The sequence below is a fragment of the Urtica dioica genome, chromosome 4 (assembly GCF_054948205.1).
Source record: "Urtica dioica subsp. dioica isolate 48M chromosome 4, U.dioica_male_clone48M_v1_H2, whole genome shotgun sequence".
Lineage (NCBI taxonomy): Eukaryota > Viridiplantae > Streptophyta > Magnoliopsida > Rosales > Urticaceae > Urtica > Urtica dioica.
This window is the reverse complement of record NC_142759.1, coordinates 33,317,632-33,389,720: the sequence shown is the minus strand read 5'-3', so window position 1 is coordinate 33,389,720 and position 72,089 is coordinate 33,317,632.

Here is a 72,089-nt window from a genome sequence, read left to right as displayed (position 1 = left end):
GTCAGGGTTCCGCCGCCCAAGACCTCGTACTAGCCATGTGGGTCGAAGAGATGCCCTTGTTCCCGTTGGCCCTAGACGGGCCAACAATATTAGCCCCCCGAGTTTCCGGTCGAGCGTAGGTCGAGTGGAAACTCAAAATCTACGCTTTTATGCGGATGCGGGATGAATGCTCTCGGGTTTGCATCATGAGGAGTGACTTTTGCGCGCCGCGAGGGACGACTTTTTGTTTCGGGTTGATCGCGCGTGGCTCATTTTCTCGATCTACCAATGAGGGCGTGATCGATTAGCACGGCTTTATTGCGTTGTGCGCGTCTTATTTTCTCGACTTGCCAACGAAGGCATAATCGATTTGCACGTCTTTGTTGGTTTGTGCGCGTCTTGTTTTCTCGACCTGCCAACGAAGGCATAATCGATTTGCACGTCTTTTTTGTTTTGTGCGCGTCTTGTTTTCTCGATTTGCCAACGAAGGCATAATCGATTTGCACGTCTTTTTTGTTTTGTGCGCGTCTTGTTTTCTCGATTTGCCAACGAACGCATAATCGATTTGCACGTCTTTGTTTTGTTGTGCGCGTCTTATGTTCTCGATTTGCCAACGAAGGCATAATCGATTTGCACGTCTTTTTTGTTTTGTGCGCGTCTTGTTTTCTCGATTTGCCAACAAAGGCATAATCGATTTGCGCGTCTTTGTTGTTTTGTGCGCGTCTTGTTTTCTCGATTTGCCAACGAAGGCATAATCGATTTGCACGTCTTTTTTGTTTTGTGCGCGTCTTGTTTTCTCGATTTGCCAACGAAGGCATAATCGATTTGTACGTCTTTTTTGTTTTGTGCGCGTTTTGTTTTCTCGATTTGCCAACGAAGGCATAATCGATTTGCGCGTCTTTTTTTTTGGACGTAGACCTTGAACCCATTTGTAACTCGTTGCCTGTCGGCCGACGAGCTGGGCGGCGAGCGCGATGCCACATTTGTGTGGCAAGGTTTCCCGTGGACGCTGGCTAGACCTGATACGCCCTGCGGACGCAGACCTTGAACCCATTTGTAACTCGTTGCCTTTCGGCCGACGAGCTGGGCGGCGAGCGCGATGCCACATTTGTGTGGCGAGGTTTCCCGTGGACGCTGGCTAGACCAGATACGCCCTGCGGACGCAAGCCTTGAACCCATTTGTAACTCGTTGCCTTTCGGCCGACGAGCTGGGCGGCGAGCGCGATGCCACATTTGTGTGGCGAGGTTTCCCGTGGGCGCTAGCTTGACCAGATACGCCCTGGCGGACGCAAACCTTGAACCCATTTGTAACTCGTTGCCTTTCGGCCGACGAGCTGGGCGGCGAGCGCGATGCCACATTTGTGTGGCGAGGTTTCCCGTGGAAGCTGGCTAGACCAGATACGCCCTGCGGACGCAAGCCTTGAACCCATTTGTAACTCGTTGCCTTTCGGCCGACGAGCTGGGCGGCTAGCGCGATGCCACATTTGTGTGGCGAGGTTTCCCGTGGGCGCTGGTTTGACCAGATACGCCCTGGCGGACGCAAGCCTTGAACCCATTTGTAACTCGTTGCCCTTCGGCCGACGAGCTGGGCGGCGAGCGCGAACTCATGACTCAACTCGAGGGCTCATGTAGAGCCTGCACGAGGAATAGTTAGTTGACTTGTGGGCTTGGGACTCAACTCGAGGACTCATGTAAATCCTGCAAGAGGAGTTTCGTGAAGAGTCGTCGCGAGGAGTATCGGTCGACTCGCGAACTCGGAGCTCGACTCGAGGAATGAATTCATCTCGAGGAGACATGCGAAGAGTCGGAACGAGGAGTATTGGACGACTCGTGGACTCGAACTCGACTCGAGGACTCACGTAGAGCTTGCACGAGGAGTTTCGTGAAGAGTCGGCGCGAGGAGTATCGGTCGACTCATGGACTCGTAGCTCGACTCGAGGAATGAATTCATCTCGAGGAGACATGTGAAGAGTCTCTCTTATTTTTATTTTTTGAGTTGTTGTTGAATTGTTTTTTGATTGAGCGTTGGTCCCTGTTAGCCCCCCGAGTTTCTTGCGTTTGTGAGACAAAGGTTGAGAAACTCTCGCGTTAGAGGTATACAATAGCATTTTTTCATGTGTGAAGTAACTCTTTATTGCAATAAGGGGGTCATTACAGTTTGTCATGGCGCTTGGCCTTCTTTTAAAAAAGGAAATTACATTTTTGAAATGAAAGTGACCACGAAGCCGATCGGGTTCGGGCGTGAATGTCGAAGTCGCGACCATCATGGCTTGCTAGTAGACGCGACGAATTCCCTGAGATTCCCAACTCGAATTAGGGAATCAATTCGCTTCTTGAGCTGCTTGCATTCGATCGTCACGTGCCCGTGATCTTTGTGGTATTCGCAGAACCTGCTTCGATCTCGCTTCGCGGGGTCCTTTGTGAGTGGAGCGGGGCTTCCCAGCTCATCGCGGCGTAAGCGCAGGATCCGGTCGGGCGTTGTGTTGAGCGGGACGAAGGATCGCTTCGGGGTCGGAGAAGGGTGGTCGTTAGGGACTTGACCCTTCCGGCGCCTTTTCCTTCGTGACTCGGGACCACCGGCCGGCATCACAAGCGTGGCTGCGCGCTCTTGGTCGAGTGCTCGATCAATGTTGAGTGGTTGCTGCCCCAAGATGATCGCGGTCTCACGTCGGACGTTGAGCTTTTCTCTCAAGTCGAACTCGGGACCCTCTCTTTGAGAGTTGAGGCGGTCTCTCAAGTCTCCGGAGGCCGTCCCTATCACCCTTGTTAAGGGCGCATCATTCAGGCGACGCCTTTGGCGGAGGCCGAGACCATCGACGTTGTCACCTTCACAAGGGTTTTGGACGCGGATGGTGAGCTTGGAGCGTCCCTTTCGGGACCTCGAGGTCGAACGTCCTCGGGCATTGTGCGAGCTTTGATGCCTTGACGTGGTCGCCCGAGGGTGTCCCCTCGAGGGCGCGTGTGCGTGCTCACCAGAAAGTTGACGTTTTGACGCGGCCGCCCGAGGGTGTCCCCTTGGAGGCGTGTGCGCGTGTCCACTTTCGTGAATAGCGTGGTCGAGGTTGGTCTCATGGTTGATGTCATCGACATTGTTGGAGTCGAGGAGGTCGGTGATGAGCGCGCCGGTGACGCCGGGGCGGTCTAGGAGCTCGGCGAGCCTTCGAGCCGTGTCCTCTCGGACTGCGGCCTCGGGGTCATTTGCCAGGTCTCGGGGCTGGCTCTCGTTATCACGAGGTTGCCCTTCGAGACGGCGCACGGAGCTTTGGAGGTCGCGCCTCGAGCTAGTCGCTCGGGCGCCCACAGAGGTGGCGGGGCTACGACTCATCTCTCGAGAGTCGTAGAAGTGAGAAGAAGACTGGTAGAGGGGATGTGTTGCCAAGGTCGAGAGATCCCCTCCTTCTAGCGCCAAAATGTTGTCGCTGTTTTTCGGACAACTATTTAGGAGCCAAAGACGGTTAGACCCAAGGCCGGACCAAGTGGTCTCGTCTTGACTCGAGCGTGTCGGACCCGGTATCCCGAGTCGTCCCTTAGCTGTGGATGTCCCTTGAGTTCGTCAGAGTACCTGAAAAGGAGTAGAGAACATGTGAACTACAAAGGGGAAACAGGGGGGGTGCCCCTGTTTACCTCTCCGACGCTCAACATTAGTGTGATTGAGGTGGAGTATAGAGGTTTTAGGGGTGTTTAGAGGCCAAAGCTTGAGAGAAACGAGCGAGGTACGAGTTCGGCAGCGTTTCAGTACTCAAGAATGGATTACCTGGACCAAAGGGGGGTGCCTTGGTATTTATAGGCAGCCAAGGGGTGGTTTGAAGACCCCTTGGCCGAGTGAGAATGTTTGGGTCGGCCTTGGAGGAGGCTGGGTCGGCCAATCACCGAGTGAACATGGTGGTGAGGTTCACTCGGCCATTGGCCGAGTGAAGGTCTTGGACCGGCCGAGGTTCACTCGGCCATTGGCCGAGTGAACTGTTGGAAGGTTCGCTCGGCCAATGGCCGAGTGAACTGCTGAGGCAGCTGGGAGGTTCACTCGGCCATTGGCCGAGTGAACTGCTGGAAGGTTCACTCGGCCAATGGCCGAGTGAACTGCTGAGGCAGCTGGGAGGTTCACTCGGCCATTGTCCGAGTGAACTGCTGGAAGGTTCACTCGGCCAATGGCCGAGTGAACTGCCTTGGTGGCTGAAGGGTTCACTCGGCCATTGGCCGAGTGAACTGTCCAATGGCCGAGTGAGCCATTTGACCCAGCCAATGGCCGAGTGAGCCATTGACTCGGCCTATGGATGGGCTTTGACTTGGCCATTGGTTTGGGCCGGCTCCTGGTTGAGTCAGGGTTCCGCCGCCCAAGACCTCGTACTAGCCATGTGGGTCGAAGAGATGCCCTTGTTCCCGTTGGCCCTAGACATGCCAACAACAGGCCACATCCGAATTTGGGGTTGCCCTGCACACGTGCTAAGGCAAAAGACTAGCAAGTTGGCTAGTAGGTCAGAATTTTGCTTGTTTGTGGAATATCCAAAGGAAACCAAGGGTTTCATATCCTATAGTCCCGAGTATGATAAGACTTTCGTTAGCACGAATGCTCGTTTCCTTGAGGAGGACTTTATGAAGGATGCAAAACCTAGAAGCAAAATTGTTCTTTGAAGAAAAGTTGGGTGAGGAAGCTTCTACCTCATCTGTAAGAACTGTTCTTACCCCAACTGAAACACAACCCAACTCATCAGAATCTCGTCAAGTAGTACTTCGACGTAGTGGGAGGGCTGCTCAAAAGCCTGACAGGTGCATGTCTTATGTAGACTCTCTTGTAGCCGTCTCTGACATGGATGATCCTGTTTCTATAGCCAAGCAATGGCTTGTTCTGAATCAAACCTTTGGCTTGACGCCATGAAAGTTGAAATGCACTCGATGTATGTCAACAAAGTCTGGAAACTTGTAGACCTTCCTGAAGGGATTAAACCCGTAGGGTGTAAGTGGATATACAAGAAGAAAAGGGGTCCTGATGGGAACGTCGAGACGTTCAAATCACGACTTGTGGCGAAGGGTTATACCCAACAAGAAGGGATTGACTATGAAGAAACCTTCTCTCCAGTCGCGATGCTTAAATCCATCCGCATACTCCTATCCATAGCTGCAGCTCTCGACTATGAGATCTGGCAAATGGATTTCAAGACAGCCTTTCTGAATGGCGATCTTGACGAGCGCATTTACATGGCTCAACCAGACGGTTTCGTGGAAGAAGGTCAAGAGACCAAGGTTTGTGAGTTGCTTAAGTCCATTTATGGATTAAAGCAAGCATCTAGGTCATGGAATATCAGATTCGATGAAACTGTGAAAAGCTTCGGCTTTGAACAGTCAATAGATGAGCCTTGTGTTTACAAGTTAATACACGAAGGCAAAGTTGTGTTTCTGGTACTATATGTCGACGATATATTACTCATTGGTAATGACGTGGGTAAGTTATCTGAGGTTAAGGTCTGGTTAGCAAAGCAATTCGATATGAAGGATCTAGGAGAAGCCGCGTACATTCTGGGGATCCAAATCTTTCGAGATAGGAAAAACCGGACCCTGTCTCTCTCTCAAGCATCTTATATTGATAAGGTGATGGATCGCTTCTCGATGCAAGACTCCAAGAAGGGCCAAGCACCCTTTAGGCATGGAGTTTCACTCTCTAAGGACCAGTCTCCCAAGACTGCACAAGAGATTGAAGACATGAGGAAAATTCCTTACGCCTCTGCCGTAGGAAGCCTCATGTATGCTATGCTTTGCACTAGACCTGACATCTGTTTCACCGTTGGCGTAGTTAGCCGTTTCCAATCAAACCCTGGACCCTAGCACTGGATTGCTGTTAAGCATATTCTTAAGTATCTTCGAAGAAATAGGAACTTGATGCATACATACTTAGGTACTGACCTGACTATGACGGGATATACTGACTCCGATTTCAAGCGGATAAGGATTCCAGGAAATCCACTTCGGGATCTGTGTTCATCCTTAATGGTGGAGCTGTTGTGTGGAGGAGTATTAAGCAATCTTGCATTGCTGACTCCACCATGGAAGCAGAATATGTGGCTGCTTCTGAAGCATCCAAAGAGGCTGTATGGCTTAGAAAACTCCTTAAGTATTTTGAAGTTGTTCCAAACGTCGACGAGCCCATGACCCTTTATTGTGATAATAGTGGGCATGTCGCTAACTCAAAGGAACCTCGAAGCCATAAGCGCTCTAAGCATATTGAGAGGAAATACCATTTGATTCGAGAGATCGTGCAGCGCGGAGACGTGGAAGTGAAGAAGATCTCAACGGTGGACAACCTAGCAGATCCATTCACAAAGGCCCTAGCGAACAAGGTCTTCGACCAACATCGAGAGGGATTATGCGTGAAAGACTACACACATCTTCTTTGAGTCAAGTGGAAGTTTGTTGTCAATGGTGCCCACAAGAAGAGTTGTAATCTCTATATTGTACATTTGATGTAATAAAGTCTTATGAAGACTCTTGCTTGTAATTGCTTATTCATTAATAAAAAGTTGAAACGTTCATTCATTCTTCCGTGTCTGTTTGAAGCTTTATGATAAAACATTAGTCTTTAGTCCATAAACAAACTAAACAACTTACGAAGAGACAAATGTAGATTTGCATGAACAAACTCTTCGTAGTTTGCTTAAAAAGATATATTCGCAATCTAAGGGTCAAAGGACTATTGACCTCAGTATGATTGTTAGAAGAATATATGATGTCTGGTTATGAGGCATTGAGAGTTGGAGACTCTATAGTTCTTCTAGGTATCTTCCGAAGGTACTGAATTGACCAGTGCACTTCTAGAGACAAGATAAGAACAAACCATTTAACCTCTTATGTCTCGAAGTCACTATATATGAATTGCATCATGCTTACCTTAATCCTGAAATGAGACATGCCATTTCACAGCTTACGTATTCTCATTTGAGAAAGTCAGAGTTCGGACTCACTATGTGATTCCGAACAGGGCCTATTGGTGAAGTACTAAGTTGTGAGAATGTCATGAGTAACTTTGTGAAGTTCTCATAGATATGGAATTCATGTACAAGATTGCTGAAATGCAATGTATGTCACCTCATGCTTTGTTCCTTTGAGTGTGAATAAATGAACTGGCCAGTGTCCAAATTGAGTCCTGACTCTTTTGGATGAAACAATGTGACTTGTTAGCTCCTCGTCAATACATTGTTTCTAACTTATTCACAAGCGACAAAGGAGTTGAGGAAATAACAGCTAGAAGGGTAAAACGGTAATTTAGTAAATCCCGACTAGCTGATGACATTCATGAAGGGTAAACATAGATAATATTCAGTGGATCTGCTCATCATAATTAGGTTGAATTCTTGAGTAGAAAATAAATTCATTTGAACCGAGAGATTTTCAGTGTCAACTCTTTAGTGGAGTCAGTTGGCATTAAGCTAAACTTGGAAAAGGTTTGTGAACTTTTGAGTCCAAGTATTTAGCTCAAGCTTTGTTCATTTGGGTCCATGAGGTCACTGTCACGAATCACATCGAGTAGGAATAGTTAAACTGGAAGCTAAGTCGAAACAAGAACGAAAATAGTCAAAAGGGTATTTTTGTCTTTTGAGACAAAGGATGAAATGAATGTCAATAAATTTTTTGACAAGTTCATTTGATGACTTAATATCACTCGGCCATGACTTGATCATCGGGCCTTGTGAATTAATTTCATTTCATAAGAATTTTATTGAAAATTCTTAATGGGCTTTTCTCATGTTGTCATGAACAAATGAAGAAGCTTCTAGAAGCTCCTTCTAGAGACATAGTGGGCGCCCAACATACCCATAGGAAGAGAGAATATTTTGTGCATAACTGTATTAAGATACTTGCCAAAAGAATAAGAGGAAACAAATTTCCCCTAAGAGGAAATGAGGTAGGCTCCCAAGAGAGAGACAAAAGGCAAGGCATGGAACAAAATAGGAAACAAATCCAAGGCTTAATGAAGCCTACCTTGGCCGAGTATGTCATAGAGGAAAAGTGGAAATTGGCTTATGAATATGTGATATTCTATAGAAGAGGAAACTACCTCATTGAAGGTAAGACCTCTCCTATAAATAGGAGCCTCATTCTTCTCCTTTTTCTCATTCCACATAAGTTAGAGATTGAGAGCATCTCTCTCTAGAACTTGTAGTTGCCGAACTCCTCTCTCTCTCTCTAGTTTATTTTCGATTTTTATTTTGGCACCTAGGTCCTCATTTGACCTAGAGTTTAGCTCTACGACTTCAAAACTCATTCTTAAGTCGTAGTGTTTCAAAGTGCCCACTCACTAATTCCTTTTCTCTCGAGTGATTTAGTGATAGAAACTTTCGTGGTTGCTCGAGGTGCCGAGGAAAGAAAGAGAGACGTGCTACGAGGGGAGATGAGCGTTGCAAACTTTCCAAAAGCTTCTCAAAGTTCAAGCTTCAAAAAAGGTTAGTAAACTTCTTAGCTCATAATAGTTTTTATTTATATGTACTTGCTCTTTGTCTAGGTTAGTAAAAAACCGTTTTTACTTGTAAAAATAAATTTTTTAAAATTCCGCCGCTTACCGAAGCGTTAATTATTTTCTTAAACCCTAGATCGATTCCAACACCCCGGACCGCGCGCTCCACCTGGGTGGTCCTCCTCTCGGACGCGACCTGTAGGTGGCATAACGGCCCCACCCGGTCGGGTGGGGGCCTCCTCGGCACTGAGGCCGACCCAGACCACGCCGTCCCCGGCCGGCGCGCCTCCCCCGGCGCCGCCTTCGGCCGGCGCGCCTCTTCCAGCGCCAACCACGCCGGGCGCGGCCTCCACCGGCACGCACGCACCACCCAAGCCGTCTGTGGACGGCCGAACATCGCCTCCCGGCCTGGAGGGGTCCTCCCCGATGCCTACAGTGACGCCTACGCCGCCTCGGACCGACGCGTCGTCTCCGGCGACCTCCTGGGCAAACAAACCCGTGCGCACATCGTCCCCAGCGTCCCCCTACCGGCACGAGCTGTCTACGGGGTACGCGGCCTCTCCCTCACCGGCCAGCCACACTTCAACCAAAGAAGAGTCTTCCCCGGTCATCTCTACGGTGTTGCTTGTGTTCGATGAGTACAATGCGTTGGGAATAGTTAGGGGGGACGAAAATTGGACACAAAAGTTGTCCAAATCCATGTGTTGGTTCCCGAGCAAGTGAAACAAGTCGTCTTCGACGGTCCCACACCCCGATAGGCGGTCGGTGGGGTCTATGGGCGCAGACAACGAGGCGAAAAGTGACCGACGAAAAGGAAAAATAATAATTAAAGACGATCGGATTGTACCTTTTGGCGGTGGGCTGCTCTGGTGGGCCGACGACAATGAGGACCTTGAGTTTACCACGCGAGTTACACTCGGTGATAAACTCGGGGGGCTAATGTTACCGGTCCTTCCCGGCCCGGTGAAGCGACGACGGCCGCGATAGTGGCCGTCCTCGGACTCCCCTCGACGCACGGCCGGCCCAGGACCGGCACTCAGCCAATGGCCGGCCCAGGACCGACTCTCGGCCATTGGCCGGGCCTGGGAATTCACTCGGCCGGCCCAGGGCCGGCGCTCGGCCAATGGCCGGCCCAGGACCGGCTCTCGGCCATTGGTCGGGCCTCGGAAGTAACTCGGTTGGCCCAGAGCCGGCGCTCGGCCAATGGCCGGCCCAGGAACGGCTCTCGGCCATTGGCCGTGCCTGGGAAGTCACTCTGCCGGCCCAGGGCCGGTGCTCGGCCGGTCTTGGATTCTCACTCGGCCTAGGGACCTCTAAAACGTCCCTAGGTCGCATATAAATAGGAGGCTCGACCCCTCGAGTCAGGTAATCCAAATTGGAGTACTGAAACGCTGCTAAAATCATAACTCACTCGTTTCTCTCAAGTCTCGGCTCTCTAAACACCTAACCTCTTTTATCCACCTCAGTCCTACTAATGTTGAGCGTCGGAAAGGTAAACAGAGGCACCCCTTCTGTTTCCCCTTTGTAGTTCTCACTCTTTTTCCCACTTGTCAGGTGTTGAGACGAGGCAAACATCATCCACAGCTAAGGGACGACTTGGGATACCAAGTCTGTGTTGGAATCGATCTAGGGTTTGAGAAAATAATTTACGCTTCGGTAAGCGGCGGAATTTTAAAAATTTTCTTTTACAAGTAAAAACAGTTTTTACTAACCTAGACAAGTGCAAGTACATGTAATTAAAAACCAATATGAGCTAGAAGTTTACTAACCTTTCTTGAAGCTTGAACTTTGAAGAAGCTTGTGGAAAGTTTGCAATGCTCGTCTCCCCTCGCAGCACGTCTCTCTTTCTTTCCTCGGCACCTCGAGCAACCAGGAAAGTTTCTATCACTAAATCACTCGAAAAGAAGGAATCAGTGAGTGGGCACTTTTAAACACTACGACTTAAGAACGAGTCTCGAAGTCGCAGAGCTAAACACTAGGTCGAGTGAGGACCTAGGTGCCAAGACAAGAAATAATCGAAAATAAACTAGAGAGAGAGAGAGAGGATTTTCGGCCAAAGTTCTAGAGAGAGAGTCTCTCAAATCTCTTAAACTTGGATGAATCAAATGTGAGGAAATGAGGCTCCTATATATAGGAGAGGTCTCACCTTCAATAAGGTAGTTTCCTCTTCTATAGAATATCACATATTCATGAGCAATTTCCTCTTTTTTACCTTTGAGACACTCGGCCAACTCAAGGCTTCTAGAATCCTTGATTTGTTTCCAATTTTGTTCAAGGCCTTGCCTTGTCTCTCACTTGGTCGATTCCCACTTTCCTCTTGGAGGAAATTTGTTTCCTCTTTTTCTTTCGGCAAGTATCTAAATACATTTATGTACAAAATAAACTCTCCTATTTCTCTATTAGGGTAGGCGCCCAAGTCTCTCTAGAAGGAGCTTCTAGAAGCTTCTTCATTTGTTCATGACAACATGAGAAAGGCCCATTAAGAATTTTCAATAAAATTCTCATGAAATGAAATTAATTCACAAGGCCCAGTTAATCATATTATGGCCGAGTGACATTAAGTCATCAAATGAACTTGTCAAAATTTATTGACATCCATTTCATCCTTATGTCTCAAAAGACAAAAATACCCTTTCGACAATTTTCGTTCTTGTTTTGACTTAGCTTCCAGTTTAACTATTCCTATCGATGTGATTCGTGACAGTGACCTCATGGACCCAAATGAACAAAGCTTGAGCTAAACACTTGGACTCAAAAGTTCACAAACCTTTTCCAAGTTTAGCTTAATGTCAACTGACTCCACTAAAGAGCTGACACTGAAAATCTCTCGGTTCAAATGAATTTATTTTCTACTCAAGAATTCGACCTAATTATGATGAGCGGATCCACTGAATATTATCTATGTTTACCCTTCATGAATGTCATCAGCTAGTCGGGATTTACTAAATTACCATTTTACCCTTCTAGCTGTTATTCCCTCAACTCCTTTGTCGCTTGTGAATAAGTTAGAAACAATGTATTGACGAGGAGCTAACAAGTCACATTGTTTCATCCAAAAGAGTCAGGACTCAATTTGGACACTGGCCAGTTCATTTATTCACACTCCAAGGAACAAAGCATGAGGTGACATACATTGCATTTCAGCAATCTTGTACATGAATTCCATATCTATGAGAACTTCACAAAGTTACTCATGACAGACTCACAACTTAGTACTTCACCAATAGGCCTTGTTCGGAATCACATAGTGAGTCCGAACTTTGACTTTCTCAAATGAGAATACTAAGGTGTGAAATGGCATGTCTCATTTCAGGATTAAGGTAAGCATGATGCAATTCATACATAGTGACTTCGAGACATAAGAGGTTAAATGGTTTGTTCTTATATTGTCTCTAGAAGTGCACTGGTCAATTCAGTACCTTCGGAAGATACCTAGAAGAACTATAGAGTCTCCAACTCTCAATGCCTCATAACCAGACATCATAGATTCTTCTTACAATCATACTGAGGTCAATAGTCCTTTGACCCTAAGATTGCGAATATATCGTTTTAAGCAAACTACGAAGAGTTTGTTCATGCAAATCTACATTTGTCTCTTCGTAAGTTGTTAAGTTTGTTTATGGACTAAAAGACTAAGGTTTTATCATAAAGCTTCAGACAAGGAAGATTGAATGAACGTTTCAACTTTATTAATGAATAGATAGGCAATTACAAGCTAGAGTCTTCATGAGACTTTATTACATCAAATGTACAAAATAAAGACTACAACTCTTCTTGTGGGCACCATTGACAACAGTCTGACACGCTTGAGCATGAACGCGATCACTTGGTCCGGCCTTGGGTCGAACCGTTTAGGGCTCCTAAATCGTTGTCCAAAAACGAGCGACAAAAAAAATGGTAATTTTTTAAATCCTGACTAGCTGATGATATTCATGAAGGGTAAACATAGATAATATTCAGTGGGTCTACTCATCACAATTTAGTTGAATTCTTGAGTAGAAAATAAATTCATTTGAACCGAGAGATTCTCAGTGTCAACTCTTTAGAGGAGTCAGTTGACATTAAGCTAAACTTGGAAAAGGTTTGAGAACTTTTAGGTCCAAGTATTTTAGCTCAAGCATTGTTCATTTGGATTAGTTAAACTAGAAGTTAAGTCAAAACAAGAACGAGACAAGTTTTACGAAAATTGTCTAAGGGTATTTTTGTCTCTTTGGACATAGGAAGAAATGAATGTCAATAAATTTTTTGACATTGTCATATGATGACAAATGAAACTATATCACACGGCCAATTTAAACTTAGTTGGGCCTTGAGGATTAATTACATTTCATCAAATTTTATTTGAAAATTCTTAATGGGCTTTTCTTATGTTGTCATGAAGAAATGAAGAAAAATCTAGAAACCCTTTCTAGAAGTCAAGACCGTCCATACCATAGAGAGAATAAGAGATTTATTTTGTGCATTAATGTATGAAGATACTTGCCAAAAGAAAGAGAGGAAACAAATTTCCTCTAGAAGGAAAGCTAATTTCGGCCAATACAAGGCAAGGGAGAAGCAACAAAAGAGGAAACAAATCCAAGTCCTTCTTGAATGGAATTGGACGTCCAACATGAGAAAAGAGAAGCCAATATTTTGCACATGAATATGTGATATACTATAGAAGAGGAAACTTATTCAAGGTAATCCATCCCCTATAAATAGAGGCCTCATTCTCATTGTTTTCTCATTCCACATAAGTTAGAGATTGAGAGCTTCACTCTCTAGACCTTTTGGCCGCCCAACTCTCTCTCTCTCTCTCTAGTTCTATTCGTTTCTGTTTTGCCACCTAGGTCCACATTTGACCTAGTGTTTTAGGTCTTCGACTCTTAGACTTGTTCTTGAGTCGTCGTGTTTAAAAGTGTCCACACACTAATTCCTTTCTTTCTCGAGTGATTCATGTGATAGAAACTTTCGTGGTTGCTCGAGTTCCCTGTTGTCGACCCGTCTCGGACCGACGAGGACAAAGGCGTCACTTCAACCCACACGACCGGCGCGAGGCCTCGGGCGGCGAAGCCTTGCCTCAGCCATTGGCCGGCCCAACCCAATGGCCGACCCAAGGTTCAGCCGGCCATATGCTCAGCCGGCCAATGGCCGGCCCAAGGGTCAGCCGGCCGATGGCCGACAATGTGCTCAGCCGGCCCATAGCCAGTCCAAGGGTCAGCCGGCCCACGGCCAGCCATATGCTCAGCCGGCCATGCAGTTCACTCGGTCTATGGCCGAGTGAACCTCTCAAGAAGTTCACTCGGCCGTTGGCCGAGTGAACCCTCAGCCGACCATTTAGTTCACTCGGCCAATGGCCGAGTGAACCTCTCAAGCAGTTCACTCGGCCATTGGCCGAGTGAACCCTCAGCCGGCCATGCAGTTCACTCGGCCAATGGCGGAGTGAACCTCCCAAACAGTTCACTCGGCCATTGGCCGAGTGAACCCTCAGCCGGCCATGCAGTTCACTCGACCAATGGCCGAGTGAACCTCCCATGCAGTTCACTCGGCCAATGGCCGAGTGAACCTCTCAAGCAGTTCACTCGGCCAATACCCTCAGCCGGCCATGCAGTTCACTCGGCCAATGGCCGAGTGAACCTCCCAAACAGTTCACTCGGCCATTGGCCGAGTGAACCTTCAGCCGGCCATGAACTTCACTCGGCCAATGGCCGAGTGAACCCTCCAAAAAGTTCACTCGGCCAATGGCCGACCCAAGAAGCTCACTCGGCCAAGGGGTTCTCCAAACACCCCTTGGTCGCCTATAAATAGAGGTCCGTCCTCTCCCAAAGGTAATCCAATTTTGAGTCCCGAAACGCTGTCGAACTCGTACTTCACTCGTTTCGCTCATCTTTGGCCTCTCACCACCCCTAAAACCTCTATACTCCACATCAATCCTACTAATGTTGAGCGTCGGAGAGGTAAACAGAGGCACCCCCTCTGTTTTCCGTTTCTAGTTCCCCTGTTCTTTCTTCCTTTTCAGGTACTTGGACGAGCTCAAGGGACATTCACAGCTAAGGGACGACTTGGGATACCAAGTCCGACACGCTCGAGCCCGAAGGCGACCACTTGGTCTGGCCTTGGGTCGAACCGTTTGGGGCTCCTAAATAGTTGTCCGAAAAACAGCCACAACATTTTGGCGTTAGAAGGATGGGACCTCCCGACCTTGGCGACGCTCTCCCTTCCATTCCTCTTTCCTGCTACTTCTACGACTCGCAGGAGATGAGTCGTGTCCCCGCCACCTCCGTGGGCGCCCGAGCGATTAGCTCGAGGCACGACCTCCAAAGCTCTGTGCACCGTCTTGAAGGGCAACCTCATGATAATGAGAGCCAGCCCCGAGACCCAACGAATGACCCCGAGGCCGCAGTCCGAGAGGTCACGGCTCGAAGGCTCGCTGATCTCCTAGACCACCCCGGCGTCACCAGCGCGCTCATCGCCGACCTCCTCGACTCCAACAACTAAGTCGACCATGACGAGAAAGACCCCGATAACGTGGTGAAGTCGAGAACCAGCGAGACAAACCTCGACCACGCTATTCACGAAAGTGAACGCACACGCACGCCTTTGAGGAGACTCCCTCAGGCGACCGCGTCAAGGCATCTACCGTCGAGCGAACAAACACATGCGCTCTCAAGGGGACACCCTCGAGAGACCGCATCCAGACGTCAAAGATCGCGCAACGTTCGAGGATGCTCAATCTCAAGGTCTAGAAAGGGACGCTCTAAGCTCACCATTCGCGTCCAAGGCATCCGATTGGGCGACGACACCAAAGGTTGTGGCGCCCATCGAGGATGTCACTTGAACGACGTATCCTTGCCGAGGGTGATAGGGACGGGCAATAGAGACTTGAGAGACCATCTCGATTCCCGAAGGGAATACGTGGATGCGACTTGAGAGAGAAACTCAACGCCCGACGTGAGACCGTGATAGATGCTGCCTTGGGACACCAACCACCCAACGTTGCTGACCGTGCATCCAACAAAAAGCGCGATGCCACACGCACGGCACCGGCCGCCAGTCTCGGCTCGCGAAAGAAGAGGCGTAGAAATGGTCAAGTCCCTAATGACCACCCTTCTCCAGCCCCGAAGCAGTCCTTCGTCCCTCTCCACGCGACACCCGACAGGATCCTGAGCTTACAAAGAGAGAAGCTGGGATCCCCACCTCCGATGAAGAAGGACCCCGCAACGCGAGACAAGAACAAACGGTGCGAGTATCACCGTGATCACGGGCACACGACAATTGAATGCGACCAACTTAGGAAGTGAATTGATTCCCTAATTCGAGGTGGGGACTTCAAGGAATTCTTCGCATCCGCTAGCAAGCCATGATTGTCGTAGCTTCGACACTTAAACTCACGCCCGAACTCGCTCGACTTTGTAATCGCTTCATTTCAATTATGCAATTTTCTTTTTCCAAAGAAGGCCAAGTGCCATGACAACCTGTAACGACCCCCTTATTGCAATAAAGAGTTATCCTATACATGGCAACACACACTATTGTATACCCCCAACACGAGAGTTTCTTGGTCTTCGTCTCACAAACGCAAGAAACTCGGGGGGCTAACAGGGATCAAAACCCAATCAACTAAACAACTCAAAAAGAAAAAAAAAATAAAACTAAAAGAATAACAAAGTCTCAAGGGGCTGATGGTTATGCCGGAGGTCCCAGAGAGAGACGGTCTACAAATTTCTCCTCGAGTTCAGTTCATTCCTCGAGTCGAGTACCGAGTCCACAAGTCGACTAGCCACTCCTCTTGCCGACTCTACATTTCTCCTCGAGTTGAGTTCCTCCTCGAGTCGAGTACCGAGTCCACGAGTCGACTAGCCACTCCTCGTGCCGACTCTACATTTCTCCTCGAGTTGAGTTCACTCCTCGAGTCGAGTACCGAGTCCACGAGTCGACTAGCCACTCCTCCTGCCGACTCTACATTTCTCCTCGAATTGAGTTCATTCCTCGAGTCGAGTACCGAGTCCACGAGTCGACTAGCTACTCCTCGTGCCGACTCTACATTTCTCCTTGAGTTGAGTTCATTCCTCGAGTCGAGTACCGAGTCCACGAGTCGACTAGGTAATCCTCGAGTCGAGTACCGAATCCACGAGTCGACTAGCTACTCCTCGTGCCGACTCTACACACTTCTCCTTGAGTTGAGTTCATTCCTCGAGTCGAGTACCGAGTCCACAAGTTGACAAGCTACTCCTCGTGCCGACTCTACATTTCTCCTCGAGTTGAGTTCATTCCTCGAGTCGAGTACCGAGTCCACGAGTCGACTAGCTACTCCTCGTGCCGACTCGACACACTTCTCCTCGAGTTGAGTTCATTCCTCGAGTCGAGTACCGAGTCCACAAGTCGACAAGCTACTCCTCGTGCCGACTATACATTTCTCCTCGAGTTGAGATTACTCCTCGAGTCGAGTACCGAGTCCACGAGTCGACTAGCTACTCCTTGTGCCGACTCTACATTTCTCCTCGAGTTGAGTTCATTCCTCGAGTCGAGTACCGAGTCCACGAGTCGACTAGCTACTCCTCGTGCCGACTCTACATTTCTCCTCGACTTGAGTTCACTCCTCGAGTCGAGTACCGAGTCCACGAGGCGACTAGCTACTCCTCGTGCCGACTCTACATTTCTCCTCGAGTTGAGTTCAGTCCTCGAGTCAAGTACCGAGTCCACGAGTCGACTAGCTACTCCTCGTGCCGACTCTACATTTCTCCTCGACTTGAGTTCACTCCTCGAGTCGAGTACCGAGTCCACGAGTCAACTAGCTACTCCTCGTGCCGAATCTACATTTCTCCTCGAGTTGAGTTCACCCCTCGAATCGAGTTCAGAGTCCATGAGTCGACTAGCTACTCCTCGTGCCAAATCTACATTTCTCCTCGAGTTGAGTTCACTCCTCGAGTCGAGTACCGAGTCCACGAGTCGATAAGCCACTCCTCGTGCCGGATCTACACGACTCCTCGAGTCGACTAGCTACTCCTCATGCCGACTCTACACACTTCTCCTCGAGTTGAGTTCATTCCTCGAGTCGAGTACCAAGTCCACAAGTTGACAAGCTACTCCTCGTGCCGACTCTACATTTCTCCTCGAGTTGAGTTCATTTCTCGAGTCGAGTACCGAGTCCACGAGTCGACTAGCTACTCCTCGTGCCGACTGTACATTTCTCCTCGAGTTGAGTTCACTCCTCGAGTCGAGCACCGATTCCACGAGTCGACTAGCTACTCCTCGTTCCGACTCGACACACTTCTCCTCGAGTTGAGTTCATTCCTCGAGTTGAGTACCGAGTCCACAAGTCAACAAGCTACTCCTCGTGCCGACTCTACATTTCTCCTCGAGTTGAGTTCACTCCTCAAGTCGAGTACCGAGTCAATGAGTCGACTAGCTACTCCTCGTGCCGACTCTACATTTCTCCTCGAGTTGAGTTCAGTCCTCGAGTCGAGTACCGAGTCCACGAGTCGACTTGGTACTCCTCGTGCCGACTCTACATTTCTCCTCGAGTTGAGTTCATTCCTCGAGTCGAGTACCGAGTCCACAAGTCAACTAGCTACTCCTCGTGCCGACTCTACATTTCTCCTCGAGTTGAGTTCACTCCTCGAGTCGAGTACCGAGTCCACGAGTCAACTAGCTACTCCTCGTGCCGACTCTACATTTCTCCTCGAGTTGAGTTCACCCCTCGAATCGAGTTCCGAGTCCATGAGTCAACTAGCTACTCCTCGTGCCGAATCTACATTTCTCCTCGAGTTGAGTTCACTCCTCGAGTAGAGTACCGAGTCCACGAGTCGATAAGCCACTCCTCGTGCCGGATCTACACGACTCCTCGAGTTGAGATCACTCCTCGATGATAGGTCCGGGTCCACGAGTCGACTGATAAGTCTTTGTGCCAGCTCTACACCTTAGTGGCCCTCGAGTCGACCTTACGTGTAACTTCTCGACTCGAGTCTATTCCTCAAGTTCAGTCCCAAAACCCACGAATCAACTTAAAAGTCCTCGTGTCAAAAATCTACAACTTCCTGAGTCACCAGTCAACGATAGACTCACAAGATTCAATGATAAATCTAAATGCTCTCACACAAGCGACAAAAATCGCCCCTAAATGATAAACCAAAATTCGCTCCACGATGCTCTCATGAGAGAAAGAATGGGCCAATTGAGTCCCCAGGCGTCGCATTCACAAGGGCACAAGACTCGACCCAAGAGACTCAACCCGAAAATGCGACCAGTGCACTAAGGTGCCACACTCGCCTGGGGATCCAGTCTACACCAAACCCCGCCTATCACACGACAAGCGCACCCAAGGGTGCCAGACTCGTGAGGTGGAACGGCCATACAAATGTGGCACCACGTTCGCCACCCAGTTCGTGAGCCGAAAGGCAGCGAGTCACAAATGGGTTTAAAAGGCTTGGGTCTGCCGGACGTATCTGTCTAGCCAGCGTCCACGGGAAACCCGGCCACACAAATGTGGCATCGCGCTCGCCGCCTAGCTCGAGAGCCAAAAGGCAGCGAATCACAAATGGGTTTCAAAGGCTTGCGTCCGCCGGACGTATCTGGTCTAGCCAGCGTCGACGGGAAACCCCGCCAAACAAATGTGGCATCGCGCTCGCCGCCCAGCTCGTGAGCCGAAAGGCAGCGAGTCACAAATGGGTTTCAAAGGCTTGAGTCCGCCGGACGTATCTGGTCTAGCTAGCGTCCACGGGAAACCTGGCCACACAAATGTGGCATCACGCTCGCCGCCCAGCTCGTGAGCCGAAAGGCAGCGAGTCACAAATGGGTTTCAAAGGCTTGTGTCCGCCGGACGTATCTGGTCTAGCCAACGTCCACGGGTAACCCGGCCACACAAATGTGGCACCGCGCTCGCCGCCCAGCTTGTGAGACGAAAGGCAGCGAGTCACAAATGAGTGTCAAAGGCTTGCGTCCGTCGGACGTACCTGGTCTAGCCAGTGTCCACGGGAAACCTGGCCACACAAATGTGGCACCGCGCTCGCCGCCCAAATCGTGAGCCGAAAGGCAGCGAGTCACAAATGGGTTTCAAAGGCTTGTGTCCGCCGGACGTACCTGGTCTAGCTAGCATCCACGGGAAACCTGGTCACGTAAATGTGGCACCGCGCTCGCCGCCCAGCTCGTGCGCCAATAGGCAGCGAGTTACAAATGGGTTTCAAAGGCTTGCGCCGCGCCCGCCGGACGTAACTGGTCTAGCCAGTGTCCACGGAAAATCTGTTCACACCAACGTGACACCAAGGCCCCCCGAGGCCCAAGCCATGCAAATCGATTATGCCTTCATTGGTAGGTCGAGAAAATAAGCCGCGCACCACCAACAAAGTCGTGCCAATCGATCACGCCTTCATTGGTAGGTAGAGAAAATAAGCCGCGCACGATAAGGCCGCGCAAATCGATTACGCCCCCGTCGGCAAATCGAGAAAATAAGATGCTCACCGATAAAACCATGCGAGTCGACTACGATAGTATGTCAAGAACATAATACACGCAAAACGAAAGACATCGAAAGCCGTCCCTCGCGATGCATAAAAGCCGTCCCTCGCGACGCATAAAAGCCATCCCTCGCGACGTACAAAGACCGTCCCTCGTGACGCATAAAAGCCGTCCCTCACGACGCACAAAAGCCGTCCCTCGCGACGCACCAAAAGCCCTTTCGTGGCAGGCTCACAAGCCCGAGGGCGTGTGTCCCAAGTCCGCACGTCAGCGGAAGTACTGAGTTTCCACTCGACCCACGCTCGACCATAAACTAGGGGGGCTAATGTTGTCATCCCGTCTCGGACCGATGAGGACAAAGGCGTCATTTCGACCCACACGACCGGCGCGAGGGACGACTTTTATGCATCGAAGCCTTGCCTCAGCCATTGGTCGGCCCAACCCAATGGCCGACCCAAGGTTCAGCCGGCCAATGGCCGGCCATATGCTCAGCCGGCCAATGGCCGGCCCAAGGGTCAGCTGGCCGATGGCCGGCCATGTGGTCAGCCGGCCCATGGCCGGTCCAAGGGTCAGCCGGCCCACGGCAGGCCATATGCTCAGCCGGCCATGCAGTTCACTCGGCCAATGGCCGAGTGAACCTCTCAAGCAGTTCACTCGGCCATTGGCCGAGTGAACCCTCAGCAGGCCATGCAGTTCACTCGGCCAATGGCCAAGTGAACCGCCCAAACTGTTCACTCGGCCATTGGCCGAGTGAACCCTCTGCCGACCATGCAGTTCACTTGGCCATTTGCCGAGTGAACCTCCCAAACAGTTCACTCGGCCATTGGCCGAGTGAACCCTCAGCAGGCCATGCAGTTCACTCGGCCAATGACCGAGTGAACCTCTCAAGCAGTTTACTCGGCCATTGGCCGAGTGAAGCCTCAGCCGGCCATGCAGTTCACTCGGCCAATGGCCGAGTGAACCTCCCATGCAGTTCATTCGGCCAATGGCCGAGTAAACCTCTCAAGCAGTTCACTCAGCCATTGGCCGAGTGAACCCTCAGCCGGCCATGCAGTTCACTCGGCCAATGGCCGAGTGAACCTCCCAAACAGTTCACTCGGCCATTGGCCGAGTGAACCTTCAGCCGGCCATGAACTTCACTCGGCCAATGGCCGAGTGAACCCTCCAAAAAGTTCACTCGGCCAATGGCCGACCCAAGAAGCTCACTCGGCCAAAGGGTTCTCCAAACACCCCTTGGTCGCCTATAAATAGAGAGGTCCGTCCTCTCCCAAAAGTAATCCAATGTTGATTCCCGAAACGCTGTCGAAGTCGTACTTCACTCGTTTCGCTCATCTTTGGCCTCTCACCACCTCTAAAACCTCTATAATCCACCTCAATCCTACTAATGTTGAGCGTCGGATAGGTAAACAGAGGCACCCCCTATGTTTGCCCGTCCTAGTTCACATGTTCTTTCTTCCTTTTCAGGTACTTGGACGAACTCAATGGACATTCACAGCTAAGGGACGACTTGGGATACCAAGTCTGACACGCTCTAGCCCGAACGCGACCACTTGGTCCGGCCTTGGGTCGAATCGTTTGGGGATCCTAAATAGTTGTCCGAAAAATAGCGACAACATTCCCGATGAAAGAAGAAAGACTAGCTGCGAGAGGAGACGAACGTTTCAACCTTCCTATGGCTTCTCAATGTTCAAGCTTCACAAAGGTTAGTAAATGAGTAATGATTTTAATAGTTTTAAATTAGCATGTACTTGCTCTTTGTCTAGGTTAGTAAAATCGCTTTACTTGCTTGAAAGAAATATTTTATATTCCGCCGCTTGCTCGAAGCGTTAAATCTTTTCTTAACCATAGATCAATTCAAACAAATGGTATCAGACCTATGGTCAAAGTTAAGCATGTAGATGTGATTAAAGCTATGAACTTGAAAATCGTTTTCGAAAGACTACTCGTTTTTTGACAAGTTAGAATTGTTTTCTTAGATTTTTTTAATTTATTTCTCATGCCTTTATATTAAAAATCATGTCGATTTTCTATGACTTCAGGATGTTATTAAAACACGTTAGAATCAGTTCTAAAAGTTTTTAATTTTGGATAATGAAAAACGTGTTTTTAAAGTTTTAGAAAATTCCGGGTAATATTGTGACTAGTTATATTGTCTTGCTAGTTTCGTTTATTTACTTGATTCAATTTATATTTGTTGTTATTTACTTTTATATTATGTTATTACCATGTTAATAAAACACATATAAAAGTTTTAACAACTCTCTAAAATTTTCCGTTACACTCGATTTTTTGCACTCATGTCGGAACTTTAATTATTTCCAGTTTTCTTCGAGCTCGAGAAAAACCTGCAGTTTCAACTCTTTGTTCAGAATTTGAAATTTAGTGATTCTTCAATTAAATGAAAGGCCTGTTTGTCCTCTTTCGAATGCAATTTTTTTTCCGTCTAAATAACACCGGAGCCGCCAGTTATGGCAATTTTACTCCGAGGTCCGCGACTGTTCCGAAAGTCCAGTTTTTTAGAATTATTGAATTCCGAATTCAGGACCCCACTCCATGAGTTATAGAACTCTAATAAGAATATTTCCTTGAGAAAAATCGTTTTTTATAAGATAATAAACATAACGTGAAAGATTAAAATGTTTGGTTTTTTGAAAATTTAATTGAAATTGAATTTTTACAAAACTAGTTTGAATTTTGAAAAACCGTTTTTACTTTCAAACTGTAAACTATTTTGTCATTTGTTGTCGCAGTTTTTCGGACAACGATTTAGGAGTCGTAGATGGTTAGACCCGAGGCCGGACCAAGTGGTCTCGTCTCGACTCGAGCGTGTCGGACTTGGTATCCCAAGTCTTCCCTTAGTTGTCTATGGTATCTGTCTCGTCCAGGCACCTGAAAAGCAAGCAAAGAAGGTGTGAACTACAAAGGGGAAACAGAGGGGTTGCCTCTGTTTACCTCTCTGACGCTCAACATTAGTAGGATTGAGGTGGTTTGTAGAGGGTTTAGTGTTTAGAGGTCGAGACTTGAGAGGAACGAGCGAGGTACGAGTTCGACAGCATTTCAGTACTCAATTTCGGATTACCTGGACCAAGGGAGGTACCTTGGTATTTATAGGCGAGCAAGGAGTGTCGTGGACAGCCCCTTGGCCGAGAGACGCCTCTGACCCGGCCATGGACGGCTCTGACCCGGCCATGGCCGGCTCTGACTCTGCCGTGGAGGCCATGGCCGGCTCTGACCCGGCCATGGCCGGCTCTGACCCGGCCATGGCCGGCCCTGACTCGGCCGTGAAGGCCATGGCCGGCTCTGACCCGGCCATGGCCGGCTCTGACTCGGCCGTGGAGGCCATGGCCGGCTCTGACCCGACCATGGCCGGCTCTGACTCGGCCATGGCCGGCTTTGAGGTGGCCGTGCGCTGGGAAAGGCTCGGGGAAGCCGCCATATGATGTCGTTGCCGTATCGGGCCGGAACGGACCGGTAACATTAGCCCCCCGAGTTTATTATCGAGTGTAACTCGTGTGATAAACTCGAAGCCTCCGCCGTCATTGGCCCACCGGAATAGCCCATCGCCAAGAGGTACGCTTCGACGCCCTTTAATATTATTCTTTTATTTTTGTCGGTCACACTCGTCTCGTTATTCGCGCTCATGGACCCCATTGACCGCCTATCGGGGTGTGGGACCATTGAAGACGCCCTTTAATATTATTCTTTCACTTGCTTGGGGATCAACACGTGGACTTGGAGACTTTTTGGACTCAATTCTCATCTCTTCCAAGCGTTACTAATGCGCATCACTCATCGAGCACGAGCAGCGTCGTTACGATGGTCGGGGAAGATCTCGCCTTGGTTGAAGCATGGTTGACCGGCGATGAAGGGGGCGCTCGTGCCGGAGACGGCCAGCGCCGGCAGGTGGACGCCGGAGACAACGCGTGCACCGGAGGAGGTGGCTGGGCTCAAGGCGGCGCCGGCGGCCCAGGAGATGCCGAGGAGAACCCACCCAGGCCGAGGGACAACGCCCTGACGCTCACCGGTGGTTTGGATGGCGCGCGCGTGCCGGAGACAGTCGCGCCCGGAGCGGCCGACGCTGGAGGGGGCGCGCCGGAGGAGGGCGACCGCGGGGATGGCGCCTCGGCCATGTGGGGCGCGACCTGGGTTGACCCCGACCTCGAGGGGGCCCTCACTCGGCCGGGCGAGGCCGTCGGGACGCCGACCTGTCGCGTTGGCGGGGAAAGCCGCCCGGGCGCAGCGGTCGGCCCCGGGGAAGCCGCGCACGGTGAGACCAGCGCCAGGGGAGGCGCGCCGGCCGGTGTCGGCGCCGTCTGGGTCGATCCCGACGCGGGGGAAGTCACCGGGTGTCCTTGAGACCGCGCCCAGGGGGAGAGCTCCTCGAGCCCAGCCGCGCCGGTGGAGACGAGCGCCGCCAGGGAGTTGCCGGCGCCGGGGGACGCCGCCCATGGAGGAGCCGATGTCGGGCGGGAGGCGGCCCGGCCTGGTGGCACCGGGCAGGAGGTGACGGCCTGCTTGGCGGCCTGCTTGGCCCCTGGGGAAACCCTAGGCCCGAGTGGGCCGGGCCTGTGTGGTGAGGACCTAACCGGCCAGGAATTGGGCCGGGGGGTTGGATCAGGCGCGCGGGAAGAGGGCCCGGCCGGGCAGGGGCTAGACTGGGCCGGTGGGCCGTGCGCGCGAGGGAAGCTCAACCGGCCGGGAGCCGGGCCAGATCGCCGGGCCGGGCGCACATGGGGCGAACGCTGGGACGCCCGGGCAGAGCCCACGGGCCGAGAGCCTGGCTAGCCGGGAGACGGGCCGAACCGGCACACCAGATGCGCGCGTGGGAGGCGCCGGGCCGCTCGCGCCGGGCCCGCGCACGGAGGAGTCGCCCAGCCACGAGATGGGCTGGGTCCTCGGGTTACACGCGCACACCGGAAGAAGCGCGGTCGGCCGGGAGCCGAGTCGGCCCGACGACGGTGGATTGACTGAACGGCAACCGGGCGCGCTCTCGAGCAACCATGCCGGGGCCGAGGGGAGCCAGCCGGCTTGTGAAGGCGGCCATGACGAGGCCCCGCCTTGCCCGAGCATGGCTCCCGACGCCAATCGTTCGAGCGACTCGCCTAACCACCATGACGTACCTGCCGCGCCGCTTTCCTCAACCGCGCGGGAAGAAACGCGGGCCTCGGCCTTCCCGGTTGGAGAGTCGGCCATACGAGGCGAGCTCGATTGCTCGGGCGTCGACGTCCCGAGTTCGCTTTTGATCATCAACTTCATGAGTCTGAGAAGGCGCTACAGCATCCCGGAGTCCGTGTCGATCTTGAGACCACTACCCGATGACCTTCCAACTCGCCCGCGAAAGGGATACGCCGCGATTCACGAGGCGAGTCTCCATGGAGGACTAAGACTGCCTTTCCAGCAGGTTATCCAAGAATTGTTGGTTCGATTAGGGGTGCGATTAGGGGTGCACGCCTCGCAGATGTCCCCATCCTTCTATTGGGTGGTTGCGGCGTGCCACATGATGTTTTTTCGTGCGAAGAAGAGGGCCATCACTGCCGACGATATTCAGGACCTCATGATGGTGCGAGGGGTGCCCGGGAAGCCGGGCTTCTACCTAGCGTCGCATCGCAAGCGCCTCGCCATTCTCTCCAAGGTGAACTCGAAGCACAGATACCCCTGGGTATGGGTGTCCGAATCGGCTTTCGGGGTTGCGCCTCTCGTCTTCGGTGCAGCGTCTGACTTCCCACCTGTGGGCGACCTCGAAGGATCCGAGCTCGACACGGTGATTAGAGCGGTCCCGGAATCGAGGCGGCAAGGAACGCTCTTCGAGTCCCCGGACCTAATGGCAAGGACTGGGTGGTTCGTGCCTAGCGACGATGTTCCTTCGTGCCCCGGCCCCGACGCGGGGGCCACAGGGGATCCCGAGTCCGAGGCGGGGGGTTCGTCAGCTCCTTCCCCCGACGCGGGGGGTACTGGCCGCGCATATACTTTTGTGTTACCGTGCTATCGTCGTTTTCCATTGCTTATACCTATTGTTATGTTTTAACTGACCGACGCTCTTTTCTTCTCTATAGGTACCATGGCCCGACGTCATCGACCGCGTACTCAAATGCCGAGAGCGACGCCCACCGGCGATGCCACGATCGAGGCTCGTCCCTCAGCTGAGACCCGTCGCGGGGGATCGCCATCGCGGGCGAGGAATGAAGCGATCTCCTCCAACAAGCGACCATCATCGTCGGCTTCTCTCGGGTCACCGTCAGGCAACAAACGCGCTCACACATCGACGGTGTCGGACAGCTTGGACTCTATGCTCCTAGCGGAGGCGGCAGAGCTGAGAGACCAATGCTCCCGAGGGATCCTTGAGACCTCCTTGCGGGATTTCAAGGGTCTGCTGACGACGAGCGACCTTGAGCACTTCCAGAACGGGATCGGCGACGCCCGAAAGGTATGACTCGTTTGCTTGTGTTATGTATGACTGTCGTGCTTATTGTAATTATCCGCGTTTCATTTGCTTGCAGATGCTCGCGCGCCAAGAGCGGAGTGATCGCATTCTCCGAGATATGCTACGACGCATGCAAATCATGGAGAAGGAGAAGACGAGCATGGCGGCCGCGCACGCTGCCACCCTAGCAGGGGCTCGCACCGCCCGAGAGTTTGAGGCGCTCGAGGGGGAGCTAGAGCGAGCTCGCGGGGAATTGGCCACCGAGAAGGCGCTTCGTGAGAAGGCGGAGCAGGCAGCCGACACCTTCCTGGGTGAAACGAAGAAGCTTCAGACGGCGCTCTCGAGCCGGGATGCAGAGGTGAGCATCGTTCACGCTCGACTATCGGCGAGCGAGATCGCTCGGGTTAAGGTCGAGAGGGAGAGGGATACCCTCCGGACGGAGATGCAGACCCTTGCCGAGGAGAAGGAAGACGCAGTGCGATCCAAGACCGACTTGGAGGACGACTGGGACTTGGCGTTGGAGGCGGCTCGTTACGAGGCGGCCCGGCGAGTTCGGGAAGCGACCGCGAAGGAGAACGCGTCTCGCGGGACCACATTTTCCTTTTTCAACACCATGTTCCCTCCTTACCATGACGAGCCGCCGGAGGACGACCCGCATCCCCGACTCCCCGCCGAGGCTGCGCAATCGACGACCCATCAACCGGACGGAGAAGCCGTCTGCGGGTTCGGCGCTTCTTGCCCCGAAGAAGATGAGGAGCAGATCAATTTCGGCTCGGAGTAGCCAACTTCTCTTTAGTTTTTCGCGCAATTGTTTAGCGCTTGCGTATCGTTTATTTTTGGATTCTCATTTGTTCGGCATGCATCATACTTTCTTTGTTTTTCTCGCCGGTTTGATTGTGTGACATTGCCTTGCTTTGATGGAAGCTTTTCTTTTTATTGTGCGTCTTATTTTCTCGACTTTCTATGCTTAGTGTAATCGATTTGCGCAATTTGAATAGTGCGTGTCTTACGAGCCCGGTTTGCTGTGCCTAGCGCAACCGGTTGGCACGGCTTACCGCCGCATTTGGCGGCGAAGTTTCCCGCGGATGTGGCTAGACCAGTTTCATCCGGCGGGAGCGACTTTTGGCCATCCATTCGTGACTCGCTGCCTATCGGCGTGCGTGAGCTGGGTGGCCGTCGCGCTCATCCTCCGGCGAGTACGCTACCTATCGGCGTGCGCATCGGGATGGGTTCGCAGCTCCCAGTGAGCGTGGTACTCGTCGGTACGCGTGTCAGTTTTGGGTTTTGACTGCCGAGATCGACAATCCGGTGCGCGGACGTGATCCATCGATGCCTTGCGGCCTATCGGTGCGCAAGGTGCATCGGTGCACGAGAGGGTCGCAGCAAAAGACGTGCGAGGCCGGAGGTCCGGTGCGCGGATCCAACTTGTCGACGTTTCGCTATCTCTCGGCATACGGCCTCAACCCGTGCGAGAGCGTCGCACAAGGAGGGTACGAAGTCGGAGGTCCGGTGCGCGGATCCGATTTATGGGTGTTTTGTTACCGCTTGACGCGTGGAAAGTGGAGTAAGCGAGCTTGTTACTCTCGCCTTATCCCCCTTAGCCCCCCGAGTTTCTTGGGTGCTCGTAGAGGAGGCTAGAAACTAAGATACAATGTCTTGAAGTGAAATGTAATTCATTAAATTATTGAAATGGTTCAAAAATTACATCCCAGGCCGTTGGCCAAACTTGAAATTTAAAGTTGACTTTGCTAGAATCGAAAATTACATGAGAACAATAAAGCGTAAAAAATGGACGAATGAACATCTATTGGTAATATTGCCGAAGGTGCTCCGCATTCCACGGGTGTGTGAACACGAGTCCCTCCATGTTCTCGAGCTCGTACGTGCCATTGTGGATGGCTCGGCGCACACGGTACGGGCCTTCCCAGGTGGGGCCTAGAACTCCCGCACCTTGCACCTTGGTGTTTTGGAACACCCTTCGAAGAACGAGGCTTCCGTTGGTGAACTTCCGCAGCTTGATCTTTGAGTTGTAGTATTTCTCGACTTTCCTCTTTTGCGCAGCGAGTCGGGTGAGTGCGTCCGACCTCCTTTCGTCTATGAGATCTAACTCGAGCCTGATGGCGTCGTCGTTGGTGGCTTCTTCGTACTCCTCGATGCGCAAGGTTGGTAGCTTGGTCTCGACGGGTACCACGGCCTCAACGCCGAATGCGAGAGCGAAAGGGGTTTCGAGCGGTGGTGCGGTACGCCCATAAGACCATGGGAAGCTCGTCGGCCCAAGCCCCTTTTCTTTCCTCCAGCTTCTTCTTCAAGTTCTCTTTGATTGTCTTGTTAACCGCCTCGACTTGACCGTTAGCTTGAGGATGGCGAGGAGAGGAGAAAGTCTTGCTAATGCCCAGTTGTTCGCACATTTCTCGGAGGCGCGCGTTGTCGAATTGTTTCCCGTTGTCGGTTACAATTGACGCGGGGATCCCGAAGCGGCAGATGATGCTTTTCCAAATGAAGCTCGTCGTGTTCGCCTCAGTGATCTTCGCTAGCGGCTCGGCCTCTACCCACTTTGTGAAGTAATCGATGGCCACGATCGCGTGCTTGTATTGCCTCGGGGCCGTAGGTAGCTCACCAATGAGGTCGATTCCCCACTTCGCGAAAGGTCGTGGCACGATGATTGGACACAATGGGGCCGGTGCTTGACGCGGGATGTGGGCAAACCTTTGGCACTTATCACACTTTTTGGCCCACTCGTGGGAGTCCTTTTTCAAGGTCGGCCAAAAGTATCCAAGCCTCAGTAGCTTCAATGCCAACGATTGCCCAGCGGCGTGGTTTCCGCACACCCCTTCGTGCACCTCGCGGAGCGCCTTCTTCGCCTCGACTTCGGTCAAGCAGCGAAGGAGAGGCATTGAGTAGCCTCTCTTGAACAAGTTGTCCTCCCTCATTGTGTACTTCGGCGCCAAGATTCTCAGCTTTCTCGCCTCTTCTCTGTCTTCGGGAACGACTCCTCGCTTAAGGAATTCCACGAGCGGCGTCATCCATGAGGGAGGCGGAGTCTCGTCAACGACCCCTACGTCACATCTCGAGACGTAGGGTCGGGTCAACACTTCGATTGGGACGCTACCTTCGCCCTCCTCGTCTATCCCCGACGCGAGGCGGGCCAGGGCGTCAGCGTCAATGTTCGCCTCTCAGGGAACTTGGACGATCTCGAACCACGACAGGACCTCCAGGTTCTTTTGGGCCTTGGACAAGTATGCGATCATGTGTGGCTCTTTCGCGGCGTAGTCGCCCTTAACCTGGTTCACAATCAATTGCGAGTCGCAATGGATGCGCAGGTTTTGGGCGCCTAACTTGTTCGCTAACTCCAAGCCAACGATCAAAGCCTCGTACTCAGCCTCGTTGTTGGAAGCCTTGAACTCGAACCGCAGGGCGTATCTCAGTTTTTCCCTATCGGGATTTGTGAGCACAACGCCGGCGCCAGCCCCCCGGGCGTTTGACGCGCCATCCACGTGCAAGTCCCAGACCGGCCCTATAGGGTTGTTGGTTCTCTTCCTTGACGACTCGTTGTGGTCGTCCTTCTTCTCTTCCGTGCTCTTACTATTCTCGTCGCCCTCGCTGGTTGGGGGCGTGCTTGTGAATTCGGCGATGAAGTCGGCAAGGGCCTGACCCTTAATGGCGGTTCTCGGTTGGAACTCGATCCCGTACTCGCCCAGCTCTTGGGACCATATCGCCATTCGAGAGGGATGTCCCGAGCGGACCACAATGGGGTGCGCTTGGAAGTAGGGCCGGAGCTTTCTCGCGCTCATGACGAGTGCGAGGGACAGTCTCTCGATTTCCGGGTATCGGGTTTCGGCGTCGAGGAGCGCCTTGCTAACGTAGTAGACCGGCCATTGTACCCTGTCCTCCTCGCGTATGAGGACCGCGCTCACGGCCCTATCGGAAACCGCGAGGTAGAGGAACAAGGTTTCGCCATTCTTTGGCTTCGCGAAGAACGGGGGGGAGGTGAAATAGGCTTTCATACCGCAGAATGCTTCCTCGTACTCCTCCGTCCCCACAAACCCATCGGTCTTCTTCAGTACCTTGAAGAATGGTTGGCACCTATCAGTGGCTTTGGAAACAAATCGCGTCAGGGCGGCGATCCTTCCCGTCAAGCTTTGAACTTCTTTGACCTTTTGTGGCGACCTCATCTCTAAGATCGCCTTAATCTTCTCAGGATTGGCCTCGATCCCGCGGCGGCTCACCATGTAGCCCAGAAACTTTCCAGACTCGACCCAGAAAGCGCACTTGTTGGGGTTGAGCTTCATCTTGTAGCGTCGCAGGATCGTGCACATTTCCCTAAGGTCTCGAACGTGGTCGTGGGCTTTGAGGCTCTTGACAAGCATGTCGTCCACGTAGACCTCCATAGTTTTGCCAATTTGATTGGCGAACATGCGGTTCACCAACCTTTGATACGTCGCTCCCGCGTTTTTGAGGCCAAAGGGCATGACCTTGTAACAGTAAAGTCCGCGGTTCGTAACAAAGGTGGTTTTGATCTGATCCGGCACGTGCATGCGGATCTGGTTGTAGCCTGAATAGGCGTCCATGAAGCTCAGCAACTCGTGGCCCGCCGTGGCATCCACGAGCTGCTCGATCCTCGGGAGAGGGAAGCTGTCTTTCTGGCAGGCTTTGTTGAGATCTTTGTAATCGATACAGATCCGCCACTTCCCGTTTGGCTTCTTGACCATCACCACATTGGACACCCACTTAGGGTGCTTTGCCTCCCTGATGAAGTCGGCGGCGAGAAGTTTGTCAACTTCTTCACCAATGGCTTGGTACCTCTCCCCACTGAACGCACGCCGCGGTTGGTCGCGCTCGGCCACTCTCTTGTCGTCGTTGAGACGATGAACCATGATTTCGGGGTCGATCCCCGGCATGTCGGCGTGTGTCCACGCGAAGACATCTTTGTGCTCTCGGAGGAAAGCGGCGACCTCGGTTCGGACTTCAGACGAGAGTTGGGCGCCTACCTTGACCACTTGGTCACGCTTGGCATCGTCCAACATGACGGGAACGAGGTCGTCCGGTGTCTCCACCTTTCGACGCTCGACTTCGTCCCTTTGGTCTAGCTCTCCGAAGGTGCGTCCCTCCTCTAACTTACACGGGAATTTGTCCCCGAGTTGGAAGACGGTGCTCACCATCTTTCCTTTCCCTTTTCCGTCCACGCCCTGGATGTAGCACATCCTCGCCATGGATTGGTCTCCCAACATCACGGCGATTCCATTCTCGGTTGGGAACTTCATCATCAAGTGGTACGTGGACGTTATGGCCTTCAACCGATTGAGAGTCGGGCGGCCGACGATGATGTTGTAAGCTGAGGGCTGATCCACCACAAGGAACGACATGATGTGGGTAACCTCGAGCCCCCCCGGCGTACCGAAGGTAACCGGGAGGTCGATAGTTCCCTCCGTCATGACCCTCTCCCCGGAGAAGCCGAAGAGCGGGGTTGAGATCGGGGTCAGTCTCATCCCAGACAGCTTCATCCTGTCCAACGCCGACTTGAAGATTATGTCGGCGGAGCTTCCATTGTCGATCAGGATTCTCCGGACGAGGTTGTTGGCGACCGGGGCGGAGACGACTATCGCGTCGTTGTGTGGATGGAGTATTCGCGCCGCTTCTTGTTCGGTGAAGAACATGGATTCGAAGGGGGCCGGAGGAGGGGCCTCGTACGTATGGTTGATGTAGTGCGCTATTTTCCCTTGGGAAACTTCGCGCACGTACTTCTTCCTCTGCGTAGCCGAGTCTCCGAACTACGGGCCGCCTAAGATCGCGCCCACGACGTGAAGTTGCGAGCTCTCTGGTTCTTCGGTTGCCGCGCGGTCCGTGACAGTCACCGTCGCCGGACCTTTCTTTCCTTGCCGCGGGCGGCCTTCGTGCGCCGCGGCCGTCCCGATAGTTCTAAGGACGTATTCTTTCAGCTTCCCATCTCACGCTTGAGTTGATAGCATTCGGATGTCAGGTGCCCGTGATCCTGATGGTAGTCACAGTACTTGCTTTGATCCCTCTTGGCGGGATCCTTCGTGAGAGGGGTTGGACTCCCCAACTTGTCACGGTGCAGAGCTAGGATTCGCTCCGGCGAAGTGTTCAGAGGAGTGAATGGCGAGAACTTTCAGAAGCTATCGACATGTGGCGGCCTCGGCCCGGGGAGGGAACGGCCGTTACGGTCCTGGCTTCCCTTATTCCTCCTCTTTCGGGGGTCGGGACGATCTTCGTCTCGATCGTCGCGGCGGGGACTCCCCTGTCCTCCTGACTTTCGGCCATCTCGGCCATCGAGATAATCCTCGACTCCCATGTATGTACGGGCTCTTGTCATTAGCTCCGCCATGTCACGCGGGACTTGGCCAACAATAGACTTGAGGAAGTCACTCGTGTGTACTCCCTCAGTGATCGCCGTGATGGCGTCCCTGTCGTCGAACCCTTCGACCTTGTGAGACTCCTCGGTGAAGCGAGCGAGGTATTGTCTCAACGTCTCATCTCTTCCTTATCGGATAGAGAGGAGGTGGGTCTTTGGCTTCTTCTGCGCCACGAGGGTGGCGAATCGGGCGAGGAACGCCTCTCGTAAGGCCCGGAAAGACGGGATGCTTCCCGGCCTCAAACTTCGGAACCACTCGAATCCCGACCCTGTGAGGGTCAGGCTGAAGGTTTGGCAGAGGGTGGCGTCCGTCTGCCCTTGCATCATCATCCACGTCTCATAGTGTTGGACGTGGAAGTGGGGATCCATACGTCCATGGTAGGGGGGAATGGACGGTAACTTGAAGTTTCCCACGCATGGCTGCGCGAGGACTTGTGCGGCGAAGGGAGAGTATGATTCCTCGATCCCTCCGTACGGCCTTTGCCTCCCTGACTCCCTCATTTCTATGATTTGATTTTGGAGGCTCTGAATCATTGTGACCATGTCGAGCCCGAAAGCGGGGCCGACCGTCGGGGCCACGGGAGTCACTGGTTGGCGTTCGTTGGACGCTTGGTCCACGACGTTGGCCTGAGGCCGGCCGAGAGTTGCAGCGGGGAGCGCGTCCCTTCGAGAGTTTAGCCTTTGGCAGAGATCCTCCCCTCGGGAGTTTCTCTGCGCCGTCAAGCGCTCTCTAAGATCCACGCTTGGTGCGGGGCGAGGCGAGGTCGCCCTTGGTCGGACCGTCCGGCGGGCGCTTCGGCTATCGGCCCCATCATCGACCAGAGTCCCTCTCTCCTCGGCGAGGGGCCGTGTCCGGCCGCCTCTTGAAACCGAGGGGGCGAGTCCCCGGGAGTGTGACCGTGCCTGCTGCCGCGCTGGGTGAGACGGCCCGGCCAGAGCATTGTTGGACCTCTCGGGCCGCAAAGGGGCAAGGCTAGGCGTCGCCTCGTTGGTCCTCGACTCCCCCACATACTCGGGGTCGGAGTCGTCTTGGGCGGACCTATCTTCAATGTCATAGCCGAGGAGGTCGGCTATGAGCGTACCGTCGACGCCGGGGCGGTCAAGGAGCTCCGCAAGCCGCCGGGCCGTGTCCTCTCGGAGCTCCGCCTCGGGGTCGATCATCGGGTTTTGGGGCTGGCTCTCGCTATCGCGAGGTTGCCCTTCAAGACGATGTGCGAGGCGTCGAAGGCCGTACCTCGAGCTCATCGCTCGGGTCCCCGCGGAGGTGGTAGGAATGTGACTCATCTCTCGAGAGTCGTGAGGACAAAGGGAGAAAACTGGTAGAGGGAATGCATCGTCAAGGTCGAGAGACCCCCTCCTTCTAGCGCCAAAATGTTGTCGCAGTTTTTCGGACAACAATTTAGGAGTCGTAGACGGTTAGACCCGAGGCCGGACCAAGTGGTCTCGTCTCGACTCGAGCGTGTCGGACTTGGTATCCCAAGTCTTCCTTTAGCTGTCTATGGTATCTGTCTCGTCCAGGCACCTGAAAAGCAAGCAAAGAAGGTGTGAACTACAAAGGGGAAACAGAGGGGTTGCCTCTGTTTACCTCTCCGACGCTCAACATTAGTAGGATTGAGGTGGTTTGTAGCGGGTTTAGTGTTTAGAGGTCGAGACTTGAGAGAAACGAGCGAGGTACGAGTTCGACAGCGTTTCAGTACTCAATTTCGGATTACCTGGACCAAGGGAGGTACCTTGGTATTTATAGGCGACCAAGGAGTGTCGTGGACAGCCCCTTGGCCGAGAGACGCCTCTGACCCGGCCACGGACGGCTCTGACCCGGCCATGGCCGGCTCTGACTCGGCCGTGGAGGCCATGGCCGGGTCACGGCTCTGACTCGGCCGTGGAGGCCATGGCCGGCTCTGACCCGGCCATGGCCGGCCCTGACTCGGCCGAGGAGGCCATGGCCGGCTCTGACCCGGCCATGGCCGGCCCTGACTCGGGCGTGGAGGCCATGGCCGGCTCTGACCCGGCCATGGCCAGCTCTGACTTGGCCGTGGAGGCCATGGCCGGCTCTGACCCGGCCATGGCCGGCTCTGACTCGGCCATGGCCGACTTTGAGGTGGCCGTGCGCCGGGAAAGGCTCGGGGAAGCCGCCATATGATGTCGTTGCCGTACCGGGCCGGGACGGACCGGTAACATCATCCAAATCAAATAAGTTTGCAAAAGGTTTTCAAAACTTTATCTATATCACATATGTTCAAAATCTATGTGCTCTTAAAAGTTTAAGTGGGAGGTCTCCTCGTAGACAAGCCGAAAAATAAAACATGTGTAATCTCAAACTTTCAAGTGTTCGACTGAGTTGAAGTTCACACTTCCCTCATGCACTTTCCGGAATAGAAAAATAGGAAAATGTCCAAGTATGTACCTTGTGCCTTTATGCACTAACATTGCTCTTCCCTGAACATGAAGGTCTAGGATTCCTTTCCAGAAGTTCACTCTATCGCTCTATAACTAGGAAATTTGTTTCCGAAAACTAAGTGGGAGGGTTATACTTATTGTTTGTTACCCACGATCCCCAACACTAATGAAAGAAGGAATTAACATGAGACTAAGAGTCATTCTTGTGGCCCTCTCTTCAATGCGAGTACTCCGAGAGTGAGACGATGAAGACAAGGCCTTCTCTTGGGTTTTTTTTTTCAAAGTTGACCTTTTGGACTAAATGGTTGTTTGTACACTTAGACTCAATCCCTAGTAATCCTCCCTTGAGGCTCTGCCAAAGGATGTGAGTGATCAAACCAATTTAAAAGGTGGCTAGTCAAAATTGGCGTATTGACATCTTGGCTAAGCATTAATGATGTGTCATTTACTTATAAAAGTAGATTTTTGCATCCTTCTCTTGAGGGAGTAGATTATCGTTTTGTTTGTAACATCTTTGGGTTTTACCAACTCTTAAAAACTTAAATCCTAAATTAAACACTAATCTTAAACTTGTTTCAACTTAATTCAGCAACATGTCTTTCCACTATCTCTCAACCATCTTTTCCTCGAACAAACTCGGAAACAAAAACTACGTAGATTCGAAACGTAACCTCGACATCGTCCTTACCGTTAACAGGCACAAATGGGTAGTCACCACCCCCTGTCCTTAAACGAATGATGATTCGACACAAGATGACAAAGACGTCTTGGCGGCCTAGCTCCGCTCCGATGAGATTGTGAGGTGCTATATCCTAGCATCTATGAACAATATGCTGAAACAGTAACACCGTGACAATGAGATAGCCGCTTACATGCTCTACAATCTCCATGCGATGTTTGGAGGGCAAGGGCGTCAGGCCAGACAACAAGCAGTCAGACATTTTATGAACTTTCGAATGAAGGTTGGGACTCCTATCAGGGACCATATGATGCTGATCATTAGTTACCTGAATGAGACAGAAATCCTAGGATCCGAGATTCACGAGGAAACCAAAATAGATACGATCTTGGAAACTCTCCCCGAATCTTTCGATACCTTCAAGCTGAACTACTCCATGAACAAGCTAGAGTACACTGTTACCAAGCTAATAATGGAGCTTCATGTTGTCGGTCGTTTTCGGAAAACCCGAGATACCAAGAAGGTACGTCGCTCAAAGGGCCGATGGTCAGGCCGGAGGTCCTGAAGGGCGGCAAGCCTCCAAACCCTCGTCCAAACTGATGACTCCTTGAGTCGAGCTTAGCCCCTCGAGTTGAGATTTGAGTCGGTTCCTCGAGTCGAGCCTCGCTCTTCGAGTTGAGCCTCGAGTCGGTCTCATCGAGTCGAGCTTCGCTCCACGAGTCAAGCCTCGAGTCAGTCTCCTCGAGTCGAGCTTCGCTCCTCGAGTCGAGCATCGACTCGAGTCCTATACGACGAACAAACACTTGTGTCATAAAGCCGAAATACTAAGCCCATAAATAGCTTGACGGGCCCGGAAGTGAGACGATCACGGAAAGCCCGCAAAGACGAAGCCCAACGCGCGCCGCGCCGGCAGGGCCGCACGCCGCGCATTGAGCAGCGCTGCCTTTGTGCGCCTCCTCATGGAAAGGTGCGCGCTCCGAGTCCCACATTGGCGACAAAGGGTCCCCTTAGGGTCCTCAAACACCTATATAAATCCCCTCCCACTGAGGGGAAAGGCATCCCTTCATCTCCTATCGACACGCTCGATTTCTCACTCTCCTCTGCTTCTTTTGATGCCATTTTTGGCCTGAAGCACTCCTAGAAGTCTCTCTCTCGTTCTCAGAGGTTCCGAAGCACTCACGGGAACTTCTCGGACGTCGCTCCCTCTGACCGAACGCCCCCCGGTGCTCAAGCACGCCCCTAGGGTTCTCGACTAGAGTTCCCCTTGCGCGTCTAACACGCTAGACGCGTACGCGATCTTCGAGGTTCTGAGACGCCGCCGAGGACCCCTCGTGCCCCGTCTCCTTCATTGAGCACGCTTCTCCACCAAGGCTCCACGCCTTATACTGCACTACACACGCCTAAACTACGTTCTGACCTGATCCCACACACGGGTACGTAGGCAGCCGACACACAAGGCTAGGTCACTCCTCCTCCTCACCCCCTGCCTCTCCTGAGAGGCGGGTTGATCGGAGAAAACCTAGCTCGAGACTTTTGTTGTCGCTGTTTTTCGGACAACTATTTAGGAGCCAAAGACGGTTAGACCCAAGGCCGGACCAAGTGGTCTCGTCTTGACTCGAGCGTGTCGGACTTGGTATCCCAAGTCGTCCCTTAGCTGTGGATGTCCCTTGAGTTCGTCAGAGTACCTGAAAAGGAGTAGAGAACACGTGAACTACAAAGGGGAAACGGGGGGGGGGGGGTGCCCCTGTTTACCTCTCCGACGCTCAACATTAGTGGGATTGAGGTGGAGTATAGAGGTTTTAGGGGTGTTTAGAGGCCAAAGCTTGAGAGAAACGAGCGAGATACGTGTTCGGCAGCGTTTCAGTGCTCAAGAATCGATTACCTGGACCAAGGGGGGTGCCTTGGTATTTATTGGCGACCAAGGGGCATTTTGGGCATCCCCTTGGCCGAAGGCCGCCTCTGACCCGGCCATGGCCGGCTATGACTCGGCCGTGGAGGCCATGGCCGGCTCTGACTCGGCCGTGGAGGCCATGGCCGGCTCTGACTCGGCCATGGCCGGCTCTGACTCGGCCATGGAGGCCATGGCCGGCTCTGACTCGGCCATGGCCGGCTCTGACTCGGCCGTGGAGGCCATGGCCGGCTCTGACTCGGCCATGGCCGGCCTTGGGGTGCCGGCCATGGAGGAGGGCCGGCCTTGGGGAGCCGGCCTTGGAGGAGGGCCGGCCTTGGAGTGCCGGCCTTGGAGGAGGGCCGGCCTTGGAGTGCCGGCCTTGGAGGAGGGCCGGCCTTGGAGCGCCGGCCTTGGAGGAGGGCCGGCCTTGGAGGAGGGCCGGCCTTGGAGCGCCGGCCTTGGAGGAGGGCCGGCCTTGGAGCGCCGGCCTTGGAGGAGGGCCGGCCTTGGACGTGGGTCGGCCGGCCACTGGCCGACTGACCTTTGGGCCGGCGATAGGCCGGTCAAGCACACGGCCAGCCGCTGGCCGGCTAACCCTTGGCTCGGCCATCGGTTTGGGCCGGCCAAAGGCCGAGGCAAAGTTTCGTCGCCCGAGGCCTTGCACCGGTCGCGTGGGTCGAAGTGACGCCTTAGTCCCCGTCGGTCCGAGACGGACCAACAACATTAGCCCCCCGAGTTTCCGGTCGAGCGTAGATCGAGTGGAAACTCAAAATCTACGCTTTTATACGGATGCAGGACGAACGCTCTCGGGTTTTCGGGTTGATCGTGTGCGGCTTATTTTCTCGATCTACCAGTGAGGGCATGATCGATTAGCACGACTTTATTGTGCGTGGCCTATTTTGCCAACGAAGGCGTGATCGATTTGCAATTCTTTGTTGTGTTGTGCGCGTCTTGTTTTATCGATTTGCCAACGAAGGCATAATCGATTTGCACGTCTTTGTTGTATTGTGCGCGTCTTTGTTGTGTCGGCGCAGACCTTGAACCCATTTGTAACTCGTTGCCTATCGGCCGACGAGCTGGGCGGCGAGCGCGATGCCACTTTTGCGTGGCGAGGTTTCCCGTGGACGCTGGCTAGACCAGATACGCCCTGCGGACGCAGACCTTGAACCCATTTGTAACTCGTTGCCTATCGGCCGACGAGCTGGGCGGCGAGCGCGATGCCACATTTGTGTGGCGAGGTTTCCCGTGGACGCTGGCTAGACCAGATACATCCTGCGGACGCAGACCCTGAACCCATTTATAACTCGTTGCCTATCGGCCGACGAGCTGGGCGGCGAGCGCGATGCCACATTTGTGTGGCGAGGTATCCCGTGGACGCTGGCTAGACCAGATACGCCCTGCGGACGCAGACCTTGAACCCATTTGTAACTCGTTGCCTATCGGCCGACGAGCTGGGGGGCGAGCGCGATGCCACTTTTGCGTGGCGAGGTTTCCCGTGGACGCTAGCTAGACCAGATACGCCCTGCGGACGCAGACCTTGAACCCATTTGTAACTCGTTGCCTATCGGCCGACGAGCTGGGCGGCCAGCGCGATGCCACATTTGTGTGGCGAGGTTTCCCGTGGACGCTGGCTAGACCAGATATGCCCTGTGGACGCAGACCTTGAACCCATTTGTAACTCGTTGCCTATCAGCCGACGAGCTGGGCGGCGAGCGCGAACTCAAGACTCAACTCGAGGGCTCATGTAGAGCTTGCACGAGGAATAGTTAGTTGACTTGTGGACATGGGACTCAACTCGAGGGCTCTTGTTGAGCCTGCACCAGGAGTGGTTAGTTGGCTTGTGGACTCGGGCTCAACTCGAGGACTCTCGTAGAGCCTGCACGAGGAGTTTCGTGAAGAGTCGGCGCGAGGAGCATCGGTCGACTCGCGGACTCGGAGTCTTGACTCGAGGAATGAATCCATCTCGAGGAGACATGTGAAGAGTCGGCACGAGGAGTATTAGTCGACTCGTGGACTCAAACTCGACTCGAGGAATGAACTCGTCTCGAGGAGATATGTGAAGAGTCGGCACGAGGAGTATTAGTCGACTCGTGGACTCAAACTCGACTCGAGGAATGAACTCGTCTCGAGGAGATATGTGAAGAGTCGGCACGAGGAGTATTAGTCGACTCGTGGACTCAAACTCGACTCGAGGAATGAACTCGTCTCGAGGAGATATGTGAAGGTTGTCTCTCTTTGGGACCTCCGGCCTAAGCACATGCCCCTTGGGACTTTATTATGCTTTTATCTGTTTTTGTTTTTGAGAGAGTTAGCCCAACACGGTTGGGCGAACTGATGAACCGAATCCAAAGACGTTTGGACGAAACGACGAACTCGCTCCAGCTCGTCTAGACGAAGTGCCGAGCTCCACCGGGCGAGGCAACGAACTCAACCAGACGAGGTGACGAGCTCGACCAGACGAGCTTGGCCAGGCGAAATCAACCAGGCGAGTTGACGAGCTCGGCCAGGCGAAATCAACCAGGCGAGTTGACGAGCTCGGCCAGGCGAGGGGAGCTGATGAGCTCGACCAGGCGAGGCGAGCTGCTGAGCTCGGCCAGGGCGAGGCGAGCCGATGAGCTTGGCGAGGCGAGGCGAGCAGATGAGCTCGGCCAGGCGAGGCGAGCTGCTGAGCTCGGCCAGGCGAGGCGGGCTGATGAGCTCAGCCAGGGCGAGGCGAGCTGATGCGCTCGGCCAGGCAAGGCGAGTAGATGAGCTCGGCCAGGCGAGGCGAGCTGATGAGCTCGGCCAGGCGAGGCGAGCTGCTGAGCTCGGCCAGGCAAGGCGAGCTGATGAGCTCGGCCAGGCGAGGCGAGCTGCTGAGCTCGGCCAGGCAAGGCGAGCTGATGAGCTCGGCCAGGGCGAGGCGAGCTTATGAGCTCGGCCAGGCGAAGCGAGCTGATGAGCTCGGCCAGGCGAGGCGAGCTGATGAGCTCGGCCAGGCGAGGCGAGCTGCTGAGCTCGGCCAGGCAAGGCGAGCTGCTGAGCTCGGCCAGGCAAGGCGAGCTGATGAGCTCGGCCAGGGCGAGGCGAGCTGATGAGCTCGGCCGAGCGAGGCGAGCTGCTGAGCTCGGCCAGGCGCGGCGAGCTGCTGAGCTCGGCCAGGGCGAGGCGAGCTGATGAGCTCGGCTAGGGCGAGGCGACGAGCTGGCGGGCTCGGCCAGGCAAGGCGAGCTGATGAGCTCGACATCCCGAAAATTCGTGAGAATCGGCACGAGGAGTATCAGTCGACTCGTGGACTCGGGCTCAACTCGAGGACTCATGTAAAGCCTGCACGAGGAGCTACGTGATGAATCGGCACGAGGAGTATCGGTCGACTCGTGGATTCGAACTCGACTCGAGGAATGAACTCATCTCGAGGAGTTACGTGAAAAGTTTTTCTTTGGGGCCTCCGGCCTAACCATCGGCCCCATGAGACTTTATTATTATTATTATATATATATATATTTTTTTTTTTTTGAGTTGTTGTTGATGGAGCATCGACCCCTGTTAGCCCCCCGAGTTTCTTGCGTTTTTGAGACGAAGGCCAAGAAACTCTCGTATTAGAGGTATACAATAGTGTGCGTTACACTTTTTCATGTGTGAAATAACTCTTTATTGCAATAAGGGGGTCGTTACAGTTTGTCATGGCACTTGGCCTTCTTTGAAAAATGGAAATTACATTTTTGAAATGAAAGTGACGACGAAGCCGATCGAGTTCGGGCATGAATTTAAATGTCGGAGTCGCGACAATCATGGCTTGCTAGCGGGTGCGACGAATTCCCTGAGGTTCCCACCTCGAATTAGGGAATCAATTCGCTTCTTAAGCTGCTTCCATTCGATCGTCACGTGCCCGTGATCTTTGTGGTATTCGCAGAACCTACTTCGATCTCGCTTCGCAGGGTCCTTTGTGAGTGGAGCGGGGCTTCCTAGCTCATTGCGGCGTAAGCTCAGGATCCTGTCGGGCGTTGTGTTGAGCGGGACGAAGGTTTGCTTCGGGGCTGGAGAAGGGTGGTCGTTAGGGACTTGACCCTTCCGGCGCCTTTTCCTTCGTGACTCGGGACCAACGGCCGGTTTCACACCCACGGCTGCGCGCTTTTGGTTGGGTGCTTGATCAATGTTGGGTGGTCGCTGCCCCAAGACGATCGCGGTCTCACGTTGAGCGTCGAGTTTTTCTCTCAAGTCGAACTCGGGATCCTCTCTTTGAGAGTTGAGGCGGTCTCTCAAGTCTCCGGAGGCCGTCCCTATCACCCTTGTTAAGGGCGCATCATTCAGGCGACGCCTTTGGCGGAGGCCGAGACCATCGACGTTGTCACCTTCACAAGGGTTTTGGACGCGGACGGTGAGCTTGGAGTGTCCCTTCCGGGACCTCGAGACCGAGCGTCCTCGGGTATTGCGCGAGTTTTGACGCCTTGACGTGGTCGCCCGAGGGTGTTCCCTCGAGGGCGCGTGCGCGTGCTCATAAGAAAGTTGACGTCTCGGTGCGGCCGCCCGAGGGTGTCCCCTTGGAGGCGTGCGCGTGCGTCCCCTTTCGTGAGCAAGGTGGTCGAGGTCGGTCTCGAGGTTGATGTCATCGACATTGTTGGAGTCGAGGAGGTCGGCGATGAGCGCGCCGGTGACACCGGGGCGGTCTAGGAGCTCGGCGAGCCTTCGAGCCGTGTCCTCTCGGACTGCGGCCTCGGGGTCATTCGCCGGGTCTCGGGGCTGGCTCTCGTTATCACGAGGTTGCCCTTCGAGACGGTGCACAGAGCCTCGGAGGTCGCGCCTCGAGCTAGTCGCTCGGGCGCCCACGGAGGTGGCGGGGCTACGACCAATCTCTCGAGAGTCGTAGAAGTGAGAAGAAAACCGGTACAGGGGATGTGTTGCCAAGGTCGAGAGATCCCCTCCTTCTAGCGCCAAAATGTTGTCGCTGTTTTTCGGACAACTATTTAGGAGCCAAAGACGGTTAGACCCAAGGCCGGACCAAGTGGTCTCGTCTTGACTCGAGCGTGTCGGACTTGGTAACCCAAGTCGTCCCCCCCCTGTTTCCCCTTTGTAGTTCACGTGTTCTCTACTCCTTTTCAGGTACTCTGACGAACTCAAGGGACATCCACAGCTAAGGGACGACTTGGGATACCAAGTCCGACACGCTCGAGTCAAGACGAGACCACTTGGTCCGGCCTTGGGTCTAACCGTCTTTGGCTCCTAAATAGTTGTCCGAAAAACAGCGACAACAACTTTTGAGTTCACACTCTTGGCCCGGGTGCGATCACTTGGTCCGGCCTTGGATCGAACCGCCCGAGGTTTTCAATAGTTGTTCATTTTCGTGCGACAACATTTTGGCGCTAGAAGGAGGGGACTTCCCGACCTGTTCAGCCGTAAATCCCTTCTGTTCATCTTCTTCTTCTCTTCTGCAAACTCAACTTTCTCGAACTTGAGAAAAGATGAGTAGCCAACCACCCGTACGTTCTGAGGGCGTCAACAACCCCGATAACGTCACTAGGACCAAAAAATACTTCTTGTTAGCGGTCCATCTCGGCCCGGTAGAGCGGCGACGACCGCGATAGCAACCACCCCGGGACTCCCCCGACGCATGGCCGACCTCCGGCCTCATGAGGTCGGCCTCCTGCTCTATGGCCGACCTCCGGCCTCATGAGCTCGGCCTCCAGCTCCATGGCCGACATCCAGCCTCATGAGCTCGGCCTCCATCTCTATGGTCGACCTCCGGCCTTATGAGCTCGGCCTCCAGCTCCATGGCCGACCTCCAACCTCATGAGCTCGACCTCGGCCTCATCTCGACATCGGCCTCATGAGCTCGACCTCGGCCTCAGCTCGACCTTGGCCTCACGAGCTCGACCTCGGCCTCACGAGCTCGACCTCAGCCTCACGAGCTCGACCTCGGCCTCACGAGCTCGACCTCGGCCTCGCGAGCTCGACCTCGGCCTCACGAGACTCGGCCTCAGCTCGACCTCGGCCTCACGAGTTCGGCCTCGGCCTCAGCTCGACCTCGGCCTCATGAGCTCGACCTCGGCCTCGCGAGCTCGACCTCGGCCTCACGAGCTCAACCTCGGCCTCAGCTTGACCTCGGCCTCACGAGTTCGGCCTCAGCCTCACGAGCTCGACCTCGACCTCAGCCTCATCTCGACATCGGCCTCTTGAGCTCGACCTCGGACTCAGCTCGACCTCGGCCTCATGAGTTCGGCCTCGGCCTCACGAGCGCGACCTCGGCCTCACGAACTCGACCTCGGCCTCGCGAGCTCGACCTCGGCCTCATGAGACTCGGTCTCAGCTCGACCTCGGCCTCACGAGTTCGGCCTCGGCCTCAGCTCGACCTCGGCCTCGCGAGCTCAACCTCGGCCTCATGAGCTCGACCTCGACCTCGGCCTCATCTCGACATCGGCCTCATAAGCTCGACCTCGGCCTCAGCTCGACCTCGGCCTCATGAGTTCGGCCTCAGCCACAGCTCGACCTCGGCCTCATGAGTTCGGCCTCGGCCTCAGCTCGACCTCGGCCGCACGAGCTCGACCCTGGCCTCACGAGCTCGTCCTCGGCCTCACGTGCTCGACCTCGGCCTCATGAGTTCGGCCTCGGCCTCAGCTAGACCTCGGCCTCACGAGCTCGACCTCGGCCTCACGAGCTCGACCTCGGCCTCTTCTCAACCTCGGCCTCACGAGCTCGACCTCGGCCTCGCGAGCTCGACCTCGGCCTCACGACCTCGGCCTCATGACCTCGGGCTCGTGAGCTCGGCCTCGCGAGCTCGACCTCGGCCTCACGACCTCGGCCTCGCGAGCTCGACCTCGACCCCCAGGCAAGCTCGACCTCCAGGCAGGCTCGACCTCCAGGAGGAAGTCCAACCCAAAAATTGTGAAGGCAAGCCCAGCCCTGCCAAGGGCCAAAAAGGGAAAGTACCAGCCCATAATTTCCCACAAAGGGTATAGCAGCCCCCACATACCAAAAGGCACGGCCACACACCAATGAGCTCAGCTTGTTTGTTTTCTGGGACCCGCCAATAAACCATAATATCATCCCAACACCAATCTTGCCCCACCAAGAGCATTATCTTTATCATTCTTAAAGCCATTTCGGATGGACCCCACCAAATCCCTCAACACGCAACCTCCAACTACTATAAATACCCCCTCTCATTGAGGGGAAAGAGAGGCCCATTCCTTCTGAGAAGAATCTTGAGATTTCTCTCTGCTTCTCTTGATGCCATCCTTGGCCTTAAGTGAATTCTCCTCGATTTCTCATTCTCAGAGATTCCGAAGCCACGACACTCGCCCTGAACTACGTCATGACCTGATCCTGGCTAAAGGGTACGTAGGCAGACAACCTTTGGCGCGGTCACACCCCCATTCATCCTCCAGATTCCTCATTTCGAGGTGTTTCGACGAACTCAAGGGACATTCACAGCTTAGGGACGACTCGGGATATCGAGTCCGACACACTCGAGTCGAGGCAAGACCACTCGGTCCGGCCTTGGGTCTAACCGTATTCGACTCCTAAATCGTTGTCCGAAAAACAGCGACAACATTTTGGCGCTAGAAGGAGGGGATCTCGAGAACAACCACGAGCTCTCCACCGGCACACTCGCTTCCTCCACGGAAGACCACCAAAAAATCAAAGCCAACAATTTCCTCTCCAAACAGATTCTCTCTCCCATTTTATTCTTCAGCCACAAAACAAAAGAGAGAAAAAGAGATTCCTCTATGGTCTTCATCTCAGACTCTCCAGCGAGAAGAAAAAAAAAAGAGAAGGAGACAGCGCTGCAGATCTGTTCGGCCCTAGCACGCGCGAGCCGACTCCGGTGCTCGCTGAAGCCTTCATCCCAGCCGACGCTGCAGATCCAGCCGACCCCGGCGCTCGCGAACCAGCTCTGACGCCCGCCGAAGCCTCGACTCCCACCGGCGCTGCAAATCTGTTCAGCCCCAGCACGCGCAAGCTGACTCCGGTGCTCGCCGAAGCTTCATTCCCAACCGGCGCTGCAGATCTGTTCGGCCCCAACACGCCCTCCCTTCCATTCCACATTTTCGCTATTTCTACGACTCTCGCGAGATGAGTCGTGTCCCCTCCACCTCCGTGAGCGCCCGAGCGACTAGCTCGGGGCACGACCTCCAAAGCTCCGCGCACCGTCTCGAATAGCAACCTCATGATAATGAGAGCCAGCCCCGAGACCCGACGAATGACCCCGAGGCCGCGGTCCGAGAGGACACGGCTCGAAGGCTCTCCGAGCTACTAGATCGCCCCGACGTCACCGGCACGCTCATCGCCGACCTCCTCGACCCCAACAACGTCGACGACATAAACCACGACGAGAAAGACCCCGATTACGTCGCAAAGTCGAGAGGCAACAAGACCGACATCCACCACGCTCTTCACGAAAGGGGACGCACGCGCACGCTTCCAAGGGGACACCCTCGGGCGACCGCGTCTAGACGTCAACTTTTTAATGGGCACACGCACGCGCCGTCGAGGGGACACCCTCGGGCGACCACGCCAGGGCGTCAAGGGTCGAGTAATGCTCGGGGACACTCGACCTCTAGGTCCCGAAAGGGATGCTCCAAGCTCACCATCCGCGTCAAAAACCCCCGGGGAGATGACGACGTCAGTGGCCGTGGCGTCTATCAAGGACGTCACCTGAGTGACGTATCCTCGCCTAAAGTAATAGGGACGGCCACCGGAGACTTGAGAGATCGCCTAAATTCCCGAAGGGAGTCTCATGGGAGCGACTTGAGAGAAGCACTCAACGCCCGACCCGGGGTCGAGAGAGAAGTCGTCTTGGGACATCAACCACCCACCGTTGCTGACCGCGCACCCAACAAAAGGCGCGCCGCCCCACTCATGGCGCCAGCCACCGGTCTCAGCTCGCGAAGGAAGAGGCGTAGAAGCGGTCGAGTCCCTAATGACCATCTGTCTCCAGCCCCGAAGCAACCCTTCGTCCCACTCAACACGGCGCCCGACCGGATCCTCAGCTTACACAGGGAGAAGCTAGGATCTCCGGCCCCGTTAAAAATGGACCCCGCGACGAGGGACGAGAGCAAGCAATGCGAATATCACCATGACCACGGGCACGCGACAACAGAATGCTACCAGCTTAGGAAGCAAATTGATTCCCTACTTCGAAGTGGGGACTTCAAGGGATTCGTCGCATCTGCTAGCAAGCCATGAGTGTCGCAGCCTCAACCCTCAAACTCACGACCGAACTCGATCGACCTCGTGATCACTTTTAATGCGAAAATGTAATTGTCTTTTTCAAAAAAGGCCGAGTGCCATGACTACCTGTGACGACCCCTTTTATTGCAATAGAGAATTATTCTAACACACTGTTGTATACCTCCGACACGAGAGTTTCTTGGCCTTCGTCTCACAAACGAAAGAAACTCGGGGGGCTAATGGGGATCAATGCTCAATCAAAAACAAAACAACTCAAAAATAAAAAATAATGAATATAAATAAAAAGTCCCAAGGGGCCGATGGTCAGGCCGGAGGTCCCAAAGAGAGACAATCTTCACATAACTCCTCGAGTTGAGTTCACTCCTTGAGTCGAGTCCACGAGTCGACAAGCTACTCCTCGTGCCGACTCTACATTTCTCCTCGAGTTGAGTTCACTCCTCGAGTCGAGTACCGAGTCCACGAGTCGACAAGCTACTCCTCGTGCCGACTCTACATTTCTCCTCGAGTTGAGTTCACTCCTCGAGTCGAGTACCGAGTCCACGAGTCGATAAGCTACTCCTCATGCCAACTCTACGTTTCCCCTCGAGTTGAGTTCACTCCTCGAGTCGAGTACCGAGTCCACGAGTCGACAAGCTACTCCTCGAGCCGACTCTACGTTTCTCCTCGACTTGAGTTCACTCCTCGAGTCGAATACCGAGTCCACAAGTCGACAAGCTACTCCTCGTGCCGACTCTACGTTTCTCCTCGAGTTGAGTTCACTCCTCGAGTCGAGTACCGAGTCCACGAGTCGACAAGCTGCTCCTCGTGCCGACCCTACATGTCACCTCGAGTTGAGTCCAATCCTTGATTCAAGTACCAAATCCGCGAGTCGACTAGCCACTCCTCGTGTCGACTCTACATACCTCATCGGGTCGAGTTCACTCCTCGAGTCGAGTACCGAGTAAGAATGGGCCACCTGAGTACCCAAGTGTGAAACGCGCACCAGGGCACCGCGCTAACAAAGGAACAAGGCTCGACCCAAGAGACCCAACCCGGAAACGCGACCAGTGCACTAAGGTGCCACATTCGTCGGGGGATCGAATCTGCACCTAACCTTGCCTGTCACGTGACGCACGCGCCCAATGGTGTCATGTTCATAAGGTGGTATGGCCACACAAATTTGGCACCGCGCTCGCCGCCCAGCTCGTGAGCCGAAAGGCAGCGAATTACAAATGGGTTTCAAAGGCTTGCGTCCGCCGGCCGTATCTGGTCTAGCCAGCGTCCATGGGAAACCTGACCATACAAATGTGGCACCACGCTCGCCGCCCAACTCGTGAGCCGAAAGGCAGCGAGTTACAAATGGGTTTCAAAGTCTTGCGTCCGCCGGGCGTATCTGGTCTAGCCAGCGTCCACAGGAAACTGGCCACACAAATCTCTCGAGAGTCGTAGAAGTGAGAAGAAGACTGGTAGAGGGGATGTGTTGCCAGGGTCGAGAGACCCCCTCCTTCTAGCTCCAAAATGTTGTCGCAGTTTTTCGGACAACGATTTAGGATTCGTAGACGGTTAGACCCGAGGCCGGACCAAGTGGTCTCGTCTCGACTCGAGCGTGTCGGACTTGGTATCCCAAGTCTTCCCTTAGCTGTCTATGGTATCTGTCTCGTCCAGGCACCTGAAAAGCAAGCAGAGAAGGTGTGAACTACAAAGGGGAAACAGAGGGGTTGCCTCTGTTTACCTCTCTGACGCTCAACATTAGTAGGATTGAGGTGGTTTGTAGAGGGTTTAGTGTTTAGAGGTCGAGACTTGAGAGATACGAGCGAGGTACGAGTTCGACAGCGTTTCAGTACTCAAATTCGGATTACCTGGACTAGGGGAGCGGCCCCTGTATTTATAGGCAGCCAAAGGGTGGTTTGAAGACCCCTTGGCCGAGTGAGCAAGGTTGGGTCGGCCATTGGCCGGCTGAATGGTTGGACCGGCCAATGGCCGAGTGAGCATGTTGGGTCGGCCATTGGCCGACTGAAGCTTTGCCTCGGCCATTGGCCGACTGAAACTTTGCCTCGGCCAATGGCCGAGTGAACTGGGCCGGCCATTGGCCGGCTGAAGCTTTGCCTCGGCCAATGGCCGAGTGAGACCCTTGGGCCGGCCATGGGCCGGCTGAGCATATGGCCGGCTCGAACTTGGGCCGGCCATTGGTTTGGGCCGGCCAATGGCTGAGGCAAGGCTCCTTCGTCAAAGGCCTAGCGCCGGTCGCGTGGATCGAAGTGATGTCTTTTTACTTGTCGGTCCGAGACGGGCCGACTACAGGCAGCAAGTTACAAATGGGTTTCAAAGGCTTGCGTCCGCCGGACGTATCTGGTCTAGCCAGTGTCCACGGGAAACCTCGCCACATGTCTCCTCATGCAGACTCTACATGAGTCCTCGACTCGAGTCCCGAATGTGGCACCGCGCTCGCCGCCCAGCTCGTGCGCCATTAGGCAGCGAGTTACAAATGGGTTTCAAAGGCTTGCGTCCGCCAGGCGTATCTGGTCTAGCCAGCGTCCATGGGAAACCTCGCCACACGAATGTGGTACCGCGCTCGCCGCCCAGCTCGTGCGCCGATAGGCAGCGAGTTACAAATGGGTTTCAAAGGCTTGCGTTCGCCGGACGTATCTTATCTAGCCAGCGTCCACGGGAAACCTTGCCACATGTCTCCTCGTGCAGACTCTACATGAGTCCTTGAGTCGAGTCCCGAATGCGGCACCGCGCTCGCCGCCCAGCTCGTGAGCCGGCATACAGCGAGTTACAAATGGGTTTCAAAGGCTTGCGTCCACCGGGCGTACCTGGTCTAGCCAACGCCCGCGGAAAACTGAATCACACAAATATGACACCAGGGCCCCCCGAGGCCCGAGTCGCGCAAACCAATTACGCCTTCGCTGGCCGGTAGAACGGCGACGGCCGCCATAGCAACCACCCCGGGACTCGAGCGGCGAGCGCGGTGCCTCATTCGGGACTCGACTCGAGGACTCATGTAGAGTTTGCACAAGGAGACATGTGGTGAGGTTTCCCGTTGACGCTGGCTAGACTAGACACGTCCGGCGGACGCAAGCCTTTGAAACCCATTTGTAACTCGCTGCCTATCGGCGCACGAGCTGGGCGGCGAGCGCGGTGCCACATTCGTGTGGCGAGGTTTCCCGTGGACGCTGGCTAGACCAGATACGCCCGGCAGATGCAAGCCTTTGAAACCCATTTGTAACTCGCTGCCTACCGGCTCACGAGTTGGGCGGCGAGCGCGGTGTCGCATTCAGGACTCGACTCGAGGACTCATGTAGAGTCTGCACGAGGAGACATGTGGCGAGGTTTCCCGTGGATGCTGGCTAGACCAGATACGTCCGGCGGACGCAAGCCTTTTAAACCTATTTGTAACTTGCTGCCTTTCGGCTCGCGAGCTGGGCGGCGAGCGTGGTGCCACATTTGTGTGGCCAGGTTTCCCGTGGACGCTTGCTAGACCAGATACGCCCGGCGGACGCAAGCCTTTGAAACCCATTTGTAACTCGCTGCCTTTCGGCTCGCGAGCTGGGCGGCGAGCGTGGTGCCACATTTGTGTGGCCAGGTTTCCCGCGGACGCTTGCTGGACCTGATACGCCCGGCGGACGCAAGCCTTTGAAACCCATTTGTAATTCGCTGCCTTTCGGCTCACGAGCTGGGCAGCGAGCCCGGTGCCACATTTGTGTGGCCATACCACCTTATGAACATGGCACCATTGGGCGCGTGCGTCATGTGACAGGCAAGGTTAGGTGTAGATTCGATCCCCCGGCGAATGTGGCACCTTAGTGCGCTGGTCGCGTTACAGGGTTGGGTCTCTTGGGTCGAGCCTTGTGCCTTTGTTAGCGCGGCGCCCTGGTGCGCGTTTCACGCTTGGGTACTCAGGTGGCCCATTCTTACTCGGTACTCGACTCGAGGAGTGAACTCGACCCGAGGAGGTATGTAGTGTCGACACGAGGAGTGGCTAGTCGACTCGCGGATTCGGTACTTGACTCGAGGATTGGACTCAACTATAGGTGACATGTAGGGTCGGCACGAGGAGCAGCTTGTCGACTCGTGGACTCGGTACTCGACTCGAGGAGTGAACTCAACTGGAGGAAAAACGTAGAGTCGGCACGAGGAGTAGCTTGTCAACTCGTGGACTCGGTATTCGACTCGAGGAGTGAACTCAACTCGAGGAGAAACGTAGAGTCGGCACGAGGAGTAGCTTGTCGACTCGTGGACTCGGTACTCGACTCTAGGAGTGAACTCAACTCGAGGGGAAACGTAGAGTCGGCACGAGGAGTAGCTTATCGACCCGTGGACTCGGTACTCGACTCGAGGAGTGAACTCAACTCGAGGAGAAACGTAGAGTCGGCACGAGGAGTAGCTTGTCGACTCGTGGACTCGGTACTCGACTCGAGGAGTGAACTCAACTCGAGGAGAAATGTAGAGTCGGCACGAGGAGTAGCTTGTCGACTCGTGGACTCGGTACTCGACTCGAGGAGTGAACTCAACTCGAGGGGAAATGTAGAGTCGGCACGAGGAGTAGCTTGTCGACTCGTGGACTCGACTCGAGGAGTTATGTGAAGATTGTCTCTCTTTGGGACCTCCGGCCTGACCATCGGCCCCTTGGGACTTTTTTTTTCTATTCATTATTTTTTATTTTTGAGTTGTTTTTGTTTTTGATTGAGCATTGATCCCCATTAGTGTTGGAATCGATCTAGGGTTTGAGAAAAAGTTTAACGCTTCGTTAAGCGGCGGAATTTTAAAAATTTTCTTTTTAAGTAAAACTAGTTTTTACTAACCTAGACAAGAGCATGTACATGTAAATAAAAACTAATATGAGCTATAAAAGTTACTAACCTTTCTTGAAGCTTGAACCTTGTAGAAGCTTTTGGAAAGTCACAACGCTCGTCTCCCCTCGCAGCACGTCTCTCTTTCTTTCCTCGGCACCTCGAGCAACCACGAAAGTTTCTATCACTAAATCACTCGAAAAGAAGGAATCAGTGAGTGGGCACTTTTAAACACTACGACTTAAGAACGAGTCTCGAAGTCGCAGAGCTAAACACTAGGTCGAGTGAGGACCTGGGTGCCAAGACAAGAAAAATCGAAAATATAAACTAGAGAGAGAGAGAGGAAGGGGCGGCCAAGTCTAGAGAGAGAAGCTCTCAATCTCTAAAACTTTGCATGAATGAAATGTGTGGAATGAGGCTCCTATTTATAGGAGAGGTCTCACCTTCAATAAGGTAGTTTCCTCTTCTATAGAATATCACATATTCATGAGCAAATATTGCCCATTTCCCTCTTATTCCACACGGCCAAGGCAGCCTTCTAGAAGGCTTGGATTTGTTTCCTTTTATGTGCCTTGCCTTGCCTTTTTCTTACTTGGCCGAAATTCTTAAGCATCCTTATGCAAATTTGTTTCCTCTTTTTCTTTTGGCAAGTATCTATATACATTTATGCACAAAATAAACTCTCTTTCTTTGGGTATTATGGGCGCCCAACATGTCTCTAGAAGGAGCTTCTAGAAGCTTCTTCATTTGTTCATAACAACATGAGAAAAGCCCATTAAGAATTTTCAATAAAATTATTATGAAACGAAATTAATTCACAAGGCCCAATTAATCATATTATGGCCGAGTGACATTAAGTCATCAAATGAACTTGTCAAAAAATTTATTGACATTCATTTCATCCTTTGTCTCAAAAGACAAAAATACCCTTTTAACTATTTTCGTTCTTGTTTTGGCTTAGCTTCCAGTTTAACTATTCCTATCGATGTGATTCGTGACAGTGACCTCATGGACCCAAATGAACAAAGCTTTAGCTAAACACTTGGACTCAAAAGTTCACAAACCTTTTCCAAGTTTAGCTTAATGCCAACTGACTCCACTAAAGAGCTGACACTGAAAATCTCTCGGTTCAAATGAATTTATTTTCTACTCAAGAATTCGACCTAATTATGATGAGCGGATCCACTGAATATTATCTATGTTTACCCTTCATGAATGTCATCAGCTAGTCGGGATTTACTAAATTACCATTTTACCCTTCTAGCTGTTATTTCCTCAACTCCTTTGTCGCTTGTGAATAAGTTAGAAACAATGTATTGACGAGGAGCTAACAAGTCACATTGTTTCATCCAAAAGAGTCAGGACTCAATTTGGACACTGGCCAGTTCATTTATTCACACTCCAAGGAACAAAGCATGAGGTGACATACATTGCATTTCAGCAATCTTGTACATGAATTCCATATCTATGAGAACTTCACAAAGTTACTCATGACAGACTCACAACTTAGTACCTCACCAATAGGCATTGTTCGGAATCACATAGTGAGTCCGAAATTTGACTTTCTCAAATGAGAATACTAAGGTGTGAAATGGCATGTCTCATTTCAGGATTAAGGTAAGCATGATGCAATTCATACATAGTGACTTCGAGACATAAGAGGTTAAATGGTTTGTTCTTATATTGTCTCTAGAAGTGCACTGGTCAATTCAGTACCTTCGGAAGATACCTAGAAGAACTATAGAGTCCCCAACTCTCAATGCCTCATAACCAGACATCATAGATTCTTCTAACAATCATACTGAGGTCAATAGTCCTTTGACCCTAAGATTGCGAATATATCGTTTTAAGCAAACTACGAAGAGTTTGTTCATGCAAATCTACATTTGTCTCTTCGTAAGTTGTTTAGTTTGTTTACGGACTAAAAGACTAAGGTTTTATCATAAAGCTTCAGACAAGGAAGATTGAATGAACGTTTCAACTTTATTAATGAATGAATAGGCAATTACAAGCAAGAGTCTTCATGAGACTTTATTACATCAAATGTTCAAAATAAAGACTACAACTCTTCTTGTGGGCACCATTGACAACAAACTCCCACTTGACTCAAAGAAGGTGTGTGTAGTCCTTCATGCCTAATCCCTCACGATGTTGGTCGAAGACCTTGTTCGCTAGGGCCTTGGTGAATGGATCTGCGAGGTTGTCCACCGTTGAGATCTTCTTCACTTCCACGTCTCCGCGCTGCACGATCTCTCGAATCAAATGGTATTTCCTCTCAATATGCTTAGAGTGCTTATGGCTTCTAGGTTCCTTTGAGTTAGCGACAGCCCCACTATTATCACAATAAAGGGTCATGGGCTCGTCGACGTTCGGAACAACTTCCAAATACTTAAGGAATTTCTTAAGCCATACAGCCTCTTTGGATGCTTCACAAGCAGCCACATATTCTGCCTCCATTGTGGAGTCAGCAATGCAAGATTGCTTAATACTCCTCCACACGACAGCTCCACCATTAAGGATGAACACAGATCCCGAAGTGGATTTCCTGGAATCCTTATCCGCTTGAAAATCGGAGTCGGTATATCCCGTCATAGTCAGGTCAGTACCTGAGTATGTAAGCATCAAGTTCCTAGTTCTTCGAAGATACTTAAGAACATGCTTAACAGCAATCCAGTGCTCGGGTCCAGGGTTGGATTGGAAACGACTAACTACGCCAACGGCGAAACATATATCAGGTCGGGTGCAAAGCATAGCATACATGAGGCTTCCTACGGCAGAGGCGTAAGGAATTTTCCTCATGTCTTCAATCTCTTGTGCAGTCTTGGGAGACTGGTCCTTAGAGAGTGAAACTCCATGCCTAAAGGGTGTTTGACCCCTCTTGCAGTCTTGCATCGAGAAGCGATCCATCACCTTATCAATATAAGATGCTTGAGAGAGCGACAGGGTCCGGTTTTTCCTATCTCGAAAGATTTGGATTCCCAGAATGTATGCAGCTTCTCCTAGATCCTTCATATCGAATTGCTTTGCCAGCCAGACCTTAACCTCAGATAACTTACCCATGTCATTACCAATGAGTAGTATATCATCGACATATAGTACCAGAAACACAACTTTGCCTTCGTGTATTAACTTGTAAACACAAGGCTCATCTATTGACTGTTCAAAGCCGAAGCTCTTTACAGTTTCATCGAATCTAATATTCCATGACCTAGATGCTTGCTTTAGTCCATAAATGGATTTAAGCAACTCACAAACCCTGGTCTCTTGACCTTTATCCACGAAACCGTCTGGTTGAGCCATGTAAATGCGCTCGTCAAGATTGCCATTCAGAAAGGCTGTCTTGACATCCATTTGCCAGATCTCATAGTCGAGAGCTGCAGCTATGGATAGGAGTATGCGGATGGATTTAAGCATCGCGACTGGCGAGAAGGTTTCTTCATAGTCAATCCCTTCTTGTTGGGTATAACCCTTCGCCACAAGTCGTGCTTTGAACGTCTCAACGTTCCCTTCAGGACCCCTTTTCTTCTTGTATATCCACTTACACCCTACGGGTTTAATCCCTTCAGGAAGGTCTACAAGTTTCCAGACTTTGTTGACATACATCGAGTGCATCTCAACTTTCATGGCGTCAAGCCAAAGGTTTGATTCAGAACAAGCCATTGCTTGGCTATAGGAAACAGGATCATCCATGTCGGAGACGGCTACAAGAGAGTCTCCATAAGACATGTACCTGTCAGGCTTTTGAGTAGCCCTCCCACTACGTCGAAGTACTACTTGACGAGATTCTGATGAGTTAGGTTGTGTTTCAGTTGGGGTAAGAACAGTTCTTACAGACGAGGTAGAAGCTTCCTCACCCAACTTTTCTTCAAGCACAATTTTGCTTCTAGGTTTTGCATCCTTCATAAAGTCCTCCTCAAGGAAACGAGCATTCGTGCTAACGAAAGTCTTATCGTCCTCGGGACTATAGAAAGTAAAACCTTTGGTTTCCTTCGGATATCCTACAAACAGGCACAATTCTGACCTACTAGCCAACTTGCTAGTCTTTTGCCTCAGCACGTGTGCAGGGCAACCCCAAATTCGGATGCGGCCAAGATTCACTTTACGGCCAGTCCATCGTTCATAAGGAGTACCAGGAACCGTCTTGGACGGAACTTGGTTCAGAATGTAGGCGGCTGTTTCGAGGGCATATCCCCAAAAGGAAAGCGGGAGTGATGAGTAACTCATCATTGATCTAACCATCTCCATAAGAGTTCGGTTTCTTCTCTCTGACACTCCGTTTTGTTGAGGTGTGCCAGGCACGGTAAGCTGAGAAGCGATACCTTCTTCTTTAAGAAAGTCATCGAACTCTCCAGACATATACTCACCACCTCGATCAGATCGAAGGGTTTTGATCACTTTGCCAGTTTGCTTTTCCACTAAAGCCCTAAAGACCTTAAATACGTTAAAGGTCTCGGATTTGTGTTTAAGCAAATAGACAAACCCATATCTTGAGTAATCATCAGTGAAGGTAACGAAGTATTCGTATCCTCCACGTGCCTGTTGGTTGAGCGGACCACATACATCAGAATGTATTAGTTCCAACAACTCAGTGGCTCTTCGACCCTTATCGGAGAAAGGTCGCTTAGTCATTTTTCCTTCTATGCAGGATTCACAAGTAGGTAGTGAGCCTATTGCAGAGGCTTGGAGTGGAACATCCCTCACAAGTCTCTTAATCCTATCTAGACTGATATGACCAAGTCTTAAGTGCCAGAGGTATGTTGATTTTGTTAGATCGGAGGATTCAGAAAGTTTGATCCTCTTTGGCTCCCTAATTAGATCGTTATCTATTTCGGTGTCTAAAAGAGAAGGTTGAGTGGGATAGATGTAGAAAAGAGCATTCTTCATACATGCATCAGTGACAAAAGAATTATCAGGAAACGAAATACGAATTCCATTCTTAATGAACTTTAAACAATAATCTTGCTCAAGAAGACGAGCAACGGATATTAAGTTCTTACCAAAGGTAGGAACAAAATAAACATTATTCAAGTTTATAGTGCGGTCTGCAAAAGACAATGTCACGGATCCCACAGCCTTCGCAGACACCAGGCTCCCATCACCCCATTTGAAACAGAACTCGCCTTCCTCTAAGCTTTTGGTTTTCTTGAAACCATTCAAGGAACAACAAATATGGTTAGTAGCAGCGGAGTCAAGAATCCACGATGATACATTATCAGCTACTAAACATGCTTCGGTAACTAGTACAATACTATGTTCCTTTGCTTTGAGATAGGCGGGACAGTTCTTTTTATCGGCCTTGTAAGGTCTCTTCACAGTTCCAGAGGCGGAGGCTTTTTGCTCAGTAGCATGTGTCTCTCCTTGATTCCTCTTTCTCTTAGTGAGACCTACAGCAGTGTGAAGTTCCTCCATAAGCTTGGTAACAGTGTACTCTAGCTTGTTTATTGAGTAGTTCATCTTGGAGGTATCAAGAGATGCAGGGAGAGTTTCTAAGATCATATCTATGACATTCTTCCCATCATTCTCAGATCCTAGGATTTCCATCTTATTTAGAAAACTAATGATCAGTATCATAAAGTCTCTAACAGGAGTCCTAGCCTTCATATGACAGTACATAAACTGTCGGACTGCTTGTTGCCTTGCTTGACGCCTTTGCCCTCCAAATATCTCAAGGAGATTGTAGAGCATTTCGGCGGCAGTCTCGATGTCACGATGTTGCTCTTTCAGCATATTGTTCATAGATGCCAAGATACAGCACCTCACAATCTCATCGGATCGAAGCCAGGCCGCTTAGGCGTCATTGTCCTCTTGAGTTGAATCATTATTCGACAGAGGAGGACACGGGGTGGTGAGTACCCATTTGTGCTTGTTAACGGTAGGTATTATGTCGAGGTTACGTTTCGAATCTACGTAGTTTTCGTTTTCGAGTTTGATCGAGGAAAGAAAGATTGAGAGATGTTTGCGGGACATAAAGCCTATTGAAGTTGAAACAAGTTTATGATTAGTCTTTGGTTTAGGATTTAAGTTTTATTAAGACTTTTTATAAAATCCAAAGGTGTTATAAACTAAACGATAATTTACTCCCTCAAGAGAAGGCCGCAAAAAATCTCCATTTATAAGTAAATGACACATCATTAATGCTAAGCCAAGATGTCAATACATCTATTTTGACTAGCCACCTTGTAAATTGGTTTGATCACTCACATCCTTTCGCAGAGCCTTAAGGAAGGATACTAGGGATTGAGCCTAAGTGTGCAACCAACCACTTAGTCCAAAAGATCAGCTTTGAAAAACAATCCCCAAAGGGGAGGCCTTGCCATCATTGCATCACTCTTGGACGTAGCTCATTGAGCAATGATCGAAGCAATAACGCCTTGGAGTACTCACATTTAAGTGAGGGTCGCAAGAGCGGCTCTTAGTCCCACGTTATTGCATCTTTCACTAGTGTTGGGGATCGCGGGTTACAAACAACGAATATAACCCTCCCACTTAGTTTTTGGAGTTGGTTCATCGACTCTTATAAGTTCGGAAACAGATTTCCTAGTTAGAGAGCGACAGAGCGGACAACTAGAAGAGAATCCTAGATCGACATGTTCAGAGCAGTATTAGTGCATAAAGGCACAAGGGACATACTCGATCTTTTCCTATTTTCTATTTCGGGAAAGTGCGTGAGGGAAGTGTGAACTTCAACTCACTCGAACACTTGAAAGTTTGAGATTACACATCTTTTTATTTTTCGGCTTGTCTACAAGGAGACCTCCCACTCAAAATTTCAAGAGCATATAGATTTTGAACATATGTGATATAGATATAGTTTTGAAAACATTTTGAAAACTTATTTGATTTGGATGACAAAATATTTTCAAGTTTGAAAGTGAAAACGGTTTTTCAAAATTCAAACTAGTTTTGTAAAAATTCAATTTCAATTAATCTTTCAAAAATCAAAACTTTTAATCTTTACACATCATGTTTATAATCATATGAAAAACATTTTGCTCAAGAAAATTTTCTCATTAGAGTTCTATAACTCATGGTAGTGGGGTTGAAAATCCGGAATTCTAAAAAACTGGAGTTTCAGCACAGCCGCGCACCTCGGAGTAAAATCGCCATAACTGGCGGCTCCGATGTCCTTTTGAGCCGAAACCGGTGGCATTGGACAGAGGACAGACAGAGCTTTAATTTGATTCAAGAATCATTAAATTTAGATTTCTGAGCAGAGAGTTATTCCGCTTTTAATGCGGGTTTACATTCCAGCTCGAAGAAAAAGAAATAAATTAAAGCTTTGTCCTTTTAGGTGCGAAAAAGAATCGAGTGTAACGGAAAGTTTTATGAAGTTGTTTAAAGCTTTTATTTGTGTTTTATTAGCAGGGTAATAACATAGAATAAAAGAAATAACAACATGCATAAAACGATTCAAGTAAATAAACGAAACTAGCAAGAAAATAAAACTAGTCACAAAATTTTACTCGAAAATTCTCAAACCTTTAAAACACGTTTTTCAATATAAAAAATTAAAAACTTTTAGAACTGATTCTAATGTGTTTTAAAATCATCCCAAACTCATAGAAAATCAACATGGTTTTTAATTTAAAGGCATGAGCAATAAATTAAAAAAAATCTAAGATTACAATTCTAACTCGTCACAAAATTAGTAAACTTTCGAAAACGATTTTCAAGCTCATAATTTAAAAACATGCACATGCATTCCTTTGACCATAGCTCTGATACCATTTGTTGGAATCGATCTAGGGTTTGAGAAAAAGTTTAACGCTTCGTTAAGCGGCGGAATTTTAAAAATTTTCTTTTTAAGTAAAACTAGTTTTTACTAACCTAGACAAGAGCATGTACATGTAAATAAAAACTAATATGAGCTATAAAAGTTACTAACCTTTCTTGAAGCTTGAACCTTGTAGAAGCTTTTGGAAAGTCACAACGCTCGTCTCCCCTCGCAGCACGTCTCTCTTTCTTTCCTCGGCACCTCGAGCAACCACGAAAGTTTCTATCACTAAATCACTCGAAAAGAAGGAATCAGTGAGTGGGCACTTTTAAACACTACGACTTAAGAACGAGTCTCGAAGTCGCAGAGCTAAACACTAGGTCGAGTGAGGACCTGGGTGCCAAGACAAGAAAAATCGAAAATATAAACTAGAGAGAGAGAGAGGAAGGGGCGGCCAAGTCTAGAGAGAGAAGCTCTCAATCTCTAAAACTTTGCATGAATGAAATGTGTGGAATGAGGCTCCTATTTATAGGAGAGGTCTCACCTTCAATAAGGTAGTTTCCTCTTCTATAGAATATCACATATTCATGAGCAAATATTGCCCATTTCCCTCTTATTCCACACGGCCAAGGCAGCCTTCTAGAAGGCTTGGATTTGTTTCCTTTTATGTGCCTTGCCTTGCCTTTTTCTTACTTGGCCGAAATTCTTAAGCATCCTTATGCAAATTTGTTTCCTCTTTTTCTTTTGGCAAGTATCTATATACATTTATGCACAAAATAAACTCTCTTTCTTTGGGTATTATGGGCGCCCAACATGTCTCTAGAAGGAGCTTCTAGAAGCTTCTTCATTTGTTCATAACAACATGAGAAAAGCCCATTAAGAATTTTCAATAAAATTATTATGAAACGAAATTAATTCACAAGGCCCAATTAATCATATTATGGCCGAGTGACATTAAGTCATCAAATGAACTTGTCAAAAAATTTATTGACATTCATTTCATCCTTTGTCTCAAAAGACAAAAATACCCTTTTAACTATTTTCGTTCTTGTTTTGGCTTAGCTTCCAGTTTAACTATTCCTATCGATGTGATTCGTGACAGTGACCTCATGGACCCAAATGAACAAAGCTTTAGCTAAACACTTGGACTCAAAAGTTCACAAACCTTTTCCAAGTTTAGCTTAATGCCAACTGACTCCACTAAAGAGCTGACACTGAAAATCTCTCGGTTCAAATGAATTTATTTTCTACTCAAGAATTCGACCTAATTATGATGAGCGGATCCACTGAATATTATCTATGTTTACCCTTCATGAATGTCATCAGCTAGTCGGGATTTACTAAATTACCATTTTACCCTTCTAGCTGTTATTTCCTCAACTCCTTTGTCGCTTGTGAATAAGTTAGAAACAATGTATTGACGAGGAGCTAACAAGTCACATTGTTTCATCCAAAAGAGTCAGGACTCAATTTGGACACTGGCCAGTTCATTTATTCACACTCCAAGGAACAAAGCATGAGGTGACATACATTGCATTTCAGCAATCTTGTACATGAATTCCATATCTATGAGAACTTCACAAAGTTACTCATGACAGACTCACAACTTAGTACCTCACCAATAGGCATTGTTCGGAATCACATAGTGAGTCCGAAATTTGACTTTCTCAAATGAGAATACTAAGGTGTGAAATGGCATGTCTCATTTCAGGATTAAGGTAAGCATGATGCAATTCATACATAGTGACTTCGAGACATAAGAGGTTAAATGGTTTGTTCTTATATTGTCTCTAGAAGTGCACTGGTCAATTCAGTACCTTCGGAAGATACCTAGAAGAACTATAGAGTCCCCAACTCTCAATGCCTCATAACCAGACATCATAGATTCTTCTAACAATCATACTGAGGTCAATAGTCCTTTGACCCTAAGATTGCGAATATATCGTTTTAAGCAAACTACGAAGAGTTTGTTCATGCAAATCTACATTTGTCTCTTCGTAAGTTGTTTAGTTTGTTTACGGACTAAAAGACTAAGGTTTTATCATAAAGCTTCAGACAAGGAAGATTGAATGAACGTTTCAACTTTATTAATGAATGAATAGGCAATTACAAGCAAGAGTCTTCATGAGACTTTATTACATCAAATGTTCAAAATAAAGACTACAACTCTTCTTGTGGGCACCATTGACAACAATTAGCCCCCCGAGTTTCTTGCGTTTGTGAGACGAAGGCCAAGAAACTCTCGTGTCGGAGGTATACAACAGTGTGTTAGAATAATTCTCTATTGCAATAAAGGGGGTCGTCACAGGTAGTCATGGCACTCGGCCTTTTTTGAAAAAGAAAATTTCATTTTCGCAATAAAAGCGATCACGAGGTCGATCGAGTTCGGTCGTGAGTTTGAGGGTGGAGGCTGCGACACTCATGGCTTGCTAGCAGATGCGACGAATCCCTTTAAGTCCCCACTTCGAAGTAGGGAATCAATTCGCTTCCTAAGCTGGTAGCATTCTGTTGTCGCGTGCTCGTGGTCATGGTAATATTCGCATTGCTTGCTCTCGTCCCTCGTCGCGGGGTCCGTTTTTAACGGGGCCGGAGATCCTAGATTCTCCCTGTGTAAGCTCAAGATCCGGTCGGGCGCCGTGTTGAGTGGGACGAAGGGTTGCTTCGGGGCTGGAGAAAGATGGTCATTAGGGACTCGACCGCTTCTACGCCTCTTCCTTCGCGAGCCGAGACCGGTGGCCGGCGCCATGAGTGGGGCGGCGCGCCTTTTGTTGGGTGCGCGGTCAGCAACGTTGGGTGGTCATGGTCATCAAGTCCGATACGCTCGAGTCAAGACGAATTCTCTCTCGACCCCGCATCGGGCGTTGAGTTTTTCTCTCAAGTTGCTCCCATGAGACTCCCTTCGGGAATTGAGCCGATCTCTCAAGTCTCCGGTGGCCGTACCTATTACTTTAGGCGAGGATACGTCACTCGGGTGACGTCCTTGACAGACGCCACGGCCACTGACGTCGTCATCTCCCCGGGGGTTTTGGACGCGGATGGTGAGCTTGGAGCGTCCCTTTCGGGACCTAGAGGTCGAGTGTCCCCGAGCATTACTCGACCCTTGACGCCCTGGCGTGGTCGCCCGAGGGTGTCTCCTCGAGGGCGCGTGCGTGTGCCAATATAAAGTTGACGTCTAGACGCAGTCGCCCGAGGGTGTTCCCTTGGAAGCGTGCGCGTGCGTCCCCTTTCGTGAAGAGCGTGGTGGAGGTCGGTCTTGTTGCCTCTCGACTTTGCCACGTAATCGGGGTCTTTCTCGTCGTGGTTGACGTGGTCGACGTTGTTAGAGTCGAGGAGGTCGGCGATGAGCGTGCCGGTGACGTCGGGGCGGTCTAGAAGCTCGGCGAGCCTTCGAGCCGTTTCCTCTCGGACTGCGGCCTCGGGGTCATTCGTCGGGTCTCGGGGCTAGCTCTCATTATCATGAGGTTACCCTTCGAGACGCTACGCGGAGCTTTGGAGGTCGTGCCTCGAGCTAGTCGCTCGGGTGTCCACGGAGGTTGGGATGGAAGGTTCGGCGAGCACCGGAGTCGGCTTGCGCGCGCTGGGGCCAAACAGATCTGCAGCGCCGGTGGGAGTCGAGGCTTCGGCGTGCACCACAGTAGGCTTGCGCGCGCTGGGGTCGAACTGATCTGCAGCGCCGGTGGTAGTCGAGGCTTCGGTGGGCGTCGGAGCTGGTTCGCGAGCGTCGGGGTCGGATGGATCTGCAGCGTCGGCTGGGATGGAAGCTCGGCCTCGGCCTCAGCTCGACCTCGGCCTCGGCCTCAGCTCGACCTCGGCCTCATGAGTTCGGCCTCGGCCTCAGCTCGACCTCGGCCTCACGAGCTCGACCTCGGCCTCACGAGCTCGACCTCGGCCTCACGAGCTCGACCTCGGCCTCATGAGACTCGGCCTCAGCTCGACCTCTGCCTCACGAGTTCGGCCTCAGCCTCAGCTCGACCTCGGCCTCACGAGCTCGACCTCGGCCTCATCTCGACATCGGCCTCATGAGCTCGACCTCGGCCTCAGCTCGACCTCGGCCTCACGAGCTAGACCTCGGCCTCACGAGCTCGACCTCGGCCTCGCGAGCTCGACCTCGGCCTCATGAGACTCGGCCTCAGCTCGACATCGGCCTCACGAGCTCGACCTTGGCCTCATGAGCTCGACCTCGACCTCAAGAGCTAGACCTCGGCCTCACGAGCTCGACCTCGGCCTCACGAGCTCGACCTCGGCCTCGGGAGCTCGACCTCGGCCTCATGAGACTCGGCCTCACGAGTTCGGCCTCGGCCTCACGAGTTCGGCCTCGGCCTCAACTCGACCTCGGCCTCACGAGCTCGACCTCGACCTCGACCTCATCTCGACATCGGCCTCATGAGCTCGACCTCGGCCTCAGCTTGACCTCGGCCTCATGAGTTCGGCCTCGGCCTCACGACCTCGACCTCGGCCTCGCGAGCTCGACCTCGGCCTCATGAGACTCGGCCTCAGCTCGACCTCAGCCTCACAAGTTCGACCTCGGCCTCGCGAGCTCGACCTCGGCCTCACGAGCTCGACCTCGGCCTCACGAGCTCGACCTCGACCTCGGCCTCATCTCGACATCAGCCTCATGAGCTCCACCTCGGCCTCAGCTCAACCTCGGCCTCATGAGTTCGGACTCGGCCTCAACTCGACCTCGGCCTCATGATTTCGGCCTCGGCCTCAGCTCGACCTCGGCCTCACGAGCTCGACCTCGGCCTCACGAGCTCGACCTCGGCCTCGCGAGCTCGACCTCGGCCTCGCGAGCTCGACCTCGGCCTCACGAGCTCGGCCTCACGACCTCGACCTCGCGAGCTCGACCTCGGCCTCACGACCTCGGCCTCGCGAGCTCGACCTCGACCCCCAGGCAAGCTCGACCTCCAGGCAGGCTCGACCTCCAGGAGGAAGTCCAACCCAAAGATTGTGAAGACAATCCCAGCCCTGCCATGGGCCAAAAAGGGAAAGTAGCAGCCGATAATTTCCCACAAAGGGTATAGCAGCCCCCACATACCAAAAGGCACGGCCACACACCAATGAGCTCAGCTTGTTTGTTTTCTGGGACCCGCCAATAAACCATAATATCATCCCAACACCAATCTTGGCCTACCAAGAGCATTATCTTTATCATTCTTAAAGCCATTTCGGCTGGACCCTACCAAATCCCTCAACACGCAACCTCCAACTACTATAAATACCCCCTCTCATTAAGGGGAAAGAGAGGCCCATTCCTTCTGAGAAGAATCTTGAGATTTCTCTCTGCTTCTCTTGATGCCATCCTTGGCGTGAAGTGAATTCTCCTCGATTTCTCATTCTCAGAGATTCCGAAGCCATGACACTCGCGCTAAACTACGTCATGACATGATCCCGACTAAATGGTACGTAGGCAGCCAACCTTTGGCGCGGTGACACCCCCATTCATCATCCAGATTCCTCATTTGGAGGTGTTTGGACGAACTCAAGGGACATTCACAACTAAGGGACGACTCGGAATATCGAGTCCGACACGCTCGAGTCGAGGCGAGACCACTCGGTCCGACCTTGGGTCTAACCATTGTCCGAAAAACAGCGACATACCTTCTTGTGCTCCCGAGCGCATGGTGACGAAGAGTCACTCCACGAAGAGAGCTCGACCCGCTAACCATCTCCATCTCCTGGTAGCAGGGACAACCGCATCATGGAGTTGGAGGAGTGTATCCACCGACTGAAGGCGAGAAACGCAAGGTACCACAGCCGACTGGCTGCGAAACAACCTGTGCATGACACGGTGATCCCCAACGGGGATCCTGAGAACCTCAACGAGGAAAGCCGCGACCGCGACCCTGATTACGAGGGTACTGGTGAGTCGGAGGATATCGAGACTTCTCTCATGAAGGACGGGGGACACCCCGCCGTGTTTGAAGCCGGTCCATCGAATCCCTTACCGCGGACAGGCGACGCGCCGGCAGCTTCTCAAGAGGGGAATTCCCGATGTTCAGCCCTCAATTGACTAGGTCCGAGGGAGAATGTTGCGGAAAGTCAGGGCACGCGGAGAGCGCGCCGTCGCAGACAAAGCCGGCGCCTCTGTACGACAAGCCTTCACCTTAGGGACTGTTGTCGCAGATTTTCGGACAACGATTTAGGAGTCAAAGGCGGTTAGACCGAAGCCCGGACCAAGTGGTCTCGTCTTGACTCGAGCGTGTCGGACTTGATATCTCAAGTCGTCCCTTAGCTATGATAGAAGTTCACCTCGTCTCGATACCTGAAAAGCAGTAGAGAATATGTGAACTACAAAGGGGAAATAGAGGGGTTGCCTCTGTTTACCTCTCTGACGCTCAACATTAGTAGGATTTAGGTGGTTTGTTGAGGGTTTAAGTGTTTAGGGGCCGAGACTTGAGAGAAACGAGTGGGGTACGAGTTCGACAGCGTTTCAGTACTCAAGAATGGATTACCTGGACCAGGGGAGGGACCCCGGTATTTATAGGCGACCAAGGGACGTTTTGAGGGTCCCTTTGCCGAGGGCTACCTCTGACTCGGCCATGGAGGCCATGGACGGCTCTGACTCGGCCATGGACGGCTCTGACTCGGCCATGGACGGCTCTGACTCGGCCATGGATGCCTCTGACCCGGCCATGGACGGCTCTAACTCGGCCACGGAGGCCATGGACGGCTCTGACTCGGCCATGGACGCCTCTGACCCGGCCATGGAGGCCATGGACGGCTCTGACTCGGCCTTGGACGCCTCTGACCCGGCCATGGAGGCCATGGACGCCCCTGACTCGGCCATGGAGGCCATGGACGGCTCTGACTCGGCCATGGACGGCTCTGAGGTGGTCGTGTTGGAATCGATCTAGGGTTTAAGAAAATAATTAATGCTTCGGTAAGCGGCGGAATTTTAAAATTTTTCTTTTACAAGTAAAACAGTTTTTACTAACCTAGACAAGTGCAAGTACATGTAATTAAACACCAATATGAGCTATGAGTTTACTAACCTTTCTTGAAGCTTGAACCTTGAAGAAGCTTTTGGAAAGTTTGCAACGCTCGTCTCCCCTCACAGCATGTCTCTCTTTCTTTCCTCGGCACCTCGAGCAACCACGAAAGTTTCTATCACTAAATCACTCGAAAAGAAGGAATCAGTGAGTGGGCACTTTTAAACGCTACGACTTAAGAACGAGTCTCGAAGTCGCAGAGCTAAACACTAGGTCGAGTGTGGACCTAGGTGCCAAGACAAGAAAAAATCGAAAATAAACTAGAGAGAGAGAGAGAGGATTTTCGGCCAAGTTCTAGAGAGAGAGTCTCTCAAATCTCTTAAACTTGGATGAATGAAATGTGAGGAATGAGGCTCCTATTTATAGGAGGAGGATTACCTTCAAAAGGTAGTTTCCTCTTTTCCTATTGCCTTGCACGTCCAACATGCCTCATGAAGGCTTAGGATTTGTTTCCTCATTTGATTTCCTTTTAGTTGGCCGAAAATGCACTTTCCTTCTTAAGGAAATTTGTTTCCCATTTTTCTTTTGGCAAGTATCTTCATACATCAATGCACAAAATAAACTCTCTTTCCCACTATGGCATGAAAGAAATTCAGCCTTATTTTCCTTGGGTTGGACGAAATTTGAGCTTCTAGAAGGAGCTTCTAGATGTTTCTTCATTTGTTCATGACAACATAAGAAAAGCCCATTAAGAATTTTCAAGTAAAATTCTATGAAATGAAATTAATCCTCAAGGCCCAATTACACTAATATGGCTGAGTAATATTTATTTCATTTGTCATCATATGACAATGTCAAAAAAATTTATTGACATTCTTTTCGTCCTATGTCCAAAAAGACAAAAATACCCTTTTGACAATTTTCGTAAAATTGTCTCGTTCTTGTTTTGACTTAGCTTCCAGTTTAACTATTCCTATCGATGTGATTCGTGACAGTGACCTCATGGACCCAAATGAACAAAGCTTGAGCTAAACACTTGGACTCAAAAGTTCACAAACCTTTTCCAAGTTTAGCTTAATGCCAACTGACTCCACTAAAGAGCTGACACTGAAAATCTCTCAGTTCAAATGAATTTGTTTTCTACTCAAGAATTCGACCTAATTATGATGAGCGGATCCACTGAATATTATCTATGTTTACCCTTCATGAATGTCATCAGCTAACAAATTACGATTTTACCCTTCTAGCTGTTATTTCCTCAACTCCTTTGTCGTTTGTGAATAAGTTAGAAACAATTTATTGACGAGGAGCTAACAAGTCACATTGTTTCATCCAAAAGAGTCAGGACTCAATTTGGACACTGGCCAGTTCATTTATTCACACTCCAAGGAACAAAGCATGAGGTGACATACATTGCATTTCAGCAATCTTGTACATGAATTCCATATCTATGAGAACTTCACAAAGTTACTCATGACAGACTCACAACTTAGTACTTCACCAATAGGCCTTGTTCGGAATCACATAGTGAGTCCGAACTTTGACTTTCTCAAATGAGAATACTAAGCTGTGAAATGGCATGTCTCATTTCAGGATTAAGGTAAGCATGATGCAATTCATACATAGTGACTTCGAGACATAAGAGGTTAAATGGTTTGTTCTTATATTGTCTCTAGAAGTGCACTGGTCAATTCAGTACCTTCGGAAGATACCTAGAAGAACTATAGAGTCCTCAACTCTCAATGCCTCATAACCAGACATCATAGATTCTTCTAACAATCATACTGAGGTCAATAGTCCTTTGACCCTAAGATTGCGAATATATCGTTTTAAGCAAACTACGAAGAGTTTGTTCATGCAAATCTACATTTGTCTCTTCGTAAGTTGTTAAGTTTGTTTATGGACTAAAAGACTAAGGTTTTATCATAAAGCTTCAAACAAAGAAAGAATGAATGAACGTTTCAACTTTATTATTAATGAATAAGCAATAACAAGCAAGAGTCTTCGTAAGACTATATGACATCAAATGTACATAAATAGACACTACTACTCTTCTTGTGGGCACCATTGACAACAAACTCCCACTTGACTCAAAGAAGATGTGAGTAGTCCTACATGCCTAATCCCTCTCGAAGTTGGTCGAAGACCATGTTCGCTAGGGCCTTGGTGAATAGATCTACCATAGATCTACTTCACCTCCACGTCTCCGCGTTGCGCGATCTCTCGAATCAAATGGTATTTCCTCTCAATATGTTTAGAGCGCTTATGGCTTCTAGGTTCCTTTGAGTTAGCGACAGCCCCACTATTATCACAATAAAGGGTCATGGGCTCGTCGACGTTTGGAACAACTTCCAAATACTTAAAGAACTTTCTAAGCCATACAGCCTCTTTGGATGCTTCACAAGCAGCCACATATTCTGCTTCCATTGTGGAGTCAGCAATGCAAGATTGCTTAATACTTCTCCACACAACAGCTCCACCATTAAGGATGAACACAGATCCCGAAGTGGATTTCCTGGAATCCTTATCCGCTTGAAAATCGGAGTCGGTATATCCCGTCATAGTCAGGTCAGTACCTGAGTATGTAAGCATCAAGTTCCTAGTTCTTCGAAGATACTTAAGAACATGCTTAACAGCAATCCAGTGCTCGGGTCCAGGGTTGGATTGGAAACGGCTAACTACGCCAACGGCGAAACATATATCAGGTCTAGTGCAAAGCATAGCATACATGAGACTTCCTACGGTTGAGGCATAAGGAATTTTTCAGTGCTCGGATCCAGGGTTGGATTGGAAATGGTTAACTACGCCAACTACGAAACATATGTCAGGTCTAGTGCAAAGCATAGCATACATGAGACTTCCTACGGCAGAGGCGTAAGGAATTTTCCTCATGTCTTCAATCTCTTGTGCAGTCTCGGGAGACTGGTCCTTAGAGAGTGAAACTCCATGCCTAAAGGGTGTTTGGCCCTTCTTAGAGTCTTGCATCGAGAAGCGATCCATTACCTTATCAATATAAGATGCTTGAGAGAGCGACAGGGTCCGGATTTTCCTATCTCGAGAGATTTGGATCCCCAGAATGTACGCAGCTTCTCCTAGATCCTTCATATCGAATTGCTTTGCCAGCCAGACCTTAACCTCAGATAACTTACCCACGTCATTACCAATGAGTAGTATATCATCGACATATAGTACCAGAAACACAACTTTACCTTCGTGTATTAACTTGTAAACACAAGGCTCATCTATTGACTGTTCAAAGCCAAAGCTCTTTACAGTTTCATCGAATCTAATATTCCATGACCTAGATGCTTGCTTTAGTCCATAAATGGATTTAAGCAACTCACAAACCTTGGTCTCTTGACCTTTATCCACGAAACCGTCTGGTTGAGCCATGTAAATGCGCTCGTCAAGATTGCCATTCAGAAAGGCTGTCTTGACATCCATTTGCCAGATCTCATAGTCGAGAGCTGCAGCTATGGATAGGAGTATGCGGATGGATTTAAGCATTGCGACTGGCGAGAAGGTTTCTTCATAGTCAATCCCTTCTTGTTGGGTATAACCCTTCGCCACAAGTCGTGCTTTGAACGTCTCAACGTTCCCATCAGGACCCCTTTTCTTCTTGTATATCCACTTACACCCTACGGGTTTAATCCCTTCAGGAAGGTCTACAAGTTTCCAGACATTGTTGACATACATCGAGTGCATTTCAACTTTCATAGCGTCAAGCCAAAGGTTTGATTCAGAACAAGCCATTGCTTGGCTATAGGAAATAGGGTCATCCATGTCGGAGACGGCTACAAGAGAGTCTCCATAAGACATGTACCTGTCAGGCTTTTGAACAGCCCTCCCACTATGTTGAAGTACTACTTGACGAGATTCTGATGAGTTAGGTTGTGTTTCAGTTGGGGTAAGAACAGTTCTTACAGATGAGGTAGAAGCTTCCTCACCCAACTTTTCTTCAAGCACAATTTTGCTTCTAGGTTTTGCATCTTTCATAAAGTCCTCCTCGAGGAAACGAGCATTCGTTCTAACGAAAGTCTTATCGTCCTCGGGACTATAGAAAGTAAAACCTTTGGTTTCCTTCGGATATCCTACAAACATGCACAATTCTGACCTACTAGCCAACTTGCTAGTCTTTTGCCTTAGCACGTGTGCAGGGCAACCCCAAATTCGGATGTGGCCCAAACTTACTTTACGGCCAGTCCATCTTTCATAAGGAGTACCAGGAACCGTTTTAGACGGAACTTGGTTCAGAATGTAAGCGGCTGTTTCGAGGGCATATCCCCAAAAGGAAAGCGGGAGTGATGAGTAACTCATCATCGATCTAACCATCTCCATAAGAGTTCGGTTTCTTCTCTCTGACACTCCGTTTTGTTGAGGTGTGCCAGGTGTAGTAAGCTGAGAAGCGATACCTTCTTCTTTAAGAAAGTCATCGAACTCTCCAGACATATACTCACCACCTCGATCAGATCGAAGGGTTTTGATCACTTTGCCAGTTTGCTTTTCCACTAAAGCCCTAAAGACCTTAAATACGTTAAAGGTCTCGGATTTGTGTTTGAGCAAATAGACAAACCCATATCGTGAGTAATCATTAGTGAAGGTAACGAAGTATTTGTATCCTCCACGTGCCTGTTGGATGAGCGGACCACATACATCAGAATGTATTAGTTCCAGCAACTCAGTGGCTCTTCGACCTTTATCAGAGAAAGGTCGCTTAGTCATTTTTCCTTCTATGCAGGATTCACAAGTAGGTAGTGAACCTATTGCAGAGGCTTGGAGTGGACCATCCCTCACAAGTCTCTTAATCCTTTCTAGACTGATATGACCAAGTCTTAAGTGCCATAGGTGTGTTGATTTTGTTAGATCGGAGGATTCAGAAAGTTTGATCCTCTTTGGCTCCCTAATTAGATCATTATCTATTTCGGTGTCTAAAAGAGAAGGTTGAGTGGGATAGATGTAGAAAAGAGCATTCTTCATACATGCATCAGTGACAAAAGAATTATCAGGAAACGAAATACGAATTCCATTCTTAATGAACTTTAAACAATAATCTTGCTCACGAAGACGAGCAACGGATATTAAGTTCTACCCAAAGGTAGGAACAAAATAAACATTATTCAAGTTTAAAGTGCGGTCTTCAAAAGACAGCGTCACGGATCCCACGGCCTTTGCAGACACCAGGCTCCCATCACCCCATTTGAAACAGAACTCGCCTTCCTCTATGCTTTTGGTTTTCTTGAAACCATTCAAGGAACAACAAATATGGTTAGTAGCAGCGGAGTCAATAATCCACGATGATACATTATCAGCTACTAAGCATGCTTCGGTAACTAGTACAATACTATGTTCCCTTGCTTTGAGATAGGCGGGACAGTTCTTTTTATCGGCCTTGTAAAGTCTCTTCACAGTTCCAGAGGCGGAGGCTTTTTTCTCAGTAGCATGTGCCTCTCCTTGATTCCTCTTTCTCTTAGTGAAATCTACAACAGTGTGAAGTTCCTCCATAAGCTTGGTAACAGTGTACTCTAGCTTGTTAATGGAGTAGTTCATCTTGAAGGTATCAAGAGATGCGGGGAGAGTTTCTAAGATCACATCTATGACATTCTTCCCATCAATCTCAGATCCTAGGATTTCCATTTTACTCAGATGACTAATGATCAATATCATAAAGTCTCCAATAGGAGTCCTAGCCTGCATATGACAGTTCATAAACTGTCGGACTGCTTGTAGCCTTGTTTGACGCCTTTGCCCTCCAAACATCTCAAGGAGATTGTAGAGCATGTCAGCGGCAGTCTCGAAGTCACGATGTTGCTCTTTTAGCATATTGTTCATAGATGCCATGATATAGCACCTCACAATCTCATCGGATCGAAGCCAGGCCGCTAAGGCGTCATTGTCC